Source organism: Pteronotus mesoamericanus, unplaced genomic scaffold (genome assembly GCF_021234165.1).
Source record: "Pteronotus mesoamericanus isolate MK-2021 breed Mesoamerican mustached bat unplaced genomic scaffold, CSHL_Meso_final contig_105, whole genome shotgun sequence".
Taxonomy (NCBI): domain Eukaryota; kingdom Metazoa; phylum Chordata; class Mammalia; order Chiroptera; family Mormoopidae; genus Pteronotus; species Pteronotus mesoamericanus.
The window spans coordinates 9,163,159-9,235,247 of NW_026555006.1; the positions used below are offsets into that span (position 1 = coordinate 9,163,159).

Genomic DNA, 72,089 nt, shown 5'->3' on the forward strand with positions numbered 1-72,089 from the left:
AGGTAATAACATTTTCATTAAGATGATCGAAGAACAAATGTAGCTTTGTGGATTTATAAGCAAACAGCAAGGACTTGGAGGTTTGTTAATCTTAGATAAAGCTAATAAAGCTAATCTTAGATAAAGCTTGTAAAGTGCCATTAGTTACATCACTTCTAATAGTAATTCCTTAGTCAACGTTTTCATAAGTCATGCTCTGGGCATTTATTAGATCTTGCAGTTCCAAAAGACAAAATTACATTTTAAATGAAAACATAAATTAAATTGAACATTTGAATTGCACATAAAATCTCCAGATTAGTTCTTTATTCCATGAAAGAGAAAATAATTTGGAATTACTCAAAAGGTCGGTGTAATAGCAAAGCTGGGAGGGTTTTAGAGGTTACCTTGCTACAAACTTGGGCAAGTTGCTTATTTCTATGGACCTCAGTTTCCTCATATTAGAATATAGAACTCTAAGCCTAGGTCCTTTCCAGCTCTGAGATTCTTTGATGTGAGGAGGGTAAATTATCCTTTTCTATTTTTTAATTTTAGGTCTCTTCCTCCAAAGAAAATTGATGTCAGCTTTTCTTTATAAACTTGGGGTCTCAAGCACAGAAATTTAAAGCCCATTTGAAGATGAGTTTTTAACATTTTACGAAACCAACCCCAGCCAGCTCTAACAGAGAAGGCTAGTCACTAACAAAGATTCATGTTCTCCTTTCATAGTGAAGTTTTGCATAGAAGCAACTGCCCAGTTAAGACTCCATTTAACAGCCCTTCTTTGCATCTGGGTGAAATTACATGACTAGTCCTTGACAAAGGGCTATGAGCAAAAATGATGTATGAATTACTTCTAAATCAAGAGAGTGAAATATCAAGTGTGTGATCCTCCACTCTTTATCCTTCCCTTGTCCTCAGAGGGATAATACTTCTGCTACTTGGAGTCACAAGATGGCAGAGCCACATGTGAAAGGAACCTGGGTATCTGCATTATCTGTTGGAGACTACCTGCCCAGGACAGCCACCCAGTCAGAACACCTGCAATGGACTTTGTGTGAGCAAGAACTTTTACTGTGTTACGGAATTGAAAATTAGGGGTGGTTTGTTATAGCAGCAACCTTTAATTATGCTAACATACTAACTCCATAATGCAGGAATCCAATTTGAGGCATTGCGTAAGAGCAAACTGATCTCATTAAAGCAAATTCTCTTTCCCCATGCAGGGTGGGTGTGGGTGGGGGTAAGATTAGTCTACTCATTTTGTCTTATGATTAAGAAAATTCAAAAGAACCTATGCACCCCAATGTTCATAGCAGCACAATTCACAATAGCCAAGTGCTGGAAGCAACCTAAGTGCCTATCAGTAAATAAGTGGATCAAAAAACTATGGTACATTTACTCAATGGAATATGCGCAGCAGAAAGAAAGAGCTACTACCCTTTGCAAAGGCATGGATGGAACTGGAGAGTATTATCCTAAGTGAAATAAGCCAGGGGGTGAAAGACAAATACCATATGATTTCACCTATATGTGGAACCTAATCAACGAACAAGCAAGGAAAATATAACCAGCAACAGTGAAAGAAAAAAGAAACCAACAGTAATAAGAAGGAAGGGAGAAGGGGAGTAACCAGGAAAAGAAGGGGAAGGGTCAGATCAAGGAACACGTATGAAGGACCCATGGACAAAGCCAAGGTGGGGAAGGATTGAGGGAGGAGGTGGGGGTGGATGGGGCAGGGAAAAGAGGTGGCGGGAAAATGGAGACAAATGTATTTGAACAATAAAAAAAATTTTTTTTAATAAAATAAAAAAAAGAAAATAGTTGTTCTGGAAAAGGTCTTACCAAAATCTCCTTTAAATTACTAAATTCTGTTACACAAATGCAATCTAATGTAGACAACCTTCTGGTTATTGATGGGTATAAATGCCACAATTATTTCTGAGCCATGTGTATCAGGTATTTTGGAACAATAGAAAGCTCAGTAATCACTGGTAGAGATAGATAAACTAAGCAGTTAACTTGCTTTCTGAAACTCTATTTTTTTTTTTACATTTTGAGATGACCTTGTTAATGGGGCGAAGAAGGAGAGGAGTTATTGATTATATCCATCGTCAGGTATTTGCTATTTTTGAGCCCTGGCTGGGTGGCTCAATTGGCGCATTGTCCCATGCACCAAAAGACTGCAGGTTTGATTCCCAGTCTGGGCACACACCTAGATTGCGGGTTTGATGCCCGGTCAGGGCGTGTCCAGGAGGCAACCAATCAGTGTTTCTCTCTCACATTCATATTTCTCTCTCTCTGTAATCAATAAACATTCTCAGTAAGAATTTTTTTAAAAATTTTAAAATTGATTTTGATTGCAGGAAAAATATGAAAGATAAAAAAAGTTTCTTTCTTTGGCTCTATCTTTGCAAATACTGACAGTATTTTCAGCTAGTATTTTATGGGAGGATAATTGAGAAACTATGATGTAGAAGCACTTCAGCAACACTAAGAAAAATCATTACAGTAAAAATGGGATTGTGAGACAATGCTGGTCTGGAGCTGTGGGCGGAGTATGATGCTGGCTACAATCAGAAAACTAGCAAATGCTTAATTAGCAAGAACCCATAACAGCTATACAGAGAAATGAACTTCCAACGAAATAAATGCCTTGTGGAATTAAAATTATTCGGGTTTTATTGTACTTTGCCACCTAAATTGTTGTCATTTAGGAGCTTGAGTTCAAATGGATTCTGTAAACAAGATGTACACAGCTGTATGGCTATGAGGAAAATTAACTTATACTGAAAAATGTTCTGCAGATATTAACAAAATTAAAAGGGTGCATAGATTCTAATCTAGCAACTAAGCTTCTAGTAATTTATTCAGAGAAATATCAGTAGTGTGCAAAAAAAAGGTTGATTTTGCATAGAAAAATGAGAACCTAAAGGTCATCAATTAAAAACTGATCAATCATGCAAATCTGTACTACAGAATGTGCTGGGTACCTCTTGCAAAGAATAGATGTTTATATACTGCTATGGAGGGAAGTCCTCAATAAAAGGGTAGAAATTAAAGATATACACATACATACATATATACATACACTCACATATATATGTATACACACACACACACACACACACACACAGAGGGGGGTGAAGAGAGAGTGTATCTGTCTGGAAAAAGTCCAACATTGTTAACATAGTAAGAACAGTTTGCATGACATCAATATAACCTGGCAGCCAAGGAGAGTGGACTGGAATGCACATACATGAACAATGATGACTTCACTGTACTAGTCAGTGGGGGTGGTAGACACTGTTGAGTGAACATGTGTACTGTGTGGCCATTGCATTCAAAATAACTGAGCAAGTACAGTAGCAAATCTATCAAATTTTGCATTTTGACCATTTCTGCATGGAAGCTATTCAATGATTCAGAAGGCTGCAGCTATTGGCAACGGGCTATTGGCAGCTTCACCACCACAATGTTCATGCATCGTGTCTCATGTGTTTTTTAGGCAAAACATCAAATCACCCAGGTGACTCAGCCCCCCTATAGCCCATATTTGGCACCCTACAATTTCTGGCTCTTCCCAAAACTAAAATAACCTTCGAAAGCGAAGACTTCAGAACTTCGATGAGATTCCGAAAAAATGAGGCAGCTGATGGCGATTGGAACTGTGAGGCCCCAAGGTGTGTACTTTGAAAGGGACTCAGGCATCATTGTCCTATATACAATGTTTGTTGTATCTTGTATAGTCTTCAATGTTTCTATTTTACATAGTACATGGCTGGATACTTTCTGGACAGAATTTATGTTTGCGTGCACATGTGTTATGACCCTTTATTTAAAGACTAATGAGTCAATTCTGATTTTAAGGTGAGATTTTTCTCTTACTTTGTACCTTCTGTATTTTCAGTTGAGTGAATGTGAATTATCTTCATAATTAGCATCTTCACATACACTACCCTCTAGCCCAAACCTCTATAAATATTTCTCATTCCTCACCTCCACGGCCCCACTGCGAGGTCACTTCTTCCTGGCATACCTTCCCCCAAATGTCATCCACCCAAACCCTGCCGGACTATTTAAAGGTGATCTCTTCTAAGAAATTAGTATCAATGCTCACATTTTAGAGAATCATTTCTCATTTGTCTAAACACCTATTATCCTTGAAGGATTCTTTTTTTTTTTTTTAATTTAAAGATCTTATTTATTTTTAGAGAGGGGAAGGGAGGGAGAAAGAGAGGGAGAGAACCATCAATGTGTGGTTGCCTCTCATGCACCCATTACTGGGGACCTGGCCTGCAACGCAGGCATGTGCCCTAGACTGGGAATCTAACCCGCGGCCCTTTGTTTCACAGGCTGGCACTCAATTCATTGAGCCACACCAGCCAGGGCTATTCCTTTGTCTTTTATAGACACTTATAATCAGTTCCAGTTTGTGTCTTAAGAATCTTAGCTATCCATGTCAAATTTTAAGTGTTTCCCACTTATTTGGTAACAAGCTTCTCATGAGAAGAAACCAAGATTTATTCATCACTGTGTCCCCTGAAATGCTCAACATAATAGATGCTCAAAGCAAGATATGCTGAATTAATGGGACATTTTTGCCATTCCATGCATATGCTGCTAATAATTTAGAAAGAGACAAAATTATTCACCAGTTTATTTTCAAAACTTTACATAGAATCTTCAGAATGTTTCCCTTTAATTTTTATGAGATAATTCCCAAAGTTTAAAATCAGGTATTTTATAATACATCATAGTTAAGTATAGGGAGAGATCAATCATTTTGAGAAAAAGCTTTCATAATTGTATGAACATTAATATTCACAATATTCCTTAATACAGATATAGACAACATGGCATCATATTTAAATGTACAAAATAGCTTAAATCACATTTCGTTACAGAACACTGAAAAATTCAAACTAATAAAAGAAATCCATAAACATTGGTAACATTTGGGAAAACCAGCAACTGGCTTATCAATAATTGCAGTAAACTTTTATAAAATATACAATTTACATGTCAAATCCACAAATTTAAAGATATATGTAAGTAATCTACTTAAATCATGCTGGGATCTAAATATTATTTTACAATTAATAGGTTGAAACAAATATTCTTTTGTATCTCATGAAACAGAAATACAAACTATGAAATCATACTTAACATCCTTCTTAATTCCTAAGAGGCTACTTTAGGAAACCTCAAAGATAGCAAATCAGGCATTTTCCCCTGAAATTACAGTCCTTATGAATATATTCATAAATATATCCAAAGGAAGAAAATAAAAACAAGAAGACATCATGAGTTAATTAATTGGGACTAAGGGGAACCATACTTCTATCTTGTTCCAGAAAAGATTTAAGGTGACTTAAAAGGTTAGAAAAATACCAGAAAGCACAATTTACCGTTTAAATGGGGGGTGGAGGGAAGACAGAGAGAGAGCAAGAGAGAGAGAGAGAGAGAGAGAGAGAGAGAGAGAATGGTGTGGGGAAACAGCATACCTAAAAACATTTAAGAAAAGGTCAGGAATTAAGTATGTAACATTATTTTTCACAGTGACCTTCTGGAAATATTGCAAAATCTGGAATTAGTAAGGAAATTACTGAACTACTGGTAAATTGGAAATGCAGATCAAATTTGTTCAATTTGTACAGTATTAAATCCTTGATGGAAGAAAAGATAAAATGTGCTTTTTTCTTTGTGCTTAAGTAAATTTTCCTAACTGCCATAATGTGACTCTAGTCTCCAGTTACTGCTAGAAGGTGTAAATTTAAAAAAATAAAAATAAAAATAAAAATCAGGTATCCTGACTTAGTTCCTACTGAGAAATCCATCAACTGGTTATCTGCTGATGACTTGAGGACAGAGAGCTACATTTCAGGTGTTCAGGTGTCATATGGCTCTTCTGCAGGTACAGGACATAGGACCAATCCTAGGGCATCCCGACTCTCAGTTCCTTCAGGTCCTACAGCTCACCTTGTTAGGACCCAGCAAGATACACAGGAAGGAGATACACTGAAGAGCAGGAAGCTGCTCAAGCTGGCACTTTGAGGGCAGTCTCTTCTGCTGCCCAGAGAGCTATAGAGGTTCTGAACCTGCTTACAGTCTGCACATCATAGACCTCACCCCACTCCTGCGGGGGAGGAAAATTAGAGAAAGAAGGCTGGGGCAGCATGCTTCTGGGGGTCTGTTCATTTCTAGTCTTCAGGTTCTACTTTCAACAAATGAGAGAATGAATGACCTCATACTTACATGTCGACAGGCAAGAAGTAGAGCGAGTGGAGATGAAGAAAGGGCTTGAGGGAAATGAAGGGAGAAAAAAATGGTAGACTAGGTGGATGAGTTTTGCAACTATAGACTAAGGATCAGAACAAAAATGTCCACCTGAAAATTAAAACTAACTACTGCTGCCTATCTTTTTTTTTTTTTTTTTAGGATGAATGGTCCCAGCAATACTCCCGAGTTTTAAGAACTATGTTCATCTATAGATCTAAAGCCGCGGGAACTCTAATGCTCTTGGCTGGGAGGCAAAGCTACACTACAGTTTATGAGATGGGTTTTACATAAACAGGGGTTAGGGACACTGACTGCCACTTCTCTAAGGACAGCCTTCAGGGTCAACTTATCTAATTAGGCACCATGCCTCAGGCCCATGAAAATGCTTTAAATTCTTTGAAATTCAAAGGAAAAAAAACCTTTTAGATTGATGATATATATATACGTGTGTGTGTGTGTGTGTGTATAAAAATACTCATTTTATACAAATGCAGTTATATTAATTTTTAATGGAAGAAGAGGCCCAAGAAGGCAAAAGTATCTAATGCCCATGAATGTTATAATGCAGCTGTGAACACTGGGCCAACAGGCCAACGCTAGAAGAACAGAGAGGGAAGGAGAGTCTGATTTTGCTGATCCTATTCCACTGATTTTTCCTGTTTTGAATGTTATTTTAGGATTAGATTTTCCTATCTCCAATACTGTAAGCATTACTAGAGGGAGGTTTCCCTGTGAGACCTTGCCTCCTGAACTTCCTGTACCACACTGCCATGCAGTTTCAGACTTCCTGTGTGTTCTCCCTAGGACCTACCTTTTCAACTACCCTCAACAGCTCAAGGTTGGCAGTGACAGGAATGTGGGCACCTGAAGTTGCAAAGATGTTTTAATATGCTAAGAGAAAAAAAGGAAGCAGAGAGAATGAATGGGGAGCAGGGATATCACAGCTTTTAATGTCCTAAAATTACAGGGGGGAAAGATTTATACTAAAACATTAACCATGGTTTTCTAGATAGTAGGACTGAGATATTTTTATGCTTCTGTTTTTAAAAAACATTTTATTTTGAAAATTGTGCTCTTAAAGCTTTAAACTGAGGGTTATCACCTTTGAGCTGCTCAGAGTATGGCTTAGTAAATATAGTTAACCACTGGCATGCGGAGGACCCAGATTTAAGAACAGAACTCCTAACAATGTCCACTATTTTCCATTATTCAAATTTATCAATATTATAGGGCAATTTCCATCACAAAAGCTAGTTAATGACATTTTCTAGGCTCTGTTCCCAATGAATAATGAGGAAAATATGTCAAAAGGATGAGTACAAGGAAATGAATTACAAAATCTTTTACAGAATCAAAGATTTTCTGTACTTGGAAAGAAACACTAAATCAAAATTTAGACCATCGAATTACAGATGAAGAGTCTGAGGTCTAGATCCAGGTTATGTGATTTTTATCACTGTCACACAGCAAAGCTGCTAACAGAATTAGGGTAAGAACTCTCAGGTTTCCTGATTTTTGATCTAGATCTCTCACAGCCCTGGTCCCAAAAGTAATTGCTTTCTAAGTTATGTTTCATTGTTTATCCTAAACGTATACAAAGAAATGGAAAATACTACCAGTTTTCTTTAAAAACATTTGCTAATTTGGGAACTGTACCATCTCAAAATATAAAGTTCCAGGTGAGTGGTCCAACAATTAGAATGAAATGTAAGACTTCAGACCTAGAAGGATGCTAGAAAGATAACTGAGACACCAGAGACACAAGATTTAGGTCCAAAGAAGGTAGCTTATCCCCCAAAGTCACAAGGTTGAGTCCAAGACCCAGGTCATTTAAAAGTGGCGCACTAAGCCTTCCAATACTGCCATGTTCTTACTTGGCTACTGATTCACACCAAAAAAGGTAAAAATACAGAATCATACCCAAATTAGATGTAATAAACCTGTTACTAGTAAGAATGCCTGGAGAATGGGTATAAATTAATTCAGTGGTTAACAGAAATAAACTACAATCTATTAGGATAAATCAGGCAGCATAATTAAGTTTTATTTGACAATGTACCTAAATGTAATAAAGCACAAATTTTAGTTTTGTTGTTTGAAAATGATGAAATATCTTTCAGTATCTCAGGCTCATGCATCTGAAGAGAAATTCTAATTATTTGCAAATCTCTAGAGTAGGGGTTGGAAGATAGCGGCCAGCAATGTTTTTTGTGAAGCTTATGAGTTAAGAATGATTTTACATTGTTAAAGGATTGTAAAAGAAATATAAAAAGTGTCTGATAGAGTATATGTCCTGCAAAGCCTATGTAACTGATTAATAGCCCCTTTACACAAAGTTTGCTGACCTCTGTTCTAGATTTAGAAAGTATATGAAACTGGGCTGCATAAGTAATATATTGTGGAAGGCTTTTTTCTTTTTAAAATTAAATCTCTTCTTTAAGCTTTATTGCAATTTGCGCCTCTTTCTACTGATAGCAGGTAGTAGAAAGAAATCTAGTTTGAGGGTGCTGATTATCTGTGTTGCAGTTAAATGAGATTTTATCATATACACACTAATGTAAATGGGCATACAGTTGAAGCTAATTATTTTATGTATCTGAAATCCATACAAAATGCTTCAGATAGATGAGAAAATGGCATATCCTATAGTACTGATATAAAATAAAATGGAAGCAAATATCTATGATTTAAAAAACGGCAATTTGATTCTCTCATTTGGGTCTCCTCTCTGTTTTTAAGATTTTCTCCTTATGCCTCCCCACTGACCTCACACAGCATGTTGTTAGATTTATTAAGTCAGTAGTGTTCAGCCATGTTAATTACCTTAGTGACCACCCATCCGTATCTCATTTGCAACAATAAACACATCTCACCAAAACACAAGAAAAGGATGGAGTGCTCCTAATAAGACATGAGATAGAAAAAATGGAATGACTAGTTGGGAGAGAAATAAAAATTAGAGACAGATTTCACTTATCAACCTGAATACAACAGCAAAGCGGGCAGTCCTTCAGGCTCTGCTGCGCTGCTTCCTGGCCACTGCGCGCAGGACTGGAGTGCTCTGGCAGACCCCAGTTTACATGACACTCTGATAATCACTATATGGAAACACATCCCTATCTCTTTTTTGTCACATGATTTATGTGGCAAAGTGCAGATTTTGTGAACTAGAGAAAAATTATCAAAGCTGTGCTACTACTAAATTACAATAATTTCAAGGCTATTAGTGACAGCAGGATCTACTGTTATCAAGATTAAAATGTCTTTAAATTATTACAGTAACAATTCCTTTGAACCCACAGTACAGTTCTCTTCCGCTACTCCATTCCCCTGCTTGCTTTTATAATTGGAAAGAAATAAATTTTCTATTTGAGTCAAGAATTCTTCAGCAGTGAAGCGGTTTGTCACTTTGCTTAAAGTTTTCCTCAGACACTCCAAAAGCTAGAAGAAAAGAAAAGTTTTATATTTAAACACAAAAAGTACAAGAAGGCTTATATTACTATCCTTACTCAATGATAAATCTCACATTTTCTACTGCTCAAATGAGAAACATTTCTTCATAAATATAGTTGAAGATAAACTTATGTGCAATAATGGTATAGCTGGATGCTTAGGTTAGTTTCTTTATGATTTATATAAGGAAACAAACCTGAGATTGTAAAAGCATGTGATGCCTTTTTCTACTTTGGACAAATCTGTGACTGTGCTCTTTTTTTGAGTAGTTACATTCAAAGCAAAAAATTTTGTAGGATAAAAAAAGAATCTATGTACATGTAAAAACAGGACTCTATCCTTTCAAAATTAGGATGCTAGAGTCAATTTATTTCCTGGGAAATATACATAGTAATCTTCCAACAAAACAAAGATAAATAGAAGGGGGTAAAAATATAAAAAGAAAGTATGTTTACATTTTCTATTTCCAAACTGCTAGAGAGAGAGAAAGAGAGAGAGAGAGAGAGAGGGAGAGAGAGAGAGATTGAGATTGCCAGTCTAGTGGTCTTAACTTGTTACACTTATAAACAAAACTAGAAGTGAAATTAAAAAATTTAGGAGTCTTATTTCCTACCAGAAAGTAAGATGATCATTTAAATTTAATTGTTAGATTTATAATGCCATTCTTAAAAATGATCAATTGTTAAAGCTAAATGGAAACATGGCGCTTTTGAGTTTAATAAAATGAGAAAAATGTTCTCCATTGTGTACAATAATGTGCTAAGAAATTTATCAGCCAATACTGACATATTTATTCTAAAATAGTATTATTTCTATATGCAAGTGCAAGCAACAAAACATATTACTAATTATCTCCTAGAAATTAACTTTAAGAAGAAAAAAAGCAATAAAGGAAATAAATAGAAAATGTATCCACAAAGCATTACTCATCATGGGAAAACACATCAAGATGAATAGCTTTAGAATCTGTGAACAAAGGAACCAATTAAAATGAAGGCAGCTTACTTTCTGCAAACAAGTCAGGTCAGAATCCCGGCGAAAGATTTTATCCATAGGGACACTGCTGTTGGAAGAAAAAGGAAAACAAACTGATGAAACAAATACTATAAACTAATCAGTTCTGCAATAAACTATCCCTGATGCCATACATTACAATTTTATATTTAACTTGGGTTTTCTCTAAAACATAACTTAATGAGAAATGCTGCAGATGTGCAACCATCTCAAACCACAGCACATACCTATGGGAGAGTCTGTATTTTTCTATTATCCATCTTGTCTTTTCAAACACTAATCCCCACTCAGGTTCTTCTAACATCTGTTGTACTTCAAATTTGTAAGGTAAACCTAGAAAAACATAAAGAAGCACATTTTCATCAACTAATTCTTGTATCTCCAATCTCCTTTTAATTACTTAAAATTCCCTTCACTCTTTTCACAACCACAGCTTGGCAGATCAGCTCAACAGCACTTAAAAACATAGTGGCCATTCATTAAATATTTATTGTCTGACTCAACATGGTCCATCAAACATATTAATGACAAAAAATTAATAATTATAATAATAAAGAAAAGTGTCATTTGTATGACAATTCTATGCAAGGAGCTGTGAGAGGTAAAATGATTACATCATTTACATTCCAAATCAATAGACTTTTTGAGTAAAAGGGGGCACTATTAATAATCGAGCCAGAACAACAGGCTTAAACTGAGACTGATCTAAGCAAACAAATATATAGTCCATTCTAGAGATTTTTTAAAACATGGGGAGTTGAGGTTTACAACACTGTTATAAGGTAGGTAGCATTATTCCTATTTAACAGATAAGAAAACTGAGGCTGAGACAGGTTAAACAGTCATATGTGGCAGTCGCTGCTGAACTGAACAGCATCAGAGTAGAGGTTCACTCCCCAAATTTAGCAGATTGTGAGATTAAGAAATTATATTTAACTTGAGAACCAGTAAATCGTGATTCCTTCTTTTATAATTTTTTTGTAAAATTATACTGGCTAAAGAATGATGTATATATGTGGTATGGGCATTTTGAACTAAAGTTCATGTCAATACTATTCATTCGACAAAAAAAAACACAGAGTGCAGATCATTTCCTAGGTGGAAGGCAATTGATTAAGTGCTTCTAGAGATACACAAAGAAGATAGTTCCTGCTCTTTGGGGCACAGAGTTTAGTGAGACATGCCAAACAGATAAATTACCATTTACCAAGACAAATTACCAGGACAAACTGGCCATGAAGACAGGAAATAAGTGCAGCAGATGCACAAAACAGAGCAACTAACAGTAAATGACACAGAGGTAGTGCTGGGAAGTCTTTATCAAAGAGAGGGCTCTGAGTGACATCATTAAGAATAAAGAGAAATTAATTTAATAAACATTCACTTGGCACCTACTTTATGCCAGGCTTGTGCTACAAACTGAGGCTAGAAAAATGAGTATAATATAATACCTATCTTCAAGGAGCTCATGATCTAGTGGGGAAGAGTACAATGTGCAGTGAGTAACAGTGTCTAGAGAGGACAATAAACTAGAGCAGTGGTGGTAAGACTAAAGAAGGGGGAACAAATATCCTAGAGATGACAACTGTTTCTTCTAATGACTTCCCTTCTATCCACCCTTCTGTTCCCCCGGCCGCTACACTAATTCCCAGCCAGAGTTGACTGGACCACAACTAAACATAAATCCCAAAGGAGCCAAATCATATGATAGGCTAAACCAACAAAATTCTTCATTGAATAGAATGGATGCTAAGAGATAAAAGCAGGCATTGTTAAGCCTAAACTAAGAGGTCATGGAGAGCTGGTAGTGGGGTGGTCACTTCTATTTTTTCATTCGTATACCACCTCAGAGAAAGCCAGCATGCATTTATGCTGCTTACTGCAGTCTCTTTAGTACTTAACACACACACTGCTTGGCCATAACTATTCTCCATTCGCTAGCCATTTTGTCCAGCAGCCACGGTAACACAGCACAGGCTTGAATCCTGAAGGACACCGTAAGAGGGGAGAGGGTGACTGCACTACGTGGTATGCAAACAGTGATTCCCCAGTTGAGGCACAAACTCTTCCATTAAATAGTTTTTGTACAAAATGGGGTGAAGTTGTTTTTGTTGAAAACTTACGGTAAGAGCCATCTGGGCTAATTTCATCACTTATGACCAGGCAGGTAATCTGGGAATAAGGTAAAGGATTGTTTCGATTATAGGGACTAACAATCATTCCAATAAACTTTGCACCACCTCTGGAGAAGTAACTCTACAATGAAAAGTAAAGTATAATTAGTTTCAAATACATAAATTTAAAAGTCAGTATTTATCCATACCAACATTTTAAACATCTAATGGAGAAAATGGGAACACAAAAGTGTGTTAAAACTTCACATCCAAATAGGAACTAAATGAAATGTCTTATATATTCATTCCACGCTCTAAATTTTTCAGGCCAAAATGTGTGCAACCCAACCGTAAAAAAAAAAAATCTATATTTGCCATGACTATATTTACTAATTCTATTTACAACCCATCACCTATAATCTTCCTCAATATGTTAATAATTTACAAACAGCTGCCTACAGCAAAAACATTCACATATCAAACATAAAATTGCAGAATAAAACAAAACTATTTCTCACAGATGCAAAATATATCTTGTATTTCTGATTACTTCAATTATTCCCAGTCCTTGCCCTAATTGTTCCCATCAATTTTTAAAGGCTCTGGGAACAATTATCACTGTTACTTTGATGGTTTGTCTATATTAAATAGGAAGCTGATTTCCAAATTTTTAAATAAACATGTATTACTTTTGTAATCAGAAAAAAATGCAAGTTATTTCAAAACTCCAGATGTAAAGATTATCAGAAATACGACACACTGATAGAAATGTTAAAAGTACTTTTATGTAACAGAAAGCAATAAGGGGGAGAGAATGTGCAATCACTTATAGGGTACATACACGTAAGACCTATAAACACACCTGGTATTTGGCTTGAGTATCAATATCCCGTAGGGAAGGATTAGGATCAAAGGCCGGATGAGAATGATACCATCCGATAACACTATAGCCTCTCACAGCCAAGGTTTCCGAGGCCTGTGTCTGTGAGACTGGGTCCATCTCACACTGCAGCCCTGTACTCAGGCTGTTACATGGTTCTGCTGCACAGACCTGTAAAGGGTTAATCCTTGTACGATTACACTGAAATTCTGTTAATTCTATTACTTTAATGTTTTCATTCTTTCATATATAGATACAGAAACTTTTTAAAGCCAAGCCTTTTATTTGATTTTATCACAGGGAGCTTGTAACTTGCAAATGATTTATACTCCAAAAGTGTGTGGATCCACTTTCTACTTAAACAAGGTCATAATAATTGTTAATTTTCCATGTCAGCCCATGTAATACTTGCACAAACACACTCTTTCAATGGCCTCTATTATTTATGATAATAATTTCAACAGAATGATGCAAACCAAGTTTCAGCTACAAGGTTAGCATATGCTTCCTGGCCTCTAGGAACTGTAGCTTTTTACTGGTGAAGGCAACAAGGAACCAAGGCCTGGCAGTGTCCCCCCTTTCTCTGTGGTAAAAGGAAACAGGTGCTCAATATATGGAATTTTAAGTCATTTTGGGGAATATATAACTTTACATTTGCATGTTCTCATTCACATCATAGGTGAATTGTAGGTGTATTTTAATTATACCTACTGAAATCTATAAAAACATTTGGTATGGAAGCAGGACAAAATATATTTAAAATCTTTAAAATTGAGAACTTACTTCAACTATCTTATCAACTTCTGAGTATCTTCCTCCTAACAGACCAATCACTTCTGCCATAGATACATGGGCATGCTGAAAGAAATACAAGGTAGACTTAGCCTAAACAAACCACCTAGCAAAAAGATAAGAATAAAACTCACTTATCAAGTATGGTAATTATGCTTTTCTACTATAAAGTAGCATACTACAGGAACTGGATGCTAGGCTCAGAGCAGAGTCTTTAAGATTTCAGACCTATATTCACTGCTGGCTGAGCAGCTTTGAACCCAACATTCAAACAATGACATCACTTTTTCACTTACAAAATAAAAGTACTTTGCTCTCCCTACTCAGGAAAGATATAAAGATACAAAGTAAAAAAAAAAAAATCACTGTAGAACCTCCTATAGGAAAAGACCATGAACACACACAACTATGGAAGTCTCAGTAGTTTAGTGCAAACCAGGAAACTCCAAATTATGAGTTGTGTTTTGTTATCTAGAAGGCAGCAGACAAAGGATACTAGGAAATAAAAGTAGGGTTAATGATGATAAACAGTCTGCAAAAACTCACATTAATTTATTTGCTCTAAAATATGGAAACATGCAATTGTTTGGCTTTTCTCCAAAAGAAAAGACTTATTTTTAGATTCCTTGTAAAAGAGGATAGTTAAGATCCAAAATACAGGTCTTCCATACTCTCTCTTATGCCTGCAATAAAAATACACAAGAATACAAATCAGAATAACTAAGTAAACACAATAGATTATCCTTACCAAATCCATTATTAAAAGTGCTTCTGAAGCCACTTTCACCTGAAATGGCTCCTGAAATATAAAAAAACAAAAAAACAAAAAAAAAATGGGGGAGTATAAAAATAGAGATTTTATTCTTCCTAACTGGAATGCCCACCCCCCTTCTCCTTTACCTAACATACTAAGGTCTCACCACCAACCAAAGCTGAGGGTATCAAACTTCAAAAAAATACCACTTAAAACCCTAACCTAGGGTAATAATTCCATCTCATTTTCCACCTGTACCACTCATGTGACCCTAATACACCCTGCCTTGCCCACTACTTCACATGTAAATGCCCTGCACATATTGAAAGAGAAGAAGTATTTCATGTCTGACAGCAGGGCATTATTTGTGGTCAGTCAGTGATGCATAAGTAGTACCTGCTTTTCTTCACTGAAAAAATTACAAGGTATCAGTTGGAAGGGATCAAATGAGCTGAAAAAGAAGAAAAATATTTATTTCTAATATAATCTCAACAAGATTAGGAAAATAACATTTATTTACAAATCCGAAATTGTGTATCAAAAATCTAAACCTACTAACTGAGAGAGAAAAATATTAAACAAGGAAGATTTCTTAAAACGTTCAATACAACCCTTTGGAAAGCAGCACTGCTCTTTTGGACTATATTTTTAAAAAATGCGGGAGGGATAGAGTGACAAGACCTTTGGGAGAAAGTAATTCTACTGTCTCAATTTCTTTTAATATTCAAACAGGAAAACATTAAAAATGGTCAGATATGTGTCCTACACTGAAAGCACATTTCAAAAAGTTCAATGAAGATAGAACCAATTCCCTGACATAAGGCCTAAAATGTCAAGAAAGATGGAAGTTTTTCGAAAACATTTGTCAGTACAATATGGTCAGCATAGAGTAGGGAATCAATAAATATTTGTTGAAGGAATAAATAACAAACAGTTCTGCTAAAGGAATTAATGTATACAGAAAGTTCTATAATAAACTCATATTTTAAAATTAAAAAGTAAAAATAAAAGATGAGAATAGGACCACCTAGGCAAGTCTAGATTCAAAAGCATGCATAAATAAATCTAAGAGAAATGTTAGAAAGGTTTTGACCCGTAAAGAATTGAGGTTTGAGAGATATATTAAGAATAAAAAGGATTTTTAAGCTATGTTCAGAGGAAAAAAACCCAAACAAACAAACAAACAAGGAATATATCCATGTTAACACAACTAAAAAAGAGCAGAGCTATTTGGTTTCTATTCTCCCTGAGACTGTCAGCTCCAGGAGAACATACACCTTGTTTGCTGAATATTGTATTCCAGAGGCCTAGAACAGTGCCTGACACATTGTAGACATTCAAAAAACATTTGTTAAATAAAGAAGAAAGATTTTCAAATTAGAAAGTGCTTTAGCATCATGGATGGAAAGAAACTAAAGGCCAAGATAGATGAGAAAACAGCAAGAGAGCACATGCATCCCAGAGCTCTGAAGAACCAGACATGAAACCACTGTCAAGTTTTCTGAGGAGCTGCAGAGAATGGGAAAGTTACTGGAGGCCTTGGCACTAAGGCAATTTATTGGGCTTGCTTCAAAACACAATATAAGCAGATTTTAGAAACAGAAGAATCAGGTGTTGAATATTAGAAAAATTCTAGATAAGATTTTAAAATAGCTGATTAGTGAGCCTTGAGCAAGTGAAGAGGTGACTATTAAGAATAATGGGTTCATATAAGTATATTAAAATGAAAATATAAGACATGATAAGTAGACCTAAATTTCATGTATGATAGGAATGACCTACTAATAAACTAGTAGACTCATAAAGACTCAAATATATTTTATCTAAATGTAAGCAAGACATCTGCTTACATTGTGGTAGAACATAGCTGACTGAAGAATAATGTCTGAGGTTTACATTTATCCCAGCGGAACATTTAAATTAGTGATCAATGGTGGAAAAGCAAACTTACTGACATGTTGATGATTCAATGCTACGGAGGATATTATATAAGACAAGCTGATCTGGATTCAAAAAGATTCTGACAAACTGAAACAATGACTTGAAAAACCACAATAAACATAAGACTCACATATATTTTGAGAAAATCAAACGTCTGGATACTAGATGAGGAGTCCTAGCTTATGGATGAGTATATTTTTTACATAATTTATCTCATTTATTACCAAATTATAATTTTTAATTTTTATTTTAAGGAGGTGTAGTATTATACTGTAGTGTTATGGTTAGGAGTGTGGATGCTTAAGGCTTAATGCCTGGGTTTAAATCACAGCCCCACCACTAACAAGTATGAACAAGTCACTCAAATTCTCTGTGCCTCTGTTTCCTTAGCTATACAATGGGTACGGTAATAATAACTGCTGCAGAGAGTTGGTGTAAGGATTAAATGAGTTAATGAAAAGTGCTTAAAGCATAGCTAACAGTGTTAGTTATCAAAGTTATTTTATAAATGAAGACCTAAGGCTTATAAGGGCTTTAAGTGACTTACCCAGGGTCCTAACAACTGCCAATTATCAGGGCTCTTTCCTTTGAAGATGACCTAAGTGGCCTTCTTGGATGTCTTGTTATAGGACAATGACAAAACTATAGTTCATTTAAGGGGGCATCTGTACAAAGTGAGGGGGTCTAGAAAATCAAGGCATGTAACTTACTTGGTGTCCCTTAATGTTACAAATTACAAATTTTAGATTATAAAAGAATAAAAAATACTTTGTTAACAATTACTATCACGTAAGAACACATCAGTCATTTCATGCGCTTACCTATGCCTGAGTTATATTAAATGATCATCTGTCATAAACAAGGCCCCCTTGCAACACAGGTTAGAGCCTACATTCACTGAACCTGAACAAATTTAAAACTTGTGCTCAAGGTATTCCAAATTCATCATCAGTGAAATAAAATTTCAAAAAATTTACCTGGATTTTTAAACTTAATGTAAACATTAAAAAGCAAGTTACTGCAAATATTTTTCCATACATTTTCTAATCATTGTGATAATAAAGAATCATATTTACATAATGTTAATTATACCTTTTTGTTGGTCTTTGCACTTTTGAAGATTTAATGGGTTTGCATTTTTCCTCTTCTCTTCTTCTTGCCAACTCCTCGGCAGAGAGATGCTAAAATATAAAACACCAGTTGATCACAGTCCACCAACCACTAGTAAGTAGAATTAATAAAAATACTCCTTTAAAACCACATTTAAGGGCACGAGAGAACAAGACAAAGTTGACAGGTATGTCTCCACCTACGGACGCCGCCAGAGACTAGTACTGTGTGATAAGCACTCACTCTACTCAATTGTATGTGTATAACACCTCTCTTTGTATTACTTGCGTATGACTCTATTGGCTTATTGGGGAGGTCTCCCCTAATAAACCTGGCATTGTGTAAAGACAGAAATATGTACGAGTGGCTCCTTTTGGGGATGCTCCCTTGCTCATTACACCATTCTACTGCACTAGTTGTTCACAAATTATGTATGTAGAATATATGTATGTATATATGTACACACACATTCGTTGCCTATTTTCTTTTTAGGACCACAGTTTTTTTGATGGAAATAATACTTCAATATTTGTATTATGTCTAATGCTTGGAGCAATATTTTAACTGGTGTATCAGACTGTCATTCAATGTTTACTGAAATGAACTGGGCATACCAACTTCTTGGCACCTTTGAAGACATTCTTGAGCTGGAGAACAGAATGTAGAAATAGATAACCAAAGTTCTGAAAATGAGTCAGACTCCTAGTTAACTGCACCACCAATGCCTTCTACTTTGCTGTTTATTACTGAATTCTACACAAGACAATTAATATGGAAATGAGATATACGTACACATGTTAAAAAAGTGTAATATTTGTGACATTAAGTTATACAAATAAGTATGTACTGACAAAACAACTTTCACTAATGAGCCATTTAAAAAGTTCAAAGTTACCTCAAATGTTTGTCCTTCTAAGTCTTTTGCATCACACCAATTTCCCCATGGGTCTCGGACCCTACGTCTCCTTGTGCGCTGTGATGAAATTAAAATAAAGCAAAAGGTAACAAGATTAACTTGGAGAAATCGCAGCACATTAATATACAAAATCAAAATGATAATTTTTCTAAAAAACAACTTCTCTATTAAAATACTGTTAATCCCTGATCAGCAATGCCTTACTAAATTTTATTAATTTATGTTCGTTAGCACTCTGCTCAGAAATAAATCAGTGATTACTTTCAGTAATCTACTTGGATATCTTTAATTTTCATTTCTTTTTACCACTTGGGAGCTAAAACACTTGGACAAAAAATATTTTTTAAGACCAAAAAGAACCACAAAGAAAATGACTTCCCATTAACTTGTGGTAGAAAACTTGCAAAAATACACAGCAGGAGGTAAAATACTGAAAACCAGAAGCAAAATAGTTGTATCTCAGCCTTAGAAATGAAAAGACGGCTTAGTTAATACAAACAGTAAAAAATTACAACGTTAGGTAACGGGATTACTAATATCCAGTATTGCAAACTTCAATTCTAAAGTCTTTAAATGGACTAGCTGTCAAAGGCCACTAGCACCATCTCGGGCAACTATATTTGAAAACATCCTGTCTTTAAGTATATCTAGTAAGTACAAACAGGTAGTTACAGAATAGCCATGGGGATGTAAAGTACAGTAGAGGAAATGTAGTAGCCAAAGAACTTATACTAATAACTCGTGGACATGAACAAGGGTGTGGGGATTGCCTGAGGGAATGGGGGGTGCTGGATGAAGGGGAGCAAAGGGGGAAAAATCAGGGCAACTATAATAGCATAATCAATAAAATATAATTTTTAAAAAAGTATATCTAGGTAGATATGGTTTACAGCCCAAATACTCTGAGAAAGATATTCTTTCTACCATCTATACTTTATCCCACCCAATACCAATTTCACCTATTTTATTGGTTTACACCATGACTCTGTCTTTTAGGCTTGTTGCTAAACTTTTTAAAAATAAGACTCATGAATTTTAAACTATTATAAAACTCACTAACCTCAAGAATTAAAAAAAAAAGGCTAAAATATTTTGGATAGCTATTCCAAAAAGCTGAAATTCAAGGTAAAAATTTTAAACAAAAATAACTGAAAGAGAAAAAGAGCTTAACTGTACAGTTTTTAAAAAAATGTTACGATTTAGAAATCAAAACCAAGCAGTCTAAGGCCATTTTAGCAAAACATTACGCTTCTCTATGAAGGTTACCAGTGAATTTTGAGGATTTTTTTGGTTTGTTTTGCCTTATAAACCTATGTGAAATTGAACAAAACCAGAAAAATGAATGGCAAGGTAAAATACAAGAGGAAATACGTTGTTCCACCTAATGGCCATTTGTCAAAGAGCTGAAGAAAAGTAGATATACCTTACTTAGCAGGGTAAGGAGCAATTTGGAGAAATCATTTAGTGAGAGAGGTGGCTGCTTACCATGGACTGTAGACGCTGGGCAAGTTGATATGCTTCTACTGTATCTTTTCTGTCTTTGATTCGTACTTTATCAACTGGATGTGGCCTGTTATATACAGCCTGTTCTATTGGAATTCAGAAAAAACAAAACAATCTATTTTTTTATGAATTCATTTGTTAAATAGGAAGACATATCTACACTGTCTATACACTGTGAGCCAATTTCTAAGTTTCTTTATATCAGAGCTTCTATGATTCTATCCTGTTCCACAATCACACATTTTATGTGCCACTTAGTTCTCACATAAATGCAATTTGATTATTTACTATAAGGAAATCTCAATAAAATGAGATACTTAGGAAATGGGTAATTCGTTTCATTTTTGATTAACTCCACTTTGCTAACTTTGGAAGTCTAATATAGAAAGTAAGATTTCATTTTTCTTTTAGTGGCTGAGGAAGTTATGACACCTTAGTTTTCCTGAAAAGCTAGTCCTAATATACAATGCTTTGGGCAAACAAAGACCTCAGGGCAGACTCTAAATTCTACCTCTATATAAAATAAAATCATCTCTGACAGGAAGTTTTCTGGTTAATTGTCTTTTCATAGACACAGACTACTGAATACTCTTCTCAAACCATGGGTTGCAAGGTTCTAATTACCTTATCACTTTGCAACTATGGCATTATCTTTCTGTAAAAGGTTTGTGTCATGCTAATGAAAGGGTAGAATACATTTTAAAATATACATATTCATCAACTTTTATATTTGAGAAAAACTAGAGTGAAAAAATTTTCTTCCATAAAAAATGTTTTGGCATTTTTATTACATTTAAGTGTAGAGGCTCATAAATTATTTCCTTTATTTAAACACTGCTAGACAGTATTTCTAGCATGAATACAATATTTGCAAATTAAATGGGCTATTATTAGACTTTTCATAAAATAGTTTTATTTTTACTTGACAAAGAACTGCATTCTTAAATTATTTCTACTACTGAGACTGCATATATTTCCTTTAAAATTACACCACCAATTTTCACTGTAGGTAGATCAAAGGGAAATATAGTTTAATCAACAAAAATCTGTTTTACAGCAAAATCTTAATACATTTATTCTAAAATGTTATAGAATCTCTCTGAATCTCTCTCTATATATACCTAAGTCTACCTGAATTCTACCATTGAAGAAATTAATGGGTGCCATAAGGATAAAAATGTCAAGTAAAAGATGTTGTTGGGTTTTTATTTTTACCACATCCAAAATTGATTGCTCCTATCAATTCGAGGTATGTATGAATCCGTCCAATACAATTAACATCCCCACAGTTCTTCAGGCCAGGACGTACTGAGGTCTTATTTAAGTATTTCGGTTTGCATATCTCCCTAATTAAGAGATGGAAGTACAATTATTTTGGATAAATAAAAACATGAAAAAAAGATTTTCTGGGAAAAACTTTTAATATTTAAAATATCTTAAAAATTCACCCCCTCTCAATATGTCAATGTGTTGTAAATACAATACTAATCCATAATACCCAAGTGTACTTTTTTCTTGAAATAAAATATCTTTATATGATACAATAACTTACAAGAATACTGAGATTTTACAAGTATTATTTCTTCCCCAATATTAAATTCAATAAATTCCAATTATGCCAGGACTTTTAAGTTAGAAGCTTATTTACCTACAGATCCAAATTCAAGCCTCAATCTTTGAATTAAAAAGGGCACTTTGATAATATATTGAAAGCATTTAGTATTAGACTTTTTGAATTTTTAATATATCACTTAGGTTCATCTACTTTGGCTTTGTCGGAGAGTATCTTTTCATTGTAAACTACCTTATAAATACTTAAAAGTTTTATATTTTGTTTTTAATCATTATGCCAATAAATATTAAGTGCTTACTCTCAGTAAAAAAAAATAGAAATAGATATTATAGGGGATCTAAAAGGAATCAAGAAATGCCCAAAGGTTATGAAAGAAATGAGGTTTATATAATAAAAAACATATTCACTGAATATACTTAATGTACCATGATAAATGGTACAATATAGTTTAAGAGTAATAGAAAACTTTAATTACTAAGTGCTTATGCCAGATGCTCTACCAAGAGTTACACATCCTTAGTCCTCACAACAACTCTACAAGATAGGTGTTATTATTCTCATTTTAGTGATGAGAAACAAACGGTTGGAAAAATTAAAGCACTTAAGGAAGTGATAGGATGCAGATTACAAACCCAAGTATTCAGATAAATCATATAACATATGTATGTCTTATTCAATCTTTATTTTATCCTACAAATGTTTATTTTGTATCCTCTTCCTCAGGCATTGTTCTAGTCACTAAGGATACAGAGATGAATAGTAAAAGTTCCTGACCTTACATTCTAATGGGGGAGACAGTCAAGAAATTAATGAATAATATCTGTTGTATTGCTGGGTAGCAATAAATGCTAGGAAGAAAAGAGGCTAAGTAGATACAGTGAGACAAATAAGCACAGACTATTTTAAATAGGGTGTTTAGAGAAGGCTTCTCTAAGCGGAAACCAAATTCGAAATAAAAAAGTCTATAGAACCTCAGGGAAGGTGAAAAGTAACTTGTGATGTGGGAGGGTTTCAAAAGTTCCAATGAAAAGCTGAGATTTTGAATGTTTTGAAAGAAAACAAAACAAACTGCACACGTGAAAGCAAGAAAGCAGAAATGAGCATGGTGTAACTGGCTACTAAAAAACTCTACGAGTCTAAAAACTGAATTGAAATTATTAACAATTATCCAATCCAAATCAAAAGGTCTGAAGCAGAACTTAGTAATCTAGTACAGTGCTAAACAAATGGTAAGGCCTCTCAAAATATCTGTTCATAATATAATAATGACTCATTCATTCAATCTTTTCTCCCTCACAAATAGAGTGCCTTCTGTACCCAAGCACTGTTCTAAGCACTAGGGGTTTAACAATAAACAAATAGAGGAAAAAAATCTATTTGCATGGAGCCTGCATTATCTTTGGGGGATCCAGGGAGAGACAATACACAAACAAAACTATAGTAATTTCAGTGGTAATAAGTTCTACTAAGATACTTTAAAAAACAGGGTAAAAGAATGAGAGAAAGGAGATACATGAGCTATGTTAGATAGGGTAGTCAGAGAAGGCCTCTAATTTCCCTTGAGCAGAGGAAGCAAGATTCACCAAGATGTGGATGGGAAAGCATCCGAGGCAGAATGAAAAGTCCAGGTCAAGGCCCTGAGGTGGAAGTGTGAAAAACATGAATCGAGACCATACAGACTCTGGAAATCATCCACCTAAGTCACCTGCAGTAAGTTTCTTTTACTCTCTGAAACTCATTTTCCTCATCTGTAAAATGAGGACAGGTATCAAGAGGATTGGAGATGATTTAAATTCAATACATGGCATTTGGTAGGCATTTAATAACGGTATTGGTTACTATTTTTATTAAATTCCCCTAAACAGGGAGTTGATTTCAAGTGCTTTTACGAAAAGGTTCTTTTAGCTACAAGCGAATCTAACAGCTCTCTTTATATATTTAAAACATTAACTTTTCCTTTTATTTTTCAACACAACTTTAGTCCCTCATCACTCTCTCTTCTATTTCTGAAGAGAACATTAGAGTTCCTGTTCAAAACATTTTTTTGCTTTTTTCACCTTGAAACAGCAACACTTAACTGGTTTCATGAACTAAAGAAAATGACATCTTATACTATCTATATAAATTATCCTGCCTCACAGAATCCAAAATTCAAGGCAACAGATGAAATTTGATTAAAGTAACAATAAATACTCACTGATGATTGATATAGTCCTTCAATTTTGGCCACTCATCCTCTTATTTCCAAAATCAAAATTAGACAGCAGTAGAGGTCCAATTTAATTTATCTGTTTTAATAGTGTGAATTAGGTAATATGGAATAATGGAGTGATTTATAAAATGAAGACTTTCACTGAAGTCTGTCAGTGGCTGGTTGTATAATCAAAGGCAGGTCCCTAGGATGCTCCTGACCTCAGAATCAAATAGAGAAAATACCACCTGCCTGTTTTTACAGGATTGTTGTGAGGAATCAGATGATACTGAAAAGCTTTCTATAAACCCTAAAGCACTATGCCAATGTCAGCTGTTCTTTGTAAGTATTCTTTACTTTGATACCACCCTTACCCAGAACTTGTACTTTTAGCAATCTCAAATATATACAAGAACAAAAACAGAAATCTTTCTTTTAGAATATAGCTATCTTTAAAAGCCAAATCACTTAATATTGTGTGGCAAAATGAAGGTTACTGTTTCACTGAACCTTGTTTTCCTTTGGAAATCTTCCTAGATTACAGCAGAAGCCCTCTGTAAGCATGGCCCTACATAATCCTGAAGCAGTAACAACAATTATGAATGTTAAATGATGCCCTAAACTATTATGAAAACTTCAAATTACTTTCAGAACACCTAAGCTAATAAGGTGGAAAGTTTTTTCATCTGTTCTCCATCCCTCACTAACTAATTCAAGTAAAAGGTACTGAAAAGTTAGAGTGAACTTCATATATCAGAAAATTCCTGTTTCCTGATGAAGCTGGATGAAGGAATGAACAGATTATGTCACAGGTCCAAAGTTGAAAGCATTTAAGGCAGCTATGTAGGAGAATGGTTTTTGCGATCTAGCCACATTCAATGACACTATCCTTCTGTCACAGAAGTTTTCTTTGTACTTCAAAGCACAGGGTAAACTAGAAAACATGTTATCCCTCTTGTCCAGAACAGTAGTGCTTTCTGTATCTCCCTACCACTGTCCTAAGAAACTGCCCCTTAAGTCAATCATGTATCCCTTCCCTTTCCAGGCCCAAACACTTGTAATGAGCAAACAGACGGATGAAGATAGCTACAGATGACAATGTTACCAAAGCTTTCCAAAAAAGTTTCACTATAAGAAATTTTAAGTCTTGCTTAACAAAATATATTATGTTAAGGCTCTCTGGATCATTAGCATTGTAAAATACTAAATTCTGCATAAGCCTAATTAAAAGAGTATCGTAGGTTTTAAAACCGCATCTATAACATAATATTCCCTTACCACTGATCCAAAATGTAATTCCTAATTTTCAAATAGCGTTCTGGTGTTTTAGCTTGGCGCCCCTCAAAAAACTCAGGAATTGCTTGTTTTTCTTCTTCTTGAATAATATTTCTATCTATTTCTACTTCCTGCTCTGGTGGCTTAAGCTCTTCTTCCTCATGGTGCTCCTCCTCCATTTGACAGTAGGAATGAAAAAGCATTTCATTATCACTCAAATCTTTCTGAACTTCACAAGGCTCTGGAGAAGGCAACAGCCTGGTATCATCTACTATTCCATTTCCATCATGCTTATCACAACTTTTTATCAGTTTATTAGATTTCTGATCATTTAACTCAACTGATTTTTGGTCACTGGTGCCCTGTTTTTCAGTCCAAAATGTAATTGCCGAGCTTGAAAGTGTTTCCACCTCACCATGCTTTAAATTCTGAAGACATTCTTTGGAAGATTTAGAAATGCAATCTTTCTGACTGTCAGAGGTGTTAAATTCTCCTTGGTAGGTTTCACAATTTTTACTATTAGGGATGTCTAATAAGAGATCACTGCTAGGATTCTCCTGGGGTGCTTGAGAAGTCATCTCATCTGCCTCATCTGTGATGTCTACTTCTTCATCATCAGATAACTTTTCAATTTTTACAGCATTCAAGTTGGGATCAGCACGGCCCCTTAAACTTGATGGTGCCCATGCCTTTGTGCTTTCATCTTCACTTTTAATCTGACGATCACTGCTGTTCTTCTGATTTGGTGTTTTCTTCTCCAGACCATCTAATTTCACCTTATTAAAAATCAAGATAAAACCCCATATATAATATTACAAATTTAATCATTGGCAGAAAAAGTATGATAATGCAATGTTATTAAACTGAGTAAATGTCATTGGCATATTGTACTTTACAGTATTTTTCTTTAGAGTGTGTACTGCTATTTTAAATGCGCAATTAATATTCTGTTCTTCTGTTTATATGAAATTAAGTAGAATAACATAATACCTATTTAATAGGAACACTCACAACACTGAAAATATGCTTTGAGATTTTTGAAGATAAATATCTGCGAAGTACTTTATGGGTATAAAATACCTCTGACATAAAAAAAACTTTGAACATTAAGACTTTACTGCCTGAATTAAAAAATTTGACTTATTAATTTTATTTATTTAAAATATTATTATTATAAAGACAGTTATATTCTGCTTACCTTATTTTTAAAGTACTGTCTGGCATAACTCTTCACTTGTAAAACAGTGCGACTTCCAATTAGCTTTGCAATTTTGGTCCACCTTCGGCCAAATTTAGCCTATATTATCAAAATGGAAAAGAGACTGCCTTTGTTGAATTTACTTGTTAATAGTCTAAGCAACTGCCACATTAAAAAAGAAAAGCAAACTAAAAGTAACTCATCTTTATTTTCTAAAGCACACAAGGAAGCCTCATATATAGCTAAGACTCTTAAAAATCAAAGCTAATATTCTTCCTTTGGAATCTGGACTTACGAACACTGAACAAATTGTTTAGAAACTAGTTTTCTTTTCATAGCTAAATGAAGATAATATCACTTTTATGTATTCCTAACTGTCTGTATTCATATTATGATGTTCTAAATGTTAAGATAATGTTACGTTAACTTAAAAAAATATTTGAAAGGGAGGCAGGTTGCATTTTCCATTTATACAATCAACTGAGTATCTTCTGACACTAATTTAAAAATACCTTTTTACCCAGATTCCATTTGTTACAATATCCATTATACATACTACAGCAGATATTATAACTCTACACAGACATCACAGTGAACTGACTTAGAACAGTGAATCACATTGCCCTGGCCAGCGTGGCTCAGTTTGTTGAAATGTTGTCCCATAAACCACAAGGTCACGGGTTCTATTGCTCATTGGGTCGGGGCACATGCCTAGGTTGCAGGCCCGGTCCCATTTGGGCACGTATAAGAGTAATCTGATTGATTTCCCGCCCCCTCACATCAATGTTTCTCTCCCTCTCTCTCCCTCCCTTCCCCTCTCTCTGAAATCAATATGCACATCCTCAGGTGAGGATAAATTTTTTAAGAAGTGAATCACAAATGAAGTGACCTGCAACCAGCACCTCCCTACATACCTCTACTGCAAGTCCACCTCCTAACACTAAAGCTGTGATGATAAAAAAAACTTAAGAACTTGAGGGAGTTCTGGTGTGTTGTGAAATATATAAAAGAATAAGTATAATTTTAAAGCTAAAAGGGCTTTTTAGGTATCCAGTTTATCATTTGATAACATACATAAACCTCCTTTATAACATCTCTAACACAAGATATGTTCTATTTCCCAAAGTAGCTCAACAATTTTAACTTTTTAGAATTCTTAAAGCTACGAAAAACAAATTTTACAAAACCCTGCTACTACTCAGGGAAACTTATCACAGAGCAGATTTACAGGCCAGGCAGTTATAACTTACTGTAGCAAGACATCTTCAAAGATCTGACCCAAATGATAAACCTTAACTTATACAATTATTTCTGGCATTCCTTAGAAAATCTGACACATAGAAAATTTCTTAAAACTGAAAGTACTTCCGAGAAAGTTACTAGCAAGTGTAAATTAATTATTTATATTGCTCTTAACTAACACCTAGTAGAGATCAACTTACTGAAGAATTAATTATTTTTATTTTGGGATAAAGTCAAGTCAAACAGGCAGCATGGAACACTTTTGGAGACAGGAAAGATCCTGATCAAGTGTGACCAGTAGGGATTTTAAGGGCTCGGGCACTTTGAAATTTAGGAAGGGCCCACTAACAAGAGCAGCAAAGAAAACATTCATCAGTTTTAAAATAGAGCAAAGGGACAACCCTATGACCAAGAAAGGGAAGGAAAAATCTTCCTTTATCATTCAGTACCACATAATTCTCTTCTCTCAAACCTGAGAAAATCAGTCTATAAGCAAACTACATCAAAAGGTCAAAAAGGTTGAAATACAACCAACAGTTCCATGTATTTTTGTGGGAAAACATTTTAAGTTTAAAATATGTTTATGTATATAAATACATATCTACATATGTATATAAATAAATACACATTTGCTTATACAGAGATAAATATATCTGGAAGGATACACAAAAACAGATGAAAATTGTTGTCTCAGGCATAGAGAACTGAAGATTGAGAAAAAAGTCAGACTTAACACCATATAACTTTAGGTTCCTTTGAATTTTGAACCATGCAGATGTAGCTGCCATAACTACTATCAATGCTGACAATAATAACCTAAAACTTCACAACCTACTTGCATTGGTGTGTGTAGATATGGTCTTTGATAAGGGGCAAAACACCGAAGTTGTCAGCAATCTTAAATAAATGGCTGGTTAGTTCAAGTTATATTATGTAAATGATAATCATGCAACAGACTGAAATACCAATATAAAAAAAACAAAACAGCACAGGAAAAAAATCTCAGGAAGAGATAAAACTCTCAAAATAGTTTTGGTATTTATATAAAAACATCATAGAATATATACATGTCATGGTAATGACTAAATATAAAAATACACACACATTTTATTTCCTATCATCTGTAGAAACATTAATAATAATATTTCAGTTAGCATTTATGAATCCTACATAATTATATAAATATTCTATGTTTTATATATATATATATAAAATTTCAAAATTAATTATAACATGAGGCAATATGTTCCTTAAAGGAAATGATATAACCTATTCCCAATAGTTAAAAAAATTCTGAACATTTTATTAAGTTTCTTCATATTAAGGAGTATTTTCATAATCAGAAATTGGCATGCATATTTTTCCATTATGTAACTTGTAGACATCTATATAGATCTCAGTGAAACATTCATGTAAAAGAAATGTTTTGTTTTTAATTACATCCACTAAAATATTTAGATAGTATGCACAATGCCAAATATCTGAATAAAACAAACTCAACCCAGACAGTTTCAAATACACAAGTTTGTTTCTCCAAGAGAAAGTATCATAGCTGAATAATTTTGCATTTTAATCCAGGTAGTTGGTGTCATGTATACAGAGGCAGCTCAATTTGTGGGTTTTATTAGTATAAAAACTATCCAAAATATTAATCTAAATCTATTTTAATATTTTAGTAACTTAAATGAGTTAAATTCTCTTGTACTACTCTACAAACATCATCATTCTAACTATAAAAAAGCTATAGATATCATCATTGTAATTAAAAAGGAATTTCTGGTCTCTACAAATTAATTTAACCTTATAATTCTATCAGTATTTGCTTCTAGAATTATTTTACTATAAATCAAAAATTGCTCTATTTACCAGCCCTTGTTCAAACAGCTGTTTTTCTTCTATTGTCCACTTTACTGAGAAACTGGCTGGTTTTGTAGGAGACTGTACCCTGAGGAAAAAAAGGAATTGCAAAAAAAATTTCTGAAATGGAACATTCCATATTTATGCACCTAAAGGTTACATATAGCCATGAACTAAATTCAATACTCTTGGTCTAAGAAAATAAATAAATAAATAAAGGAGGAAGAGGAGGAGGTGGCTGCAGCCTAGGTTTACCCTGTCTCAAGTATTTCTCTAGCTTAGGATGATTAGGAGCCCCAAAACACATAATCCTTGGGTTGGAGGGAAGGTAACACTAAAAGACAGCAAATGAAGTCAATCAGTGTGAAAACAAATAGAGTTCCTTTTATTGGACACAAAGCAGCAGATATTAATATGTTTCCAAATCCTGAAAGGCATGCAAAAATTTAAACTGACTCCAGAAATAACATCTCTTTAATTCTTGAAACAAAAAAACGATGGTGTTATGTTTATTGTTTTTTGAAATTGCAGTATTTTAAGAAATTAAAATAAGAGTGATAAAGCTCACTAATTTAACTCAAAACAAACCATTAATCTCTTTATTAACTTCACTTTCTGTTCTTGTTTATTCACCAAAATGTAAAAGCCAAAGCCTGTTCAGTGCTCAAACTCTTGACAGTTGCAAATCTGCAACCCTAACCCTTTAAGGGACCACAAACATGCAAGTTTATAAACATTAAATAAAATAGTTAATATTGCCCTGGCTGGTGTGGCTCAGTGGACTGCATGCCCGCACGTGAACCAAAGGATCACCAGTTAGATTCCCAGTCTAGGGCACATGCCTGGGTTGCAGGCCAGGACCTCAGTAGGGGGCACATGAGAGGCAACCACACACTGATGTTTCTCTTCATCTTTATCTCTCCCTTCACCTCTCTAAAAATGAATAAATGAAATCTTTTTTTAAAAAGTTACTATTGGGTTGGCCAAAATGTCCATTACATTTTTTCCATACAATGGCTCTAGTAGTGCCTAGGTGTCTTTAACTTTATTTGAAACAATTTTGTTAAGATTGTATTTTGGCAGCTGTCATATCAGTGTGCATTTAAAAAATACTTATTAAAATTGGTGAATTTTTGTACAGCCATTTTAATTTTGAAGTGGAAGAAAATATATAACATTTAGGCATGTTATGTTTTATCATTTCAAAAAAGGTAAAAACACAACTCAAAATTCAAAAAAATTTTGTGCGGTGAAGAAGGTGTCAAAATGGTTTGCGAGTTTCTTGGTACTATTGACTTTTTGGCCAACTAATTCTTTGCTGTGGGGCTATCTTATGCACTGGAAGATGTTGAGCAGCACCCCTGGTCTCTACCCACTAGAAGCTAATAACAGGAGATAGCTGACATACTCAAAATATCCAAATCATAAAGTTATTGGTGAAAACAAAAAAAAGTGTCTTTTATTTACATAAAAAAATATAATAGGCTTTTAGGCCAATCCAATAGTTAGTTTCTTTAATTTTTGAAGACTACAAATTCAAATTAAATTTTTGTTTGGCATGATTGAAAATTAACTGTAAGAGCAATAAAGGGCAAATTAATGCCTAATATATTAAATAGCAGATTTTAGAAGTTTCCCAACAAATCCCTAGGACACCATCTTTTCCATACTCTAATGGAATCAAAAGAAAATTCTAGCAAATAACATTAGAAAAATACCTTGGGGCATTCCAATATGTATACAAGAAATTTTGATTTTTATATTTTTGTATAACTCAAGATCAAGAAGGCTTTTTCACAGGCCAGCTATAATTTAATTTTCAACTAATAAAAAATATTTTAAAGTATAAAATGTAAGTACATACATGATTTTTGCTGTTTTCTGTGGGCTGCAGCACATGAAAAAAGAAAATAAGGAAGAGTGTGAAGTTTTTAAAAATATTATTCAGACTTTTAGAAGTATGATAAATCGATTTTTACCTCTTCATGTATTTTTTATCATCTTTCTTTTGATCAAGCCAGAATTTTTCTGGAAGTGATTTTTTAGATAAATAATACCTGTGTAATTATTAAGGAAACTTCTAAAATAATATTAAAGTTATAACTTTTATGAGACATATAAAGTAGGCACTGATATTATATATCTATGAAAGTCACACTCAAATCCTAGCTAAACCAATTCCTCTCAAAGCTCTTTTCAGGTCTGTACAAATTTTGATACAATGATCTATACCCCACAGCGTTGTTACATGGATTAAATATTACATGTAAAATCTTACAGCATGGTGCCTGCATAAAATGTGTGCTACATAAACGCTAGTTTCTCTTACCTTCCCTTTTAGAAGTGGCTAAGAGAAAAAACAGCCTCAATGTTTTACTTAGTTCTTTTTTCCTAAAACATATGGTGAATATAATAGATGAATTCGATTGGTTGTCCAGGGTAACTTAGACAATCAATTGTTTTCATATTTCTCAAGGTAAGATTAGAGTTTAGGGTTATTCTCTACCCTAATAAAAATAACAAACAATTAGGTCAAATCTACCAGAAAGCTTCCCTCTCAAACTTATTAAAACTGGCTTCTGCAATACTCTTCATCAGAAATATTCTTCACTAACAATCACTGACTGTATATCGTGTTATGTCAGGCACTATGTGAGGTACTAGGTACTGAGGACAAAGAAACAAGAAAATATTATCCTTGTTCTCCAAGAGCTGACATAGCTTTTACTTTCATTATTTTTTTCCCAAATTTGGAAGTGGACCAGTGACTACTTAAGTATTCATTAATCTAGAATTACGTTGTTCAACACATTAACCCATAGCCACACGTGTAACTAGTGAATATTTGAAATGTGGCTGGCAGGAACTGAGATGTACTGCTAAGTATAAAACACACACTGAATTTCAAAGAGTATGAAACAAAGAATGTAAAAGATCTCATTACATTTTTATATTGATTAAATGTTGAAATAACATTTTCAATACACTGGGTTAAATAAAGTATATTATTAAAATTAATTGAATCTGTTTTAAATAAGGCTACTAAAAAATTTAAATATGCTACTCACACTATTTTCTATAAAAAGCAATGATATAGGCTATAATGTCTGCAGGGGGTGGGGGGGTGGTTAGAGAATAAAGCCTAAACAGGATTAACCTTTGATAATTAAAGGTACAAAGACACTCTGAAATCAACATAGCAATAACTGGGAATAAAAGTAATAGAACACTTTTGGCTTAAAAGGAAGTAGAAATCTGTGAAATATAGATGAAAGAATTAAAAGTAAAATGCTATTCATTAGACTATTAATAACCTTTATAAATCATAAAATCAGAAATAATTATGTTCAATCTTCTCATTTCAGGTGCAATTTCACATGAGTTGAGCTCTATCTGGTGTAGCTCAGTGGATTGAGCACCGGCCTGTGAACCACAGGCTCGCTCTTTCAATTCCCAGTGCAGGGCACATGCCTGGGTTGCAGGCCAGGTCCCCAGCAGGAGATGCATAAGAGGCAACCAAACACTGATGTTTCTCTCCCTCTCTTTTTCCCTCCCTTCTCCTCTCTAAAATTAAATTTGAAAACAAAAAAACAAAGAAACCAGGAAGAAAACTGAGTCCCAAAGAAATTAAGCTGCCAACATCATATACAGATGAAAGAAACGTGGACAAGCAGCTAGTGGCTGAACCATGGATAAGAATCCACAAGTTCTGGAGGAAAAATATCTTTATCCTTTTGTATTTGTTTTGTGCTTTTTCCTTAGATTCCTCTCACATAAAACCTGTAAATCAGTAGAGTAAGAAGTGAGAACTTTTACATATTCTAGTTCTGTGTCCTTGGACATAGCAACATCTCTGGATTTCAGTTTACATAATTGAAAATGGAGGATTGTATTAAATGATCTTGGACTAAAGGTTTAGCTAACTTAAAACACTGTTTAATTTCAAATCAGTGTTCAGACAGTATAAAGAGTTGGATGACAAGAGAAACTCAAAAACACTGAGTCATATTTCAGACTTAGCAATGAAACAGAACCAGAAGAATAAAATGCAGTTTTTTGCATAGGCAGGTAACATATTACATAGTAGCAGTCTGGGGCCAAATATAATCCATCTAGTAATTATCAGTGGTTTTTTCTGTAAGTTTTGCATTTAAAGGTTTTTTAACACTGAAATCTTTTTTCCTCATAATCATTAAAGGATACTCTTCTTCCAACAACATTTTCTCAATGACAGCTCTGTTCTCTTCACTGATGGTGTTATCCAGGGTCCAAGGCTATTAAAAAAGAGAATATATTTTTCTTTTTATTTACTACTACTTGAATTATCTTCTATGTTTGTTAAATGAAAATACATAATGATATAATGATTACCAATAATAACAGCTATCATTTACAGAACACAAAGACATATCTTTGATTCCCACTATAACTCTATGAGATAGGCATTATTACATCCATAGCGCTGATAGCATTTCAAGTGGGAGGGCAGAAACTTCACACACAGGTCTGTTAGATTCCAAGGCTCAAGCTCCTATCTATGATAAAGTAATAGTGGCTATAATGTATGAAAAACTTAGTTATCAGCATTTTGCTAGATACTTCATCTATGCCCAAAACTCACAATTCTTTTTTCCTTCCTTGAATGATCACACTCATTTTCAACTCTCTACACTTAAAAAATTTTCAAGTCAGGTCTCTTCTCCAAGGCTCTGTCTAGACTGTTATTTCCAACTGCCCCCTCAAAGTTACATGGGTATCTAGTAGGCTTCTTGATTTTAACATTTAAAACATAACTCACCATCCATACCTTCCTTCACCTGCTGCTTCCCCAGGCTTCCTAGCTTTATAAATGGCACTACTTGTCAACAAGTTATTTCAGCTAGAAACCCATGAATCATCCTGGATTCTTTCCTTTTCCCTCAATCCCATAACCAATCTACCAAGCAGCTCTACCTTCAGTATAGATTTTGTTTAAAAAAAATTTTTCACTTAGCATAATACTCTCCAGTTCCATCCATGATCTCACTTATAAATGGAACCTAACCAAAACAAACTGAAATAAAGAACGAACTGACAGTGACCAGAGGGAAGAAGGAACGAGAATAACAGAAAAAAAGGGAAGGAACATGTATAAAGGACCCATGGACAAAGACAATTGCGGGGGGAATGAATGTGGGAGGTGGCAGGTGGGCAGAGCAGGGGAGAGTGAGGGGGGGAAAATGAGGACAACTGTAGTTGAACAATAAAAAATTTTTATTTTATTTTATTAATTTATTTACTAGAGAGAGGGGAAGGGAGGGAGAAAGACAGAGAGAGAAGCATCGATGTGAGAGAGAAACATGCAAAGGTTGCCTTTTGTAAGCACCCCAACCGGGGTTGGAACCACAGCCTAGCCATTTGTCCCATTTGGGAATTGAACTGGCGACCTTTCGGTTTGTGGAACGACGCCTAACCAACTGAGCCACACTGGTCAGGGCTCAAAATGTAATTTAATTAAGTATGTCCATTTACATCTCTTCTGCTACAATCTCAGGCCAAGCTGCCACCAAATCTTGCTTAGATTACTCATGTTTCCTAACTGGTTTCTTGATTCCACTCTTGCTTCCTGCAAATACATGACAGAGCCCTCGTCTGCCTCTCCAGCCCCGTCAGAGCTGTCACCGCCCCCCCCCGCAACCATATTTTAGACACTGGCTTCCAACCAGAGCCTCTGTGCTGATATTCCTTCTGCCTAGAATGCTCTTCCTCAGCTCCTCACTTATCCACTCCTCTCTTTCTATTACTTTTCAACTTAAATGTCACCTCCTCAGTTTCCCTCACTGACAACTTTATCTAAAGTAGGTTCCTATCCTATTACTCTCAGTCAGCATCTAATGTCCTTTATGCTTTATAATTAGCCTGTCCATTTATCACCTGACTCTCCTTCAGACTATAAGCTCTTTGAGAACAGAACCATGTCTGTTTTGATTATAGTTGAAACCCCCAAATCTGCCCTAGTGTCTGGCACATATTAAGTACTTAATAAATAACTGTTAAATGAGGAAATGAAACCTGTAATGTTCCCCATTTTTCAGGTGACAAAACTGAGGTTCACAATTCTGGCAAGTGACAGAGCAAGGATCTGTACCTAAATCCAGAAAGATCCAAAGTTGTTTCCCAACAAGACATTTTTCATAATCAAAAGAAATGCTTCTGCCATTTTTACAGTAAGAAAAATATTTCACTATATTACTTCTGTGAGTGCTGAGAACTAGCACCAAATTTAAAAAAAATAGGTACTCTGGGTAATGAATAATATCTTAATGTACTCGATATTTTCATAAAATACTTACAATAAGACCATTCTCAGTTCTCCAGGATGAATCAAGATAGTGATCTTGTAAAATAGATGCTGTATTTTCATCGCTTCTGTAATAATTAAGAAAATAGGTATAGAAGTGATATTATACCAGTTAATATATACAATTTACACAGCAGTAACTGGCAGGCTGAGATGGTAACCAAATATTTAGTTCCCTTCTCCCCTTAACAAACAGACTTAATGATGCAGAAATGCCTGCTCTACCCCTTTGGACTGTGAAATATACAGTGGCTAAATATACATGTACATATCTCTGCTGCTGGTGCTGCTGGGGCAGCAGCAGGACCTCTGGCACGTCCGCTGGAGCCGCTGTGCGGGGCGGGGCGGGGCGGGGGGTGGGGGGAGGTGCGTGGACTGCCCACATGACAGGAGTAAGAACACTGAAACACCTCATTTCAAATAAAAAAAGAAAATAGCAGTCTATGCAGAGTTGTTTGTTTTGGTTTTGTACAAATAGAATAAAAAGTCATTGCTTTGGGGGTGGCGCCCAGCAGGTGGGTCAGGAGCCCATGTGGCTGGCTGGCGGAAGGCCCGGCTTGGCGGCCCTCTTGTAGTGCCTATATATGTTAATTGCTGAACATCAAGTTTGTTCACTTCTTTTATTTCCCAAGAAAACAACTTCATGAGAAAAAAAATTCCCCAAAGCAGCAACCACACATGCTCTATAGCCATGAACCAGCACTTCAGATTTCTTTTGAGGAATATCCACGTGTATGTAGACATTTAACTTAACAATTAATTCTTTTACCTCTTAAAGCATAAAAGCCACCATCACTAAATAGCACCGCCCTTAAAATGGAGGGGAAAAAAACCCCCAAGAGTGGAAGAACCGAAATACAAATTACTTGAAGAAGGACGGTACAATGAAGATGTAAGAAAGTGTGATGCTTTAATAACAGCTCATACAATTTAACAAATTAATTTGGGGGTTTATTTGGGCTCTTTTCTATGTCGATAGGGAATTAACTTTGCTAATTCACTCCTTTCATTAAACTAGTAAGAACTCCTTAAAGCTACATGTTCACTTCATATACAAAAAGGCTGAATAGTTAAATATTTAAGTTTTGGGAGACCCGATTTAGGATATAATTAAATTTAATATTTGCTTTTGTATGCCCTGAAGTTATAAAGTTTCCTAGTTAAGTTATTGACTTTTCCCAGACCTTGCATAGTGCTAAGAATGTGTACCTTTTAAACTGCGAAAATTTATCTACACATTTATATTTTTGAGTCTTTAATTAGTCCTACAGAGGTTATAATAAATTCTGGAGCTAACAGACCATCTAGAACATAATAAAAGCAAAAATGTCTCTCAATTGTTAATTGAAAAAAGGTTTAACTCAAGTGTTAACTCTGATTTGGTAGGGTCTACCAGAAATGTGAAATTTAGGATTCTGAGACTTGTAACAGCAGAAGAAAATCTTTACTTAACTAACTAGGTCTGCCAAAAGTGAGACTGGTATCACTTCTAGCTTACTTTAGAAATCTTTTTACATAGTATTCCTCAATAAGGATTAGCAATATCCACCGCTCTGGAGTATGTATCTGGACACCTACCTGAATCTCCATAGGAGCTACAAATTAACATGTTTAAACCTGAGTTCACTTTTCCCCTATAATATGCTACTCTCCCATCGTTACTTATCTCAGTCTTTGGCATCTCCATCGCCCAAGAGGGCCAAGCCAGAAATCTGTGCCTGCCTTTTTTTCCTCAGAATGTATTAATTAATACATTCAACGTGTTGCCAATTCTTTTGTTTCTCCCTTTTCCAAATCCAGTTCTTACACTATATCCACACTGACCTTTGAGATCCTGTAGTTTTAGACCTTATAATTTTCCCTGGTTAACTGCAAAGGACAAAGTTGACAAGTCATCCACCTTCTTGGTGAGGCATGGGTCACAAAGCTCTCTAAGGAGTTAAGGAATGCAGACGACTTTATCATAAAGTCAACTGGGGATTAAAGAAAATAACATGTTCTGATCTAGGTGTAAGAAAGAATGCTCTAACTTCAGGGAGGAGTAGAAGAAGGCAAAGAGACAAGGAGCAGTTAAGAGGGAGTGATTATATAAATACTAGAAAAAGGTGACAATAACTTAGACCTAGGAAACAAGCAGCGTGAATAGGAAGAAGTGAATACAGTTGACAGGATACTCAGAATCAACAGACTCTTCATAACTGATAGAAGGAGTGGAAGGAGAAAAGTAAGAAAAAGGGTTGGACCATGTTCCTTGGGTGACTGGGTGGGTGGTGCCATTTACTGAACCAGGGAACCCAGAGAGGCAGGTTTGGTAGTGGAAGTTTATAAGCTGAGACTGAGGTGTTTGTGGAACATCCAAGTGCAAACAGATTCAGAAAGTTGGATAAATGGATCTGAAGCTCAGGAGAGATTTGGGTTGGCAGGAGATTTGGGAAACATCAACATGCATGTATTAGGTTAACTTATGAAACTATAAAACTGGTCAAACATTGACAAAATTTCCTATGGTCCTACCCAACAAACAGAAATTTAAGTCTCGAGAGATGGTATCATCAGGGACTGAGCAGAAGTCTTATGACAAAACCCCTGGGAACATTATGATTTAAAGGACAAGCAGAAGATAAGGAGGATGAGAAGAAATGGAAGGAGAAGTGGAAGGGAAGTCAAAAAGTTTCAACGCTATCTTCTAACTTTGGTACCTAGACTTAGTAAGTGCAAATGCTCCTTGACTTATGATGGAATTCTACTGGTGCTGCAATGGAGCCAGTTTCCCTGAGGTGGTCAAACCATTTAAAAGAAAGTTTAGTGTAACCTGAAAGATAACTGTTTAAGTAGCGGTTCATTCAAAATTAGCATAGTACTAAAAGCAGATAAAAAAGTAACTCACTAAATGCTCAGATTTTAGGTTATATGATAAACTTTTAATTCATGTTCTAATACTATTGAGTCTAATAATTCCTCTGTTATATTTTCCTCCTTTTCTAAACAGACAATCCTATGTCCTGATAAACCCATCAAAGATGAAAATCTCATGTCAAAAAAAATGCATTGACTACATCTAACCTAACAAACATCACAGCTTAGTCTTAAATGTGCTCAGAACACAATATCCAAAAAACATTGGCAACACAGTTCACTGAAGAGTATCTGCTGTTTACCCTTGGGATCCAGGGCCTAACTAGGATTTGGGGGTTTCTGCCAATGCACAGCATCCTAAGAGAGTGTCATACCTGCATATCACTAGCCAGGGAAAAAAATCAAAATTCAAAATTCAAAGTATGATTTCTATTGGATGTATACTGTTTTTGCACCACCATAAAGTTGAACATCTTGTCAGGGGCACTATTGCCCAGAATGTAATGTTACTGGTACTCCTTGGAGTTGGTAAGGCAATGATTCTGACCAAAAGGAACCCATAACCTTTGTTGTCTTCCCTGCATAAAACTAAAATGCTCATAGGTACCACCAGTAGACCTAAGGCTCAAACAGAGCAAGAAGAGAAAGGAAAGAACACGAGGAAATGGAGAATAATTATATACAATCAGAAAAATAAAGAAGAACCTATGGAAGAGCCAATGTTCTCAGATGAGCTTTAGTGTTTCCAAGGTTAACTTATTTCTCTCTGGACAACAGGTAGTATCCTTGCCCACTTAACTCAGAGACTTCTTATGAAAAGTATATTAAATCATGCATGCAAAAGCATTTGGTCAAGATTAACCTGACCTACACAAATGTTAACAATGCTTGTTATTAAAGGATCTCTCCTCATTTTGTATAGCTTTGGACTGCTCTGCTTAAAAATTTTTGGGAAAAATGACTATATATTAATTTAGTTACTCCACACACTTTTTTTTTCATTGCTTTTTAGAGAGAGAGGAAAGGAAAGTGAGAAATATCAGTGAGAGAGAGAAGCACTGCCTGGTTGCCTCCCCTATCTGCCCTGACCTAGGATGGGGACTTAGGATCAAACCTGCAACCCAGGTACTGTATTTTGTCGGGTATAATGCGCACATTTTTGCTCAAATTTTTGAGGGAAAAATAAGGATGCATATTATATATGGGTAGTACTAATTCTATATCTATATAAATGTTTTAAATTCTTATTTATGCTTATGCATTAAAAGTGTAACTCTAGAAAGCAATAACAACATCCATATGCAAAATACCCTGGAATACAATAATCGGCTTTATAGATAGATAAAAAATTGAATTAAAAAATTAAAACGAAATATTTTCCTGAAAGTTTGGGCCAAAAACGTGGGTGCACGTTACATACAGGAGCGCATCATAAACGGCAAAATACGGGTATGCGCCTCAGCCAGGAATCAAACCTGCAACCCTTCAGCTACAGGAGGATGCTCCAACCAACTGAGCTACACTGGCCAGGACAATTACTCCACACATTCTTAGGGTGCTTTGGAGTTCACAAGTGCTTTAAGTCCTCTTTGTCCCCCTTGGGCAAGGTTAGCATTCTTCTCCACCATATACAGAGGCCCTAATATTAGGTTGCACCATATGAAACTGCCCCTCCATAGGGGAAAAACGGCCTAAGATTGGAATTTTCACATGGTTCCACCTACTTGAGTTCAAATGAAGTTTTTCACAGTTACAAGCAACATAACTGGCTGAGTTGGAACCAAAGTCTTTTGATTCCTCATCAGTATAGGTCTCTTCCATTACTAAAAGGAGGATGTGGAAGCATATTTTACAATGGTATGTATCAATTTCTTACTCAGAAAGCAAGGAGTCAAAGAGCTAGATAGATATCTCAAGCTGGACGTTGCTGTTTAAAAACCACATCGGCCTGTTATGCAGCAATCAGTTGACTCCTCCCTCGGTCCTACCACAGCATCCCTGAGGGTAACGGGATGCTACAGAGCACATTGACAGAACACCTACCACATGCAAAAATGCATCCCATGATTATTTCACTGGTTCTCCCCAATGACTGTATGAGGTACATTCATGACTGTCAGTTTACACACGAGCTGTCAGAGGCCGAGGCAAGCTAAATACCTGGCCCAAGGTCACACTGCTAGTAACCGGCAGGGCCAGCCAACGCAGGAGAAACCAGAGCTGTCCAGCTAAAGCCCTACTCTGATTCTTACAGTCAAGCTGCCTCTCAAGAAGTTTTCCACAACTATCCCCATGTGGAAAAGGAAACCTGTGGCCTATAGGAATGAAACGACAGGCCCAAGGTCATACATACGGCTTGCAAATAATGGAACAAGGAACCCTGAGCTCAGGTCCCATCCAGGGGCCGCCCTTGTACTAGAGCTTGTCAGGCAGAGGCGAGGGGCGAATTTTGAGGTGGAGGTAATGGAATAAGGAATCTAATCGTTGGACAGAGTGCAGCGTGCTAGGCGAAGTCGGCGCCCTCACAGTATCCCGGTAAAAGGTGAAATTGCCGTCCGACACTAGCCCCGGGTACCCCGCCGCTGGGCTCAGGAGTAGCCGGCTGGCGGGATGGGCGCGGCCCTCCTCCGGCTATCAGGATCCCGTGACCCAAAAAATGTTCTTCCGCATCCCTTTCTGTTGACACACCCACGGCCTTTCTAGGATACTCTCTGCGCATCTGCGCCCCTCCGCGACCCGGTCTCTACGCCTCACCCGGGCTGTGCTGCCGCAGCAACCACGTCCCCTTCAATATCCACATCCGCCTCTTCAGCCGCCATGATGGGACCTGACCCTATCCGTTCTCCCGAGATATCCCGCGAGAGGTGGAAAGCCAGGGGGCGGGACTATGTGCGTCACGCGGGGGAGTTGAAGCCCTGTCCAGCTCCTCCCAAACCGGCGCTTCGGAGACAACCCCAGCGGCCTCGGGGTCGTTTTGACTTTTGTTGACCTTTGAAGACCTTGGGAAGTTACCTAGACTTGGTTTTTGAAGGGATTATATTATTGGACAAATTCTTTTGCCCCTCGCCTCTCTCATTTGTAAAAAGAAGATAAGAGTAAATATCTATGTGGAATGTGCTTTGAACTGGGAAGGTGGCTGCAGTGAGAGACCCTTACCGGCTGGGTTCTTCTTTTTTTCTTTTGCTCTCTTTTCGTTTCTTTTTTCTTTTCTTTCCTTCCTTCCCTCCCTCCTTCCTTCCTGCTGAACTGTTTTAGAATTTAAAAAATATAAGAATGTAACTTATGATTACGTATTTTATTTTCCAGAGATCTTTACAATTAGTTAAAAAGTCACTCTCATGACCGTTGATTTTTACAATAACCCGGTGAGGTGTCTGGTGTCAAGTCATGTTTTACAGATGGGAAAGTGAGGCTCAGAAAACTGAAATGTCTATCAAAGGATACACAACTAGTCAAAAGAAAAAAAAGAAAAAGAAAAGAAAGAAAGAAAAACATCTGGGACCAGAATTAAGGTTTTTTGACTCTTTATGGAATACTCACCTTCTACAAATTATGTTATTAGGAACTGTGAAAGGTAAACACCATTTCTCTTGAAGAATTTATGTCCTTCCAAGAAATTCGATATAAGCCTTCCATATTCTTCTACCTTAGCATCCCTCACTCACATTATTGTAACCATTCACTTGATTGCTTCCACCACAAGACTGAATTCTTTAAGGACAAAGACTCTATCTGCTAGTCTTTATACTATTAACATTCAGCATGGTGTGTAACACATAGTAGATGCTCAATAAATATTAAACTGATGAATGACTCGATCAACTAGTGGAATGAATACACTTCCCATACTATTCTCAATATGTTCCATCTCACTATTGTCTGTTTGTGCTTAGGGCATAAGGTTAGCTGTACTATGAATGTGGTGGCAGAAGATGGAGAGGAAGAGAATTTGTAACAGGGGAAATCCAGTGCTCAGAAACTATTATTTCATCCTTAGACCACGCGGGGGGTGATGTTTCTGTTGTTAAAGGGCATCTCCAATGACCAGTTCCAATGGTAACGGGAGCACCTGGCAAAGAGTATATATTCTAAAGTGGTTGTTTAGTTTAAAGCCAAGTTAAGAAAGATGTACGTGGCCAGATAGTCAAAAGAGACTATAGAATTGAGATGCCTTTCATTTGATCTGGCCAATTCCCACTGGCCAGACTGGGATGGGAATATTGATAGTACTGTTTAGAAATACATGATATCAAATGTTTTTTAGACCAAAACACAAAATACTATGTGAACAGTAGCTCTTGCAACGCTGCACTGAAGGCTTTCTGGCTTGATGCCAGGCATCAGTAGTACTAAATATCTGTAAAAAGGAGGAAAAGTCTGCACAGAATTCAAATATGCCCCAAGGCCTTTAGAGTAGCCTGAAGTTTCCCCATACATACCCCACATGATGCTGCTGGTTAGTTGGCTTTATGTGAAGCAGATGCACAAGTGTCTAGGCTTGACCCCACCTGCCAGGACAGGAGTATTATCTCACAGTCACGTGAACCCCTAAGGCCTGATCTATTTAAAATTCCCTGTTCTAGAGGTCTGCAGCTCTGCACCTTGTTTAAAAACCCATTTTCTCACCAAGCAGTTTGGAAGCAGAATGATGAACTCAGGATTCGTATTTTACAATTACTTGTACTCCGACTGTGCTCAGTACTGGGGAAATGACATTGAATAAGACAAACGCAGCCTCTGTCCTCATAAAGTCTATCAAATATACAATTTCAAGATGAAATTATATGTTTGATACAGGCTGTTGTGGGATCACAAAGGAGAAGCACTTATCCCACAATGAACCCTTTTCTCTACCACATTTTTGAGGATGATATTGATCGGTCAAAATTTAAGAGCAATGCTCTAGACTCTGGAGAATACAAAAGAGAAATTCGTCTTCCCTAAATTGGAGAAAGAACCAGTGGAAAAACATGGGAAGGAATAGTGCACTGTCCAGTAATCACAAAAAGCCAGGAATAGTGCCTAATTCCACAGGCCAGACTGGAAAAACCTGATGATTCATGGGGTACTCTGGCTTTAACTCAGAAGGGTTAAAATAGATTAGAATAATTACCTCTAGGTGGAGCACTACTCGGGTACTGCCTAACAAATCTTAAAGATCTGAAAGGATAAAAGTGCAGGTTAACTTAATTGCATCTCTACTTTTTCCTTCTCCCCGCAAAAGCTCAAGAATATTTACAGGAATACAAAAATATCCAGCACCCAACAAAACAAAATTCACAATGTTTGACATCTAGGATACTAGGCAGGCAAAGAAGTAGGAAAATATGACCCTTGATAAGGAAAATAAATAAATCAATTGAAACCGATCTAGTACTGGCACGGATGTTAAAGTCAGCAAACTGAAACAGTTATTATAACTGTATTCTGTGTGTTAAGTAGAGACATGGAAAATGTAAAAAGAATAAAACTGAATTTCTACAGATAAAAGCTACAATGCCTGCAATTAAAAATACACTGGGTTGGCCCTGGCTGGATGTGGATCAGTGGATTGAGTGCCAGCCTTCAAGCAAAAGGGTTGCTGGTTGGATTCCCAGGGCACAAGCTTAGGTTGCAGGCAAGGCCCCCAGTAGGGGGGCGCGCGAGAGGCAACCACACATTCATGTTTCTCTTGGCCTCTTCCTCCTTACCTTCCCCTATCTCTAAAAATAAATAAATAAACTACACTGGGTTGGATTAATGGAAAATTAGACATTGCAGAAGAAAGGATTTGTGAACTTAAACACGTAAAAGAACTATTCAAAATAAAACACAAGGAAAAATTTAAAAATTTAAGAAATAAACAAAACATCAATGAGCTGTACAGCTCCAAGCTTCCAAATATATGTGTAAATGGAGTTCTGAAAAGTGGGGAGTAGGGGTCAGGAAAAACATTTAAAAAAATAATAGTTGAAAAACTGTCCAACTTTGAGGAAAACTATACACTTATATATCTAAGAAACTCAAAGAACCCCAGACAGAAGAAGCATAAAGAAAACAGCACTAAGGACCATTATAATTGCTCAAAAACAACAGTGGTAAGGAGAGAAACTCTTCAAGAATGAAGGCATGTTAACTACATAGGGAAAAGATAAAAATGACTACACAATCGTTGGAAACAACAGAAGCAAGACGTTGTCTATTGTTTAAAGATGCAATCCACATCTTTAAATGACTGAAAGGGAAAACATCAGTCCAATTAGGTAACTGTATATCTAGTAAAAATATCTTTCAAAAGTGAAGGCTAAAGTGTGTCTTTTTAAGATACAAAATCTTAAGGAACTAATCATCAGCTTATTTTTGCTCTAAGAAATATTTAAGGACACCCTTCAAGCACAGGGAAATATCAGATGAGAAGCTGGATCTGCATAAGAAAAGGAAGAGCATGCGGCATGGTTACTGCAATGTAAAGATATGATTTTTTTTCTTAGTGTTTAAATCTCTTTAAATGAGAATTTATTGTTTAAACAAAAATTATAATGTTGCGTGAGCTTTATAACATGTGTATAAGTTAAATGCATGGCAACAATAATGTAAAGTCCAGAAATGGAGAAATGCAAGTATATTATTGCCAGATTATTATACATACATGAAGTAATATTTTAATGTTATCACTGTGATGTATTAAATGTATATAATAGAGAGCCTAAAGTAATCACTAAAACAACAAAACAAAGTCTGAATGTTAACAATGAAAATGTATTCCTATATTATTTGTACTTTGTTTCACAAAAAAAGCAATAAAGGGGAGTTGCTAATTTGTTAAAGGATACAGAACTAGGAATTATTGGAGCAGGAATCCAAACTGAAGCCAGCTTCAAAGCTCATGTTGTTTTCCCCACATCAGACTATACTTCTAGTTTATATATGTATCAAATATGAATATTTTCAATTCTTGGGGCTACAGATAATTGAACCTTAAAGATTGTAAATAAAGAACATCAGACTGTCTTTAGAGTGAAGTGGTAAATTCACCTCATCAGGGCAGAGGTATCCAAGGAAACTAAAAGAAACAGAAGGATATTCAGGCCTGAATGAATTCACACATCTAAATTCGTAGTAGTAAATGCTGTCAGTACCTTTCCAAGCAATGTCCGAGAAAAAGGAAGCTGGAGTATTGCATGTTTCCAGTTTTAGTATGGATAGAGAAAAGAGTCTAATATTTTACATCCATTAGCCAGACCATCCATATGATAAAGTAAGTGCCATGAGAGGAAGGGTTTTGTTTTTATTCCTATGGCCCATAACAGTATTGGCTGCATAGCATACACTCCACAAATATTGTTAAATCAACAGTCACAAAAGGCCATGACTAATACCATGAAGCCATCATATTTGAAACATATTTGACTCTCCTTGTTCTGACTCCGCACTCAGAAAGCATCCTTCCGATTTTGTGAATTATATTCCCACAGAGATAAGAGAATGGACTGATCATACTGGTGTGAGTTCCATAGACACGTGGCAGTCACGATTCTCAACAATTTGACAGATTGGTGCCCACCTCAGTCTCACAAACCTTTCAGGTAGTGTGATTCAACCTCTTGGGGTCTGACCATTCCACATATTGAGAAGGCAAACCAGTTTATAGACATTTAAGTTTGCTCCAGGCAGCCTTCCACCTGTCCCAGGCAGTCTTCCCCCTCACATGACTTTTTGATGATTTTGTACAAAATAACCAAATTGAACTGAGCTATCTCTACAATTTCATTTCAGGTGATTATATCTTTCCCATCAAAATGAAATTTTATATTCATTCCTTGTCCCCCTTATAATTTAATTATATATTTAAAAATACATAACACAGATATAGGGAAGAACATTTTAATTTATTATGGTGTTATTCTTTCCTGTAAACTGAATGAATGTCAGAGTAATTTTAGATGGGCAACAGAGGAAGATGTGTTACAGACAGAGAGGGTGGACCTGTCATATCCCAGATATTGCATAAGGCAGAATCTCTTGGATCATGTTTACTACAAGAAATATTAAAGAGTATTCTTCAGGAGGAAGAAGAAAGCATCCGATGTAAATCTGGATTGACATAAAAGAAGGAAGAGCACAGGGAATACCTTCCAGGAATCTTGCAGAGTAAATATTATCACACCCATTTTAAAGGCGAGAAAAACCAAGATTCCGAGAGTTGCAGTCACTGAACTGAGTTCCAGACCTGGGATTCCAGCCCTTCTCTCTCACTCTAAGTCTGTTATGAAAATATTACAACAGAAAGAATAGGTATTTATCAACACTATGTGAACTGGTATTTTCTCATTCAGTTTAAGAATAAATCACAATCACAGTAAATCACAGACAAAAATTAATTTTCTTATTTCTTTGAGGTGCTTAAGTCTAGAAATGTGTAGAAAGTGTATTTTGAAGTTTCAGACTTTGTTTTGGGTTTTCCAATTCCTTTTCCCCCATGAAAACATTTTTTTCCTCTGTTGATCCTAAAACAGGATTAGCAGGAGGTGCCACACCTGTAAATCCTCATGAAGGTTGTCAGAGGAACATTTCAGTCAATAAGACACCTGTCACATATTTCAACTACGTTGTATTTGAATCCATTGGAGAAGCAGCTTATTCATTTTGTTTTCCCCCGTTTCTGGTAAAAAAAAAATCACTGCATTTTTATTGAAAAAGCAAAGTATAGTTGCAATATTAATCCATAAAAAGCTGGCATGTTAGCATTCACGCTAATTAGCTCAGATTTGCAAAGTGATTTAAAAGCGGGAAGTGTCATACTACTGCTCACTAATGTTATTACTCAATTATGATTCAAACTGTCAGCTAAATGATTGTCAGGGATTCAAAAGAGCTCCCATTTTAAAAATAAAATGGCCAGTGAAGCAAGGAGGAAAACTACTTTATCTACAGAAAGGTGAGATAATAGATGAATGCAGAATAGACTTAAAGGCTACACTTGGCAGGCATTGGATATGGCTTGAATTGTTCCAGGAAAGCAAGCTGCATTTTATTTTATTTTCCCTCCCCAATTCCCTGAAATCACATAAGGTAGCTACTGAAAAAGCTGTTCTCAATATGTTGTAAGGAAAGTCTGCCAATACACTTCTTACATTTTAATTACAGTAATGCTACATCCATCTGACAGTATTCGGAAGGGGAAGAAAAGATGCCAGCATTAATGAGCTCCTACTGTGTGCCAGGCATTTTACATACATTATTTCTTTACAGAGCTTTGAGGTAAGGAATTGTTATTTTCATTTACAGATGCAGTAACCAAGGTCCAGAATACTTAAACAATTTACCCAAGGAAATGTAGCTTATTATCTTTTCATTGCATCATGCTATCTTTGGTTGGGAACTAATAGCATTATTCAGAATTGAGTCTTTTTTTCTTAGCAACCCCCAGTGGAAGGACTATGCCCCTTTCTCAATAGTTATGGGACGGTAGGTGTGGTTGGGCAGAGTTGGGTGACATGTCATCCCAGAAGCTGTCTGGACTCAGATCCATCAGGACTGCATGAAACAGGGAGGAGCGGTGGCTCCCCAAGCTAAATAAGGGTACTCTTTCCAGAGAGAGGAGAAACGGATGCTCCTTTCTCCATTGTGTAGGCAAAACAGCAGATGCCCACTATACTCTTCAGTGTTGCAATTTCCCTGTTCCCTCCAGCCCTTAGTACACTTGTTAAGCACTATAGGCTCAAGCTAGCATTGCATAGGGCAAATGAACTCAACCTCTCTACACTCCTGCTTCTTCATTTGTAAAATGACCTATGGAATAATCATTTCCATGGGTAAAATTCTTTGATCATGTTCTTATTCATCTCACAGACATTTTTGAACATTGTTACGGGCAAAAGAGGGGGATGAGAGTGTTGGAATTTGCATGGACTTGTAAATGTTTAGCTGGTTAGTTAAGTATAAACCACAGACAAAATACTCGCTCTGCCTGGAATCCGTACCTCATCTCCCATTCTCAGTGCATCCACATTCTCTGGAGCACTCTGCCTCCCTCCCTCCCACCTCTCTTTTCCCCTCCCTCCCTCCCTCAAGCCTCCCTCTGAAAGGGCTGGTTCTGATTCAGCTCTAACATACTGTTGCCATTTTGGAACTCTGGCTCTGAGTTGCCAGATCTTCTAATTTTTCTTTTAAGAGAAGCCAGAAATCAAGATTTAATTTGTGAAAATCAATTCAAATTTTTAAAAAACACTATCGAACCAAATAAACACTTATGTGAGTTCCATCTGACCTACAGTTTGTGACTATTGCCCTAAATCCTTCTCTTAGACCACATGAAATGCTTCAGTGTTCTTATTTTTTTCACATGTCTTTCTATCCCACTATTAAAAGCTTCTTAAGGGCAGGAAACATACTTCTGTTCTTTATATCCACAGCATCTAGCACAATGCCTGGTACATAGTAAGCACTTAATAATTGTTGAATGAAAGAACAAATAAACTGGGAAGTCTAAATCCAAAATATTTTTAAAAACAAAATATACACTGTAAACACAATCAATAGGTATTTTAAGTGAATATATATGCATGTGTGTGTGTGTGTATGAGAGATTTAAAGAACAATTGAATTATAATCTTGATGAAAAAGTACACAACTCAATATAGAACATAAAAGGAAAAAATAAATTCCCGAAGTCCCTTCCCATTACTGAGGGACAGACACATGAAGTTCTAATGCCTGCCTATTTATTCAAGGTATGCTTTTGGAGGGAAATAAGGAGAGGCAGAAGGCAAATGACTCAGTTGAGGACAAAAGTTCTTCCTGTACCAATTCTAAAGGACTGTTTAAGATCAGATGTAAACGTGTAATGACCCTCATTGCTCTAGTTCACACATGATAGAATATATGTGCACAAAGTCCAACCCACTGCCCCTCCTCTCATTGTCTAGAGGCTCTTTTTCTACATGAAAAGTCAGCTTTAGTGTCTCCTTGCTTAACGTTTCCCTGACCATCCACACCCACCTCCTCCTTTGTGATCCTACAACCCCTGTGCAAGTTTGTGTCAGAGTGCCCATCACTCTGGCCTGCCATGGCCTGCCTGTGTCCACACCAGCCTGGACCTCCTGAGGAAGGGGGTATCTAAGTTATCTATGCCCAGCACTTAGTAGGTGCCCAATCAGTGTTTGGAGAAGAGATGAATGACATGTCCTTTACATTACGAAGCATATTGTTGCTCCTGAGCTTCAAGATAGTTATTTCAATTCCGTGAGTGTTTATTGTACACCTACTATGTATCAGACACTGTTTTGGGGATATACCAATGAATAAAGAAAACAAATTTCCCTGCCCTGGTGGAACTCACATCCTAGCAGAGGGGAGTGAAAAATAAACAATAGACATAATAAATTAATTTTATATCTGTTAGAGATGATTGAGTGTTATGGGAAAAAAAAAGTAGAGCCAGCATAAGGAACCCAAGAGTTCAGAGTGGTGAAGGGCTACAGGTTTTAAATAAGGGTTCAGAGTAGGCCTTATTGGAAAGGTGGCATTTAAGTATAGTCTTGCAAAGCTCAGGGAGTTCCCAAGCTGATGTCAGGAGAAAGCGTTCAAGCAGAAGAAACAGCCAATGTGAAGGCTCTAGGCAGGAGTGTGTCCGGTGGAGGCCAGCGTGGTGAAGAGAGTAGTGAGCGAAGGGGAGAGCAGTGGTAGATGAGGCCAGACAGGTAACTGGACCATATTTTGTAGAGCTTTTAGTGTCATTGTAAAGACATTAGTTTTTTTTCTTTTTCTTTTTCTTTTCCAGAATGAATCCAGGAGTCATTGCAAGGATCTAGTGAGATTAAAGATAGATTTTAGCAATGTGAGTTCACTGAAGTTTACTTAGGATTATATACTGAGTGGCTGAGCATGTGATAAAAGTGATGTTTCTTTTTTTGGTCAGGTTTCTTAAGGGAAAAATCCTGCCAAATAAAACTGATTTTTGGTTTTTATTAAAATAATTCCTTTTCTCCAGGATCACGGGCAATCACATCTTTGTCTATGCTGGCTTCTTTTTAGTCCATCTGACTTATTTCTCCTTTTTTTTTGCACTGTATCACAAGGTCTCATTTGAACTGCTTTATCAACTGTTTGAGAAACAAGACTGGCTGCCATAAAATTTTCCACTAATTCAAAATGTGAGTGTATACTCTATCAAGGGGTTCTTAGTCTATATGTTGGCTCCTGTGCTGGCTTCAGTAGGCACCGAGGTGAACAAAATCTTGTCACCACCAATAAGAAGTTGATGCTCAATGTGGAAACGTATCATTGCAAAGCAGCAGGACAAATGCCATTAGGCAGAGGTCTGTGCCCGGCACCATGGAAACCTGATGGGACAAGGCTAATTCTGTGCATGTGAGGACAGCCACGTTTTGTGGACTGCCTCTCCTCTTCTCAACCCATCTTTTATTCCAGCTATTGCCATGGGAACCAACTTTACAGCAGTGTAACTTGACAGCACCATGCGCAGGGTGTATGGAGGCTGTGAAGAGGAGAAAATTACTGGTAGGGAGTTGATTGAGAAGTACCTATCAGATTTACTAAGTTGAATATTAGATTTACTAAAAGAATAGTGAAAACATGTCCCCTCAAAGTGTTTTTCTTTTTTTCCATCGTAAGTATCCACATCATTCTTTGGGAAATCAAGGTCCTATAGACTGGAGCATAACTTTACAAAACACAGTAAGACAAACTTGACTGCTTGGGTGAAAGAATGAATTCTGGAAAACAGCTGCTCCTTGTGTGCATATCACTGTAGGTATGTAAAACAAATTTATACCATCTTACTGTGATGGAAACAGGAGGATCCTGGAAAATTTCAAGGAAGTATAGAAAAATAAATTGAAATAAATTATATAATATCCAATATTATTAAAGTCACATAAAAATAAGAATGTATTTACATTGTTTCATTATTATGAACAAATGATATTATAAATGTTTTTGTAGAAACACTTCTACCTTATTTACCAATTATGACTTAAGTTCTTCAGCAACAAATATTCTTCCAGGGAGGGGTGGTACATTTAAGTTGGAAAGGGAATTTTGGACCTCTTTAATTCAGCAGTGTCTGTGTTCTGTCTTACATATCACCATATTTTTATCAAATCGGAATTTCATTGTAATATGATAAAAAGTTACTCCCTTATTTTCGTGTACCATTAAGAAAGAAAAGGCGCTGTCCATTACATTTTGACATAGTGTCAATTGTAAGATACACTCAGATTCTGGAGGTTTGCAAAAATATGCAACTTAAAATTGATTCCTGCAGTTTCATTTTCCCCATCTGATTGTGAGCCATAGAGCTGGGGAAGAATCTGACTTGTTCATCTTTGACTCTTTCTAATACTTGGGATAATTCTTGGTATGGTTGATACGGGTTTAACAAGTGTTTGTTGAATTAAGTAGAGCAAATCTCTATCTTTACCCACTTTGACATAGCTTTTAAAAGCCTGCCTCTGAGACCAAAGTGATGGTTGCCAGAGGGGAGAAGGATGGGTGAAAAAGGTGAAGGGAAACATAGTCAATAAATGGTGGTAAGTTTGCACGGTGACAGATAATTACTAAAATTAGTAGGGCGATCACATTGTAAGGTAGAAAACTATGGAATCACTGTATCGTACATCTGCAATGAATGTAACTAATATAATATTGTATACTAACTACACTTAAATAAAATAAAAGCCTGTGTCAGACACATTCAATAGAACATTTCATAAAATGAGAATTTCACCATCTCTCTCAAAACCCAGCATAGTATAATGAAATATTTGGCATCAACAAAAATATCATATTACGAACTTTTTGTTTATACTGACTTGAAAACTAAGTGTGTGAAGATTTTCCACAATGTGTTTTATGTATGTTTGCCTCCATGCCATGGACCACATTCTATCACATTTGTAAGAAAACCAAGGGCCACTTTTAAATAAATCATTGTTTAGGTAAACATGATATATAGTACAAATAATTTGTAGACACAGCTTTTGTGTTAATTATTTACACATGAGGGTGTGTTTGCAAGGCCACATGCTGTCCCTAACTCTTCTAACCCTTTGAAAGAATTTACTTTGAAAGAAAAAAAAAATTGGACATCAAGGAATTATTCATATACATTTTCTGTGGTTTTTATTTAAGGCAGGAAGGGATTTTTCAAGGTTTTCCACGCTTTTATTTGATTTAATTTCATGCTCACTGGAGCCCATTTCCATCACAGTCACCGACACCTTGAACTTGCTGTGATTTTCCTCCGTTAAGCAGCCCAGATGATATTCAGTGAGATTCTTGGCCTCTAAGCCCCATGTCTTGGAAACAGACCCCGCTGCATTAGTGAAGATTCCAGTGCATTCTTCTTACTGATCCGCCTAAGCCTTTAAAAATATACTATGACCACTAGGGTTTTCAGCCTTAGTCTGAACCTGGCATAAAAGGAACCAGAGACCTTGGAAGGCTCCGATGCCTGGGGCGCAGTGGTTACACCTCATTAGCTCCAGAGCAGGGGCTCCCCTTCCCCCTTGCTTTTGTGGTCTACATCTTTCTGTCCTGGCCTGGGGCCTAGACTGCCTGGGCTTTGGATGGCAACACAGAGTCTCCAAGGTGCTTCCCAGAAGAGTAGAGGCAGACAGACACACACACCCTATATTCCTGCTGCAGGAATATTATCTTTATTTACATTTTGTCTGCTCATGGCATATTTGAACTTGAGAGCTTAGGTGGAGTCTATGAATGGAAAAGGTGGTGTTTGCTGGAGTGAAGGGTGGAGTAAATTAACGAATAGGAGGGAATTCTGGTGTTGCGTGAAGTAGCAGGGTACATGTGAAATGTCCTCACTGAGGTTCAGTTTCACCATCTGTAATGGTGGGCAGGGATCCCTGCCTCAGTGGGAAGGATGAAATGATATGAAACAATCAAATAAAGATAATGTAGTGGAAAAGTCTATCCCACAGTCTGCTATATGGTAGGTCTCTAACAACTGTTACTCCCTTGGGCAACAGTTCCTGGTTGTGGCCACACGCAATACACACCATGTCTGGTTTTGACCATAACATCTCCTGTAGGTTTTTGTTCAGAAAAGCCCCTCCTCCAAATGGGCACATGCCCCGTGAGATGTGGCTAAAAAGACCACTGGGAACCAGGCCTTTACGGTTACCCAGGGAGGAGGGAGCTCCGTGGCTTCTGGTCACTCTGGCCGTTTGGGTGTCAGTTGCTGCCCAAGATGAATGCCACCGAGTTGCCGCTCACTTTTTATCTGAGATCATGTGACCCGGCCCACATCCTCTCCACTAAATGAGCAGGGCAGAGAGACTCTAAAGCTGCAGAATGATTTAACATAAAAATCTGGGGCCTAACAGTTCCCCTTCAGATTGTGTAAGCAGGAAGGTTTAAAATCACACCAGAATCATTTAACAGAAACAACACACTCCTTTCTGTTCCCGGCAAACACAAGCAGCTAATGCTTTGCTGGTCTGGTTTTCTTAAATGCTCTTCCCTTACAGAAGGATCCATTACCCAGAGAGAACATCTGTGTCAGGAATCTGCAGTGGGAAAGTGACTCGCAGCGGCTCTGGAGTTCAGGGAGCTGAGAGCTCAAATGCCTGCTCTGGTGAGTGCTTGCCTCCAGAGAGAGGCCCAGGCTTTGGCAGTGCCTTTTCTCTCTCTCTCTCTTTCTTTCTTTCTTTTTTTTTTAAGATGAATTACGAAAACAGCAAGAAAAATTTGATTTCAAACAGGTTTGGTGGTACATGAGCTACGGCAAAAACTGGTTGTAGCAGTTTCATTTCAAACCTGAACTGATATATAAATTAGACATGATTTGGGCATGATCAATTTCTGGTTGATTCCATTCAATAATTTTTGCATTTATTGTAGACCCTATTTCACTACTGGAGGTTACATTATTTTTACTTATTTATTTATTTTTACTGTTGTTCAGTTACAGTTCTATATTGGCCACGTTCCCCTGAGGACTTGGAAGCGAAGGAATCAGCTCTGTACATTTGTTCCCTTCCCTTCTGATAATATTGTCTCAGCAGAGGGTAGGGTCTGTGATAATTACCTCTTGTCTTCTCCTTTCTTAAAATTTCCATCGGCTTTCTCTCTGATCCTGTCTCTGTCTTTCCCCCAAACCCTGCTCCCCGCCTTTGAGTACAATCCGAAGCAGTGTCAGTTCAGATGGCATGGCTTTCTGTCTTCATCTCTTCTGAGCTATGTGACCTGGAGCAAGTCCTTTAACAATTTTGAATCTTTTGATTTTTTTTTTTACACTTAGAAAATGGGAGAAACATTTTTCACTTATCAAAGCGATTGTAAATTTATAATATTTATTACTTAGATCTCTACTCAATACCTTTCAATGCCAGGCTCTGGACTGAAGATACAGGGGGTGTGGATACAAGGATGAGCAAAAAGTATGGTTTCTATTCTTTGAGGGATCACTGTAGAGTGGAGAATAATACTCAACTTGTATGTGCCCAGCCCAGGGATCATATGCTCCTGGACTAGAGATCAAAACCGCTACCTAGGTATGTGCCCTGAGTGGGAATTGAACCCACAATTTTTTCAGTTATGGGAAGATGCTCCAACCAAATGAGCCAGACCAGCCAGGGCTAGAAGGCTTAGTTTTTGCTATCAAAGTATCTCCCTTGGGTTGATCTAGACTTTCAGATTGCAAGATAGGATCTTGCTGGAACTCATGAGATGAAAACCTCCACAAGGCCATTATCTTAGCTATGACAGGCATCTCACTTCTGCAGAGATCTAAGTGGCTTACATATGGCAGAAGTGTCTCTCTTTCTCATATAACTAGCCATGCATTGGCAGACCAGGGCTGATGTGGCAGCACCTCCCTAGATCACTCAGCAGCAGTGGCTCCCTAAGTTGTTCCCCTCCTTGGGGTGATCAAGATAGTAACATCCAAGATGATTACCGGCATAGCAGGTGAACATCTGTCAGCGAGGCAGAGGGAAGAGGCCAAGTGGAGGGCATGCCCTTTCCTTTGAGAAGTTGCCCACCTCCTTCTATTTATGTCAAAATTTAGAATTAGGTGACTCCATCTACCTTCAGGGAAGGCTGGGCTTCTGTCACACCTCATGTCCAACCTGTCACATGTGTTCAGAATTAGGTCCCTTCTCACTGTTTCCCTGCTTTTACTAGTGTCCAAGCCACCATCACTATCCTTTGGATGACTTCAACCACCTAACTGGTTTCCTTGCATCTACTCTTGCCCTCCCCTGAAATCTGTCCTCTACACAGAACAATTCCTTTAGAAGTCAGATTTTTAACTCTTCTACTCAATACCCTGCAATGGCCATAAGGCTCTCCAGGACAAAGCACCTGTTACCTGAGATCTCCTCCCTTGGCTCCCTCACCCATTCCACCCACAATTGCTCCCTGGCTGGCCCTCAGGGTGGCAGACACACTCCTGTGTGGGGATTTTTTACTGGCCAGTAGTTCAGCTTGGAAGTCCCCAGCTCAGATGTTCACAGGGCTTACTCTCTCACGTCCTTCAAATCTTTGCTGGTATGTCACCTTCTACCGAGGTCTACCATGACTACCCAATCCGCTCCCCTGCAATCTGCACGATCTTGTTCCGTACTTTTTGTATCAGGTCCATTTGTCTGATATATGATAGACATGTTGGGTCGGTGAAAAAGTCCATTTAGTTTTTTCTGTAAAATAAAAGACACAGTTTTTATTTTCACCAATGACTTTATTGATTTGGATATTTTAAGTATGTTGGCTATCACCCACATGGTATAACATTGATTGTTCTCAAATAACGTGTCGATTTGATCGCTATCAAATTCAACTGGTCTGCTTGACCATGGAGCATTGTCTAGAGAGAAATCTCTAGCACGAAACTTCACAAACCCCTTGTGACACTTTCGATCAGTCAGCACCTTTTCCACATACTGCACAAATGTTTTTTTTTTTTTTTTGCATTTCAGTTGTGTTTTTACCTTTCTTGAAATAATAAAGCATACTATGTCAAAAATGTTGCATATTTTCTTCCATATTCAATATTAAAATGGTTTCACAATCACCAATTATGATGTTTTTTAACAAAAATTCATGCTGATATGGCAGCTGTCACAACACTAACACAATTGTTTCAAATGAAATTAAAGACAACTAAGCACTAGTAGAGCCATCTTATAGGGAAAAAAAATTTTTTTTGGCCAATCCAGTATTTACTGTCCTTACTATTCCTGGTGTACCTTCCTTTGCTAGAATGGCAGTTCCATGAAGGCAAGGATTTTTTTATCTTTTTTTCTTGACTGATACTTCCCAGCACCTAGACTAGTGCTTGGTACCTAATGGATATTTAGTAAATATTGTTGAATATAAAGTTACATGAAGAGATGGAGTCAAACCTAGTTCTGACAACATTGTTTGACTGCTGGATCCCTTGTATCTAAAGTAAGACCAATTCTACACTTTTCAGTTCCATAGATCAATAAATTCTGTTTTGTTTATTTAACTAAGAAAAACTATTTATTTAAATAAATCAGTTAAAATTGGGTTTTTGTTATTTGTTATTTGTAATTTGCAAGAGCCCTGGCCTCCAAGGGAGCTAATATACACTGGGAAATCATGGGAGGAGGTGATTTTTTTAAGCTGACGCTGTGAAGAATGAAAAGAAACTGGCCAAACCAAGATGGGGGAGGAGGATGGGTAGTGTAGGGAGAGTATTCTAGGATGGTAGGTAATGGAAGCCCTGAAGCAGGCAGGAATTGGAAGCTGTCTTTTGAGACTGAAATATGATGGCTGAGGTGGACAAGGGTGTGAGATGAAGCCAAGAGGTGTGCTGAGGCCAGATCATAGGGGGCCTTGGGAGGATAAGGGAAGATTTGTAATGATATTCTGATGGCTATGGAAAACTATATGTGGGTTGTAAGTAGGAAAGTGACATGAGTAAGGACAGCACAGCATATTTTTCTAAAAGATCAGTTTGAGTATTGGATGGTTAATGGATTGTGGGACGTGTGTGTGTGTGTGTGTGTGTGTGTGTGTGTGTGTGTGTGTTGGAGGGAGTATTGTGAAAGTGGGGGAGATCGGGGATCCAGATGGGAAGTGATAGTTGTTTAGACATGAATAGTGGCAATAGAGAAGTGGCAAAATAGATCTATTTTGGAGGTGTAATCAACAGAATTTGGTGACAGATTGGCTGTGGGGGTGAGACAGAGGGAGGCAACAAGAATAATTCCTAAGTTTTGGGCTTGAGCAATGCAAGGGATGCAGATGCTGTGTGCGGAGGTGTGGAAGACTGGTGCGGGAGCAGACTGAGGAAGAGGCCATGGTCAGAGTCAGCCTGGCCTGCCCCAAGATGCTTCTTGGCAGAGTACTGGTGGCATTTTCTACCATAGTCAGGTACTGATACATCTTCAATATGCTGGACAAGCAATATATTGCAGCACATTAAAATTCCCATTCCATGAAGGAAAAGTAAGGACAGCACTGTGTTTGCTCTATTTTTCTCTGCAGACAATATGGTTGTAGTAAATTCCCACAATGCGAGAACATGAACCTAGCCGAGAGTGAGCTGTGCCACATGAGATCATGGAGTTGAGGGCAGCAATAATCCTGGGGGTGTACTTAAGGTATAGTTAGAGTATCCCTTGCTAGGGAGGTTGAACGAGGCCTCCAGCCTCACCCAGAAACTGGACTAGATGGTTGTTATTGTTCTTACAGACTTGGGGCTCTGTCGTTCAGTGGGTCAGCTAATGAGAAGGAAAACAGAAAGCTAGAGCTGAAAAGGATTAAGGAGGCCCCAGGAATAGAACAAGTTATTAAGTGGTCTAAGAATTCACTCAAGTCCTCAAAGTAAGGAATTTATTCCTCTAGGACAGCCTGAATTTTGAGCCACCTCTGTAGGCCTATTGTCTTCCCAGTGTCAAAATGTGAATTCACAAATGAAGGTTAAAGTTTTCCAATGGTTAAATTTTGGAGTCTAAATTTAGGGCTAGAGCAAGGAAGAATATAAAGTTTGGAACTTAAAAGTGGGCCCTGGCTGGTATGGCTCAGTGGATTGAGTGCCAGCCTGAGAACAAAAGGGTCACCCAGTCAGGGCATATGCCTAAATTGTGGGCCAGATCCCCAGTAAGGGGCATACAAGAGGCAACCATACATTGATGTTTCCCTGTCTCTTTCTCCCTCTCTTCCCCTTTCTCTAAAAATAAATAATTTTTTTTTTTTTTAAAGTGGGAGTTGTAGAGCTATACAAACTGAAATTTGAATACCTTCAGTTTGTGGTCGTGTACCAGCTGTGTGATCTTTAATGAATAAATTAACCTCTCTAGTCCTCACTTTTCCCTATGTAAAGTAGAAGAATTTATAGTTCCTGCTCCATAGGATTGTTGTGAGGGCCAATTGAAATCCTGAATCCTGGCATAGAGTAAGTACTCAATAAGTGTTAGCCTATGAGCACGTGGAACTCACATGAGCTGTTTTCTAAACATTTTAGAAAATACAGAAAAGTCTGAAAAAAATATTTTCATCACTTAGAGAGTACAGAATTAATATTTCAAAGCCCCTTTCTATTTTTTTTTTTGTACATTTGTATTAAATAGCTGTGATTGTATTGAATTTTGTCTGCTGTCTTAAACAACAGGCATTTATTTCTCATAGTTCTGGAGGCTGGGAAGTCCAAGATCAAGGTGCTGGCAGATTTGGCTCCTGGTGAGAGGCACTTCCTGCCTTGCAGACAGCTACTTTCTCACTCCATGGTCTTTTTTTTCCTCAATGCACATTCCAGGAGAAAGAGAGAGAGAGATCCACTTATTTCTCTTCTTCTTCTTATAAAAGAACTAATCCCATCTTACACGTCTCACCCTTCTGACTTAATTAAACCTAATCACCTGCCAAAGACTTCACCTCAGTTATCATCATATTGGGGGCTAGGGCTTCAACATAAGAATTTGGGGGAGAAGCACAAACTTTTAGCCCCTAACACCTGCTTTTTGTCTCAATATTATTAGAGCATTAACGTTTTCCCTATTATTTTTGTTGTTGTTTCCCCAATAAGGTTTTATTGTTTTCAACTTTGAGACATAATTCACATACCATAAAACTTCTTCAAGGTGTTTTTATTGTTATCACAAAGTTATATAACCATCAGTGCTATCTAATTTTATTTATTCACTAATTGAACTTTAAGGTATAGTAGGGATTCTTTATTTTTTGTTTTCTTCCCACATTTATTGAAATATAATTGATATATAACATTGTTCAAATTGTATAATGTGATGATTTGATATGCTTATATGTTGTAAAATAAGTATCACCATAGAATGTGCTAACATCTCTATCACATCACATAAGTACCATTACTTTTTTGTGATAAGAACATTTAAGATCTACTCTCTTAGCAACTATCATGTATATGATACAGTATTAGTAGCTATAATCATCCTGTACATTAGATCCTCAAAATTTATTAATCTTATAACTGGAAGTTTGTACTCTTTGACCACTATCTCCCACCCCCAGCCCCTGGTAACCACCACTCTACTCTGTTCCTCTAAGTTTGGCTTTTTCAGATTCCACATATAAATTATATCATGTGATTTGGCAAACAATTCCCACCCTAAGCTTTTGGGTTTAAGCTACTCCAAGTAGGATTTCTGAGCAGCATCTTGACTTCTAATTTAAGTGTTGATAGCAGCCCTATTTCTCAATAGTATTCAGGTCAAATGCCAAGTGACCATGACTACAATTAGCAGAAAGATGTTAGGGATTGAGTTGTTCTTTCTGTATATATTTTTCTATGTGCTCTCTTTCTGTAGATTTTTGTGTGTGTGTACAATATGGTAGAGGATGGACTGGAACTCATATAGATCTGTTTTCATATTTTGTTTCTGCCATTTACTGGCCGTGTGAACTTAGACAAGTTGCTTAACTTGTAGAGGTCTCAGCATCCTCCTGTGTAAAACATAGGTGATATGTTCCTTCACAGGTCTTTGGTGGGGCTTAACTAATATAATGTTTGTTGCATGTTAATAATACATAATAATTAATAATAAATAAATAATAAATATTAAATCCTCAGCAATTTTGTTGCCCAAGATTTTGTAAATAAGGTGATTGAGGGATATTAAATATAATGGTGAAATTCATCCATGAGCTGAGTCACAATATTTTTTTCAATTTTGTACTTAAACTTGAATGCTCAAAAGGAGATGAATATGAGGGGCGAAGTCCTCAGTGCCTCTGCTTTCTTCCCCCAGCACCATGTGTATTTCCTTGTTGGAACTCTCATCACATAGCGTTGCAATTTTCTGTGCACTTGCTCCCCATTCGATGTATTCTCTACAAGGAAAGGGCCTGAGAGTATCTCATTTATACTTTCATACTCAGGACGTAGCACAGGTCCTGGTTCAGAGAAGGATCCTGGTAAAGACATGCTGAATAGATGACAGGATGGACGAATGAATGAATGGATGAATGAATGAAAGTCATCATAGAGAAGAGGCAGAAGAATGTCATTATCTGTCACTTTCACAGAATTTCCATTCTCCTATGTCCTGAGCAGCAACAATGATTGGAGGCAAGACAACCAAAACTACAATAATAATAAAGGCCCAACAAAATTCAATAAAGCAGATGTACACTGTTGGCTTCCCAGGGGCTGAGGAAATTAGAAGTCATGTTGGAGTCATGTACAGGATATGATGGCAGTCCCTAGGGCTTTGTTTACCAGCTTGGCTTTGGTATAAAGTTTTTGTCTTCATCTTTGTGAGAAGTAATGTAAGCAAAGCATCAAAAATGTCAAGAGAAAACCAGTAACTTACCAACCATAACAGTAATTGCTTTAGCTTGTTTGTAAGTTTGAGGAAATTAAACACATTGTTAGCAGTACGGGCAAGAGTTCCATATCAGCAAGTGTACATGGCAAGTTAAGAAACTGCCTAATACCTAACCATTTATTCTACCAAATACCAGAGCTGTAGAGGTCCCTGAAGTTTCTCTGAGGTGCCAGGCCCAAACTTCCCCACTGTTGGTTCTGAACCAGTTGAGTCAAAGAGAAGAGGATCTAAATATCATGTCTGGACTGGAGAAAATAGCCTCAACCTAGAGCCAATGTGGTTTCTTCTTTCTTACCCACCCAGGCCCAGGCAAGACCAGTAAGGAAGCAGCCCTACCACTACCAAGGAAAAGCCACTTACCTCACAGAGGAGAACTAGGAGAATGAACACAGCTTACAGGGCAGGAGAAGAGACAGGCCTTGTGGGAATAGCAACCTTGAATACCTTAATCCTGTCAGTACGGAATTGCTGACTAACGGAGGTTACGTTATTGACAACCCATCACTCACTAATAATATAGTGAGCAGTAGGAAGACCAGAAATTTTACTCTAGAAGAATGTCCTGGATATCTACTATGCTTAACAAACCACCCCAAAATGGAGTGGCTGAAACAAAAATATAGTACTTGTTTCTTATAGTTCTGCCTGTTGACAAGCTTAGTTTGGTGGTTCTTGTTCAGGGCCTTTCACATGGCTATCATCAGAGCTGGTGGCTGGCACTAGAGTCATCTGAAGACTCCTTCACTCATGGGATGGGATGACTGGCCCAGCCGGGGACTGGCTGAGCATCTCTTCGCTGCCTTCATTTCTTCTCTAGCTTGGATTTCCTCACACCACGGAGGACATAGAGTAACCAGACACTTAACTGGCAGATGGCTTCCTCCACTGGAAGCTTTCCAGGAAGCTCAGGTAAAAACTGCAAGGTTTCTTATGACTTACCTTTGCAAATCCTAGAACATGACTTCTGTTACATTCTATGGTCAAACATGTGACTAAGTGCGGCTCAGATTCGAGTGGAGGGGAATTAGGCTCTACCTCTCAGTGAGACAAACCCCAAAAGATTTGTAGGCATCTTTAATTTACTTCACAGAAGTCTCTTTATGGATGCATGAGGACAGGGAGATAGTGGATAACAATTACTGAAGTGCTATATGCCAGGGGCCCACTGCAAATATCACTGCCGATTCTCACAATGACATTACAAGGTAAGGGTTATCATACCTATTTTACCAGTGAGGAAGTTGTGGGCCAGAAATTAAGTGACTTCTTGATCACTAGGTGGCAGAATTAAAAAATAAAACCCAGTTATGCCTGAATCCAAAGCTTTTGTTCTTTCTGCTACACTACAATATTATTCATCTATTATGAATCTTTCGTTTTATGGAGGAGAAAACTCATGTTACAGGAAATGCTTGTGATTTTAAAATAGTCACTTTATGACAGTTTCACTAGCTCAAAATGTGCTCTTATACAATATTTAATGAGTTGATATTGAACAAAACCCATGCTCTACCTTATGGAATGAGCTATGAGCTGAGAAAGACTCCTACCAACAAAGAGCATGCAAGAGTACTTTTCCAACAGTAGAACAAAGGAGGAGAGCTTGCAAGCACCACATTGCTGGAGAGTGGGAATTCATAGAGGCCCCTCCCTCACCATGCTCCCAGGCTCCCACTTAGAACCCCTAGTCTCTCATTCCATCCTAGAATCAAATCCTAAGTTCTTAAGTTTTAGTCAAGTTCTACATCAGTGGTTCTTAACACTTTTAATAATAAGCAATTTAAGTACCTCTTTAAAAACTCTGAAGTGAGGGGAAGGGTACAGGGATTAAGAAGCATAATTGGTAGGTACAAAATAGACAGGGGGATGTTAAGAACAGTATAGGAAATGGAGAAGCCCAAGAACTTACATGCACGACCCTTAGACATGAACTAAGGGGGGGGGGGGAATTGCTAGAGGGAGGAGGATACCAGGCAGAGAGGGGCCAAGGGAGAAAATTGGGACAATTGTAATAGCATAATCAATAAAATATATTTTTAAAAATGACAAAGCCAAAACAAAAAAAAAGGTTAATTATTTTTTATCTTGATACAACTTTTATTATCAAGTATAAATTTAGGGGCAAGACTATCACCCCAGAAAAATTGCCTTCGGCTCCAAAATCCCTCTCTAGTCAGCTTTTCAGGAAATCTTTCATTTGTCCTCAATATGAATCGCATGAATCTTGGAACCACGCAAATCTTCATTTCTTCATGTGGACTGGTAACCAGCCCTTTCGGAAAGGCCTGAGGAATGGAAGGAATGGCACTTCTCATTCTCAAGTTCAACATCTTTTTGAGCAACAGTTGTGCCCCTCTTGAAGGAGTGTGGAGGGGACACGATGAGAAATTAATTGGTGCATCTGTTCTCCTGTCTGCTTGTGAGCAGCCTGTGATCACAAACAACTCATTTAAGGGCACGCCAATCTCTCCCCAAGAGGTACCACCCCCACACCATTTGTGGACCGCACACTCTGGTGTGTGAATCACCTCCTAGAATGAGTGACTATTGTTGACTCACAGCTTCGGAGAGCTTCCTATTAAAACAGCAGTTGCCCTAAAGCCTTGAAAAGAGAGCAAAACAACTTTTGAAGGAAATGAACACCATCCCTTTGTAACAGAGAGGCTGTTGCAGCTGCAAATGGGCCTCCCTATGCTATCCGTTGGCAGCAGCATCCAATTTTCTGCGGCTCCTGAGGCCCAGCCCTACCCCAGTTCACAGACAGCTTCCTGAGTCTTTCCAGGGGTGCAATTCACATGCTCTGGGAGCTAATTATTTAGGAGAGACATTTATTGAGCACTTATTATATGCCAGGCACTATACAAGATAATCTATAAATACTATTTCATTTTATTCTCAAAACAAACAACAAAATGAAGAAGACATTATGATTTCTATTTCACAATTGATTTAAACTGAAGCACAGAGTGTTAAAGTCAAGAGAGGTGGAAAGTGGAAGAACCAAGGCAATTTGGCTCGAGAGTGCTTACACTCAAGTGCCAGCCTTAGCGAACATTTGGTGCTGAGGCAGGGGCATTGGCATCCATGGGGGAGTCCTCCCGTGCTGACTGAACACCTGCTTTGGCCTTAGTTATTCTACATGGTGATGCAAAGGGCAGGGCACCGCACAAAGCTGAACGTGCGGTTTTGGTGGAAGGATAAGGGCTTCCACCCTTTTTTCCCTGTCAACTGGTTGCCCACAGCCTTGCCGTGAATTCCTCACTGATCTCTGAATAACAGAGTATGAATAATGAGGGTTTTCAAGTTTTCTCAGTTGCACTGCCCCGCTTTGGCCAACCCAAAATATGGAACCCCTGAGCACGGTGATGCACAAGCTTAGTGAGCACGTTTGATTTAGACAAAGCTCTGAAGTTGGGTAGAGATAAAGTTCTGGTGATCTAGTATATATCTGAGATTTTGTGCCATCGGATATGTTGGCCCTCCAGCCTATGACCATGTGTCCCCATGGGCAGCAGTTGGAGACATTTCAACAGAGCCAAACACGAGGCTTGGCGCTGTTACAAGTTTGGATTGCCTATAGAAAAATGATAGTTAGATTAGGTGAAATACTTTATCTTTCTTGTTTTACTTATTATCTAATAAACCAAAAGTTTATGAGAAAAGATTTCTTGGGACACCCTCCCACTGTTACATGTGAGAGTCTGGATTTGAACCCAGGTCTGTGTGACTCTAAATACCTATGTACATTTTATATAACTATGTTCTTCTCTGACAATGTGATATTTAAGCTGAATTGTAATAAGTGCGTAGGTTGATTTTCCAGATCGATTAAGAGACAAAGGGCGCTGTAAACAGAGGGAGCAACATGTACATGAACAAGGCCCTGAATTTTGGGCTCAAGTGCCAAGATAATGTAAGGTTACACAAATAATGTGGAGGAGGTACTACAAGAAGTTTGAATGCATTGAAATAAGTAACATGTTTATTCATTCATTTGGTAACTCAACTGATGTTCATTGAGTTCTTTCTATATGTCAGATAATGTTGTCAAATTAGAATTGGAAATTACTAGAAATGTTTGTTGAAATATTGCTGCTTTGTATACCCAGAACTTTCTCTTCTCCATGAAAACAAACAACCTACAAAATTTTGGATCGTTGGCAAACTAGCAGCAAAGGTCCCCTTAGCTGGCCTTTGAGTAAAATAAACTATGAATATTTAGACGAGATAAGGAGGCAAGCACAAGGTAAAGTAAAGATAAGCAGAAAGAAATCACAATATCTTTGAGTTGGGGAGAATCTTGGCTGTCATGTGGTTCAACTTGTTAATTCTGCTGAAGTCCAGAGATGAAAGAAAGTGACCTGCCCAAACTCTTTTGATTACCTGCATTGGCTCCTTCCTTTGCATGTGCAACACCAGGGTCTTACTTCAACGTCTGGTTGTTTTTCACCTGGATTATTGCAATAGCCTTCTAACAGACCTTCCTGCCTCCACACGGGCCTCCTTCTACTCTCTATGCTGCAGCACAGAAATCATTTAAAAACGCAGTTGCCTTGTTTTAGTGTTTCTAGATTGCTTTGGGCTGTGCTTTTCAAACTGGTCTGAGATTCTGTCCTAAGAGCACTCAAAGACAAAAGATACACATGGCATTACTGGGGGATGTTCATTTTACTTGATGGCTAGTTATTAAAATTATTATTTTGCATGAAAACAAATGGCTATAGTATAGCTCAAGATAAAACATTGGGGTGAGTTTAAAAAGATTTCAAAGAAGTTTCTTACTTGGAGTGGTGAGTCAGAACCTGTGGGAGTACAAGTTTACTCTTTTCTGTTGTTAGGAATGTTTCAGTGGGAAAAGTCTATAATGTCCTAGAACATAGTATAAATTCCAAGGATTCTATCCTTGGTTTCTGCAGGGTCTATTCATGCCTGGCTTGCCACCCTCTTTTCGTTAATTGTTCCCTCGAAACTCTACTCACCAACCATCCCACACCATTTCAGATAATAGCTACTGCAGCCTTCAGGATTCCACGGAAAAACAAAAACCAGTGTAGGAATCAATTTTATCCAGGAAATTAGATGCTTACAAAGCTATTAGAAGGTGTGGGAGAACAAAGGTTCAGAGAAGCAGGAAGCGGAGGAGTAACAGGAAACTACCGCTAATAACCTAGGCTGTCGGCAGCAGCAAAACTGGGTCATTAAAGGGGGTGCCTGGAAGTTGCAGACCCTGAGAAAACCTGCCGAAGTCACCAAGACAATGGCTTTTGCTTCTCTCCTGCCTTTCAAAAAGGTGAAAGATTGATACGATCTGAAGAGAAACCAGAGTATCTACTGTCTTTCAAATACTGCCTGTACTCCCCGTCCCTGACTCTGTGTTACGTGCTGAACCATGAATCTCCCCCCTCTTCACATTTGTATGTGAAGTCCTATCCCCAGGACCTTAGACTATGATCGTGTTTGAAGATGTGGCCTTTAAAGAGGTAATTAAGGTAAAATGAGATCATTTGCATAGGACTTACTCCAACACAGCTAGTGTCCTTGTATAAGAAGAAATTAGGACACAGACACACACAGAGGGAAGGCCATGTGAAGGCAGGGCAAAGGTGGCCCTTGGCAAGCCCAGGAGAGAGGCCTCAGAAGGAATCAACTCTGCTGATGCTTTGATTTTGGACTTCCAGCCCCAGGACTATAAAAAAATAAATGCATGTTTTTTAAGCCACCCAGTCAATGGTACTTGGTTATGGCAGTCCTAGCAAATTAACACACTCTGGGAATAGGAATTTTATGTGACATAGTTGTTAGACTTCTCACCCCCAGATGACAAGGGAGAACGCAGAAGGGCAAGATGGAGCCAAGTTGCCAAGAGGCAGCCTGACGCACCTGGCTGCCGCCGGGTGCATGTTGAGAACCAGGCATGGCACTAAGCACTTGGCCCATGTTATTTAATGTAAGCCTTATATCTACTCATTTAGTAATCCTCACAGCCATGTTTTGATATTAGCAGGAAAAAGGAGCTTGGAGAAGTTGCCTCCCCAAGGTCACTTAGCTGTTCACCAGCAGTGGGAGCCTGGGTCTGACCTCTTAGGAGTAACTCTCAGTCACCACATTGCTGGGCTGCATGTGCACTTTCCCACTGGTCCACCCAGGGAGCATCTAGTGGTCTTTATGTCATTTCCTCTGTTCCTTCTAATCAGCTCTTCTACTCTCCATCTGATGCCATCCTCCTTTCTGCCCACAGAGCACTCTACTGTATTTCTTCCTTTATTTCCCCAAACCCAAACCTGTATCCTATATGGACTTCTGTGGCAGTACCAAACCAGGATCAAGCATTGGAAATGGCCAGTGATAGGAGAACGATAAGTAAATGTTGGTGTATTTGCCCAGCATAATATAATAATAATAAAAAAATAATAATTTACATCATTCAACACATGATTGTAATGAAGAGTTTATAATAATTTAAAATTTCTTTTGAATAATCCTAAGGAAAAAAAAGCAGGATTTGAAGTGCTCATAAGTACTTCAAAACATTAAATAAAATCCAAAACAGAAGGAAAAATGGAAAGAAATACATGTAGCTGTGATTATTTTGGGTGATTATTTTTTTCCCTCATTCTTATTGTTCATATTTTGCTTTACAATTAGCTACAATGAAAATGAATTTGTTTTATAATGGGTTTTTGAAAATATGTCCTGTGCTAAAGATTTTTGTTGCCAATCCCCACTGTTCAGAAGGATTCTCTGACAGGGAAAGAAAGGACCACAGTATCACTGAAGCATGAAGAAGGCAGAGGCTCAGGAAAGGAAGCCAAAAACCAAGGGACTATAGGCCCTTGTGTTTCAACCAACTTCAGGGGACAGGGTAAGTGGCAGTTTCTGAGGACCTTCCCAGAGCAGACTGGACACTGTCAATAAGTCCATGAGGCTGGAGGTTCAAAGGGAACTCAGGCCAAATCTTGCCCAACCCGACCCCATCTTGAATCTATTCTAAAACTTTTCAGTACCCTTCTAGACTCTTCTTGTATACTTTACACATTTGAGCCAGCACACCCTTCCACAGCCAGTTGAAGAGTTCTGCCCAAATCTATTAGTCGTCCTTGGTCTGCTGTATGGATTCACCCAGAAAAAAGCTAGTTCTCTACATGATACTCTCCACTGCTCTTTGACCATATGAGTCCTCTCTAGGTTTGAGTTCATGAGGTCAGAGATTATGTCTGTTTTGCACCTAGTAGTATCCTCAGCACATGACACAAAGCAAGCAGTCAGTAAATGTTATAGAATGAAGGAACCCGTGAATTAGTCAATGAATGAAGTACTCTTTGAGCCTTGTTTTCTCCAGACCAAATATCCCCAGTTCCTTCAAAAAGTCTTCTCTGATGTGGTTCCTGGACCCCTCAACACTTTCTTTTGGATATCATCCAACATGGAAGTGTTCTACTCAAATATAGGGCTCGGGAATCTATCTATACAATAGTCCTCAGATGGTGTGAGTGATGCACAATCCTCAGGAACCATAATTTCCTTCATTTAGAGTAATCAATCTTTATGATGTAACTCAAGATCTTAATAGCTGTTGACAAAGCCACTTATGTTAAAAAAAAATCTGGGCTATATTTTTAGGGGTTGTAGCCACTGTTGTATATTCCAGCAGCACTGTGGTCCTTATTTTGACCATTCAAGGTATTGTACAATGTCGTGGGAAAGGTACAGGACTAGGAGTTACAAGACCTGCACGCTGACCGTTACAGTGGCAGTAGCTAACGGTGGCTACCACCCTCACTCTAAACCAACCATTGCCTTATGTGCCTCACACATGTATTTGTACTTAATCCTTGTTGCAAACATAGATATTAATTTTATCCATGTTTTACAAATAGAGAAACTGAGGCTTAGAGAGGCTAAGAAATTTGCCTAATCTTGCCTTTATCAGTTAATTGCCAAGGAATCTCAAGCTGTTCACTCAGAGTCTCTGTGCTTCAGTTTCTTTATGTTCAAGTGAAGGTAATAATAAAGCCTGCCCTGCAGAGTTATTGGGAGGATTTACTAAAACGATGCAGTGAAAGTAACTATTAAAACCTATAAATTTGCAATACATTATTATAAAAGCTCTGATTTTCCAGAACACAGTCTGGAGACCTAGACTTCAATTTCCTCTTCTTGTCTGTGCATTCCAGATTGCTGTCAGTTGATGTAACAAATGTTTTCTTCCTTTCTTTAATCCTGGATTTTTTTTTTGTAGATTAAGAGTAATTACTCCCAAATGGATACTTGAAAGCCCAGTTTATGCCTCACATACATCAAATCATCCATAAATATGCATTTAGATTTTATTTATTATTCTTCATTAAATCTATTTCAAGTGAAAACAAACAAATCCACTCAGTATTAAACGAGCTCAGCGTCAAAGGCGTCGTCCTGCGTTACTCTTCCAGCAGAGGGCACTGTTTCCCTATAAAGCAGGAGGTCCTTCCCTTTCGTTTAGGATAGTCAGATTTTGGAGAGGTTACAAATTCCCAGGGATCCCAGAAGTAAATGCATACCACGGTACTAGGAATTAATAATAGGAAATGTCCCACTCTTATTTACTTCCCAAAGAGGATTTTCAGTTAGTGCAGAAATGCCAGTTTTTGTGTTCTGCGGTACTGGGTCGCATCCCCTCATTTAAAAATCACAGAATGGGAGTTAGAGCTTTCTGGCCCTTTTAACCCAGAAGTCACAGAGGATCAGCCTGTAGGCCAAATTTAATCCACATTTATTGTTTTTTTCCTTGTACAATTGCTGTTACTATTAGACTAACATTAGATTAGACAGGAGGCTGCACAAAAAATGAAGCTTTCCTGGCATTTCTTTAAAAACAAATCAGAAGATCTCACAATGCTGAACCCCTCCATGCTGCTGAACAGGCCTCCATGGTGACAGCTGTCTGGAGTTCAATAAATTCCCACCCTTTTGGATGTGACATATGCTTGCTATGTCCTCCCAATCCCCATCTAGCCTGCCCCAATTGGTGTATATCATCTCTCTAGACCCCAAGGTACTTGAGTTAGTGACCTGTAGATTTGGGTTCAACTTCTTCAAGTTACAGATGAGGAAAACAGAGCCCAGGAAGTAGGAAGGGGCTTGCCAAGGTCACAGCACAAGAGAGGCTCTGAGCCCAGGCTGGATTCCAGGCCTCTCAACTCACAGGGTTATAGGGTTTCTCAAAAATGAAAATTGGTCCTGACTTCTGCCCTAGGACTTAGTCACGAAGTTTCCGCCCTTTCCTTCTCCCTCTCAGGAGGCTGATGTTCCCCAGCAGGTGCGAGGGGCCAGAAGGAGGTCCCAGACAGAGTAAGATGCCAGGAGGGCAGAAACAGAGAAGAGAGTCCCAGTTTTGCTTCGCAAGCTCCTGATTCCTTCTGCAGATGAACAGGACGGAGGGAGTGTGGAGTCAGAGAGACAGAGTTCCTTAAAATTTCTGGGGCTTCGTTTCCTTATCTGTAAAAGGGAATCATTATTACTTCGTGGAGGTTGTATGAGAGTTATTCATGAAAATTCTGAGTAAAACATCTGTGACTGATTCAGTTCTTGACTGCTATTGCACATCGAGGGCACAGCTATGCCTGGAGCATGGGGAGCCCTCAGTACTCGCTGGCCATTACTGAGGAGAAACCAGAGAGAGAGGATCTTGGTGAGCCAGTGCAGACTCTGTGCCTTGAGCTTCAACCCCTCCACATCCCAGTAGCTTTCTTCCTAAAACAGTAGTGCTCACCCTGGCTGCACATTAAAGTATCCTGGGGTGTTTTTATAAATCTTGGTGCCTAGGCTGCCTCCCAGGCCAAGTGAATCAGGATATCTAGGGGTGGGATCCAGTGCAGTTAAAAGTGCCCCACATCACTCCAGTGCACAGCATACTGTCCCAGATCTTCTCTCTATCTTGCCACAGCCCTGAGCTTCTGCCTTACCTGAGAACCACCCTCCCTGTGCACTTACCTTCGCATAGCCTTACCCCCCAGCCCTTGGGCTCTGGACTCACTACTT

General features: G+C 37.4%; 1 protein-coding gene across 3 annotated transcripts; it reads right to left on the reverse strand.

Annotated features, from left to right (window-relative positions):
• Positions 1–5,026: 5,026 nt before the first annotated feature.
• On the reverse strand, positions 5,027–42,108 carry MYSM1 (Myb like, SWIRM and MPN domains 1). 3 transcript variants are annotated; one of them, XM_054573878.1, is made up of 20 exons: positions 42,025–42,108; positions 36,407–36,482; positions 34,278–34,348; positions 32,054–32,131; positions 31,939–31,962; positions 30,084–30,162; positions 26,976–27,074; positions 25,781–26,553; positions 21,954–22,084; positions 20,721–20,824; positions 19,215–19,292; positions 18,302–18,390; positions 15,665–15,719; positions 15,263–15,313; positions 14,506–14,580; positions 13,705–13,893; positions 12,852–12,900; positions 10,956–11,061; positions 10,720–10,777; positions 5,027–9,702 (listed from the first exon to the last, which is right to left on the reverse strand). In XM_054573878.1, the coding sequence occupies exons 1-20, from the start codon at positions 42,087–42,089 to the stop codon at positions 9,535–9,537; spliced, it is 2,418 nt and encodes an 805-aa protein (XP_054429853.1). In that variant the 5' UTR covers positions 42,090–42,108; the 3' UTR covers positions 5,027–9,534. The 3 variants fall into 3 exon arrangements, with proteins under 3 accessions (XP_054429853.1, XP_054429845.1, XP_054429837.1); XM_054573870.1 differs by having other exon boundaries at positions 5,028–9,702; positions 10,720–10,774; positions 12,852–12,984; XM_054573862.1 differs by having other exon boundaries at positions 5,028–9,702; positions 12,852–12,984.
• Positions 42,109–72,089: the final 29,981 nt, after the last annotated feature.

Bases quoted from the DNA above. Each gene is read 5' to 3' on its own strand.
- MYSM1 (XM_054573862.1), bottom strand. From the start codon at position 42,089: ATGGCGGCTGAAGAGGCGGATGTGGATATTGAAGGGGACGTGGTTGCT. The intron at 34,349-36,406 runs GTAAGTATTTTA...CTTTTTTAATAG, and splicing joins GAACTGAGAATGGTCTTATT to CCTTGGACCCTGGATAACAC. The intron at 31,963-32,053 runs GTAAAAATCGAT...CATGTGCTGCAG, and splicing joins GATAAAAAATACATGAAGAG to CCCACAGAAAACAGCAAAAA.